This window comes from Papaver somniferum, chromosome 11 (genome assembly GCF_003573695.1).
Source record: "Papaver somniferum cultivar HN1 chromosome 11, ASM357369v1, whole genome shotgun sequence".
In the NCBI taxonomy this organism is placed as follows: domain Eukaryota; kingdom Viridiplantae; phylum Streptophyta; class Magnoliopsida; order Ranunculales; family Papaveraceae; genus Papaver; species Papaver somniferum.
Window position 1 is genome coordinate 139,124,424 of NC_039368.1, and position 72,089 is coordinate 139,196,512.

General features: G+C 38.7%; 3 protein-coding genes across 3 annotated transcripts; all 3 read right to left on the reverse strand.

The window, feature by feature from the left end:
* Positions 1 to 26,999: 26,999 nt before the first annotated feature.
* LOC113325335 (putative F-box/LRR-repeat protein At3g59160) lies at positions 27,000 to 27,494 on the reverse strand. The gene has a single exon (XM_026573532.1). It carries the CDS (start codon positions 27,492 to 27,494, stop codon positions 27,000 to 27,002), a length of 495 nt encoding a protein of 164 aa, XP_026429317.1.
* A 1,340-nt stretch (positions 27,495 to 28,834) lies between these two features.
* Positions 28,835 to 31,366, reverse strand: LOC113322104 (AAA-ATPase At3g50940-like). Its single transcript, XM_026570123.1, has 2 exons — positions 29,690 to 31,366; positions 28,835 to 29,583 (listed from the first exon to the last, which is right to left on the reverse strand). Exons 1-2 carry the CDS (start codon positions 30,800 to 30,802, stop codon positions 29,071 to 29,073), a joined length of 1,626 nt encoding a protein of 541 aa, XP_026425908.1. The 5' UTR covers positions 30,803 to 31,366; the 3' UTR covers positions 28,835 to 29,070.
* Positions 31,367 to 68,264: 36,898 nt separating this feature from the next.
* Positions 68,265 to 70,274, reverse strand: LOC113325336. Its single transcript, XM_026573533.1, has one exon. It carries the CDS (start codon positions 70,272 to 70,274, stop codon positions 68,265 to 68,267), a length of 2,010 nt encoding a protein of 669 aa, XP_026429318.1.
* Between the last annotated feature and the right edge of the window lie 1,815 nt (positions 70,275 to 72,089).

Sequence of the window (72,089 nt, forward strand, 5' to 3'; positions counted from 1 at the left end):
AAGACAATAATGATGTACCATCACCATTATAGTTATCCATGTTCCTTGATACTGTGGTAAATTAAGATCCATTATAAGGCAACACCATGATTGTTAGTTTTCACATATACAACAACACAGAAAACAAAAAGGTATACTAGGGAGAGAAACAACAAGACACATAAACAAAAGGGTATACTAGGGATGAGGCTAACCCGAGGTTTATGAATCTGTTCACATCATCTATATCCTGCTTCGTTATTTGCTGATCCAATGTGTCTTCTTCAAAATAATTCATGATAACAGGCTCTTCGCTTGTCGGAACCTTTTTTGCGTTCTTTTTCGCCACTTTCCCTGTAGGAGTATACGGGGGCAACAGGGAAGGTGCAGGGTTTATTTTCCTCCTAGCCCTTCCCTGACCTTTTGTAACATCATCAGAAAGAACGATAATGGGTGCAGAAGGGCCAGTGCAGGGTTTATTTTTCTGACGCTTTCTTTTTTTCCCCGTTGAGCTGTTACAAATGTTTTTTACCTACATATCCGACACAGTCAAAAAGTCATACCACGATAGTTTTGTGAAAAAAGTACAAATATATACGTGCTAATGTAGCAACAAAACTAGATGCAACAAATACTTACAACAGCTCGACTCACATCAACTTCCTTATTTGGAGGATTGTACGGATATGGTGGATTTAATTCAATACTGTTGGATCCATTGCCAGGAGTCACATCTGGCTTCTGCATTGCCGCACCATCATAATCTCCTTCTTCGTTATGTCCTCCAGGTGGAGTCCCCTGTTCAAACAACATAAATATCAGTTCAATAAAACTTCAATACCAGAATAGATGTGACATTCTATCTATCTTAATACAATGAATTTCCAATTAACTCACCGTTTTTGTCTTTGACAATGCACAGTACGTCTTGGTTCCACCAATCTTATCCTTTATTGATTTGATCTCGGAGTTAAACACTCCACATGATTCAACATTGTTTTATGGCTATTACTTACCTGGACACTTAACTCCTCCAACTGACCCTTCACTGCACTTTTAAATACCTCCATTTCACCAATCACCGTCATTTTCAAATCCTCCGTATGACCAATCATTGCATTTTTCACAAAAGACTCGAAAGAAGCAATGACTGAAGTTGATGTCCTAGAACAAAGAACATCAAGTTGGGAGCGAGGATGTGCCACACGTGCTTCTTCCTCATCCTTCTCAAACAGATCTTTTTCCTCCACCACATTTTCATTCCCTAACAGATCTTCTTCGTCCTCTTCATCATCCATGCTGCTCTCCTCTAGAACCTGTTCATCCACAAAAACATTTTAGTCTCTAACATATTTTTTTCCTCACCCTTCTCAAACAGATCTTCGTTCTCCACCACATTTTCATTCTTTAACGAAACTTCTTCTTCGTCATCTACCAAGGGACCTTCACATAACCCCAACATTACCAAATGCTCTGCATCTTCTTTATGCCACATAATGTCATCACACACTTCACCCTGTAATTTTATAAAGTCACTCGACCAAATTAACAATGTAGCAAACAAAAAAAATAAAGTAACTAAGGTAGTTATTACTTCATACCTTTGACTCCTCCAAAATCGTAAGTAGAGGCTCATGGTGTATTACTAAATCGCATGTAACACTATGCATATGGGGGCGCCAATTTGCAAAAATAGTCTTGCTTCCAAACTTATCAAGCACTTTCGGCAACACTTCCAGACCCCAAACCTTGGTGAAAAAAGGAAAGCCTTTAAAACAACAATCACAAAAAATTATACAACTAGAAAATATCAACCCAACTAATTCTTACCACCAAGACATGGGCCATTCCTTGACTCTTGTAAGTCACCTCACTTCCAACAGGCTTGTTAGCGTTAATCTGATAATCTAAGGCAGATTGCTATTATCAATAGTTCTGCTGAACGCTATTTCAGCCCAAGGATAAGAGTTGAAGTCGACGAGGTTATCCACCAGGTACCAGTGATCATGCTCAACTACTTTGTCATCTCCCTTTCCCAGGACATACCTGTGGACAACATATAGTAACGACAATTTCACCTTGTCATCAGATTCCAGTGGGACTTTGACAATTTCACATTCAGCATTAGAGTTGCTTGATTGGTGACATTCACGCGATATTTTTTCCTCCTCCCCTTTTTGCTACATTTCTTCGATTTTTTTTCGTCGTCGTCCTCCTCCTCCTCCACTTTTCCAAAAAGTAATAATTTCAAATTTTCGTTTCCAGTTACTGGTTTTCCTTCATCGGGGAAATGCTTCATCTTAAGGCAGGGCTTCGTGGCGGGACGAGAAAAATTATGGTCCGACTTCCTAAAACTAAGCCCCGAAATCAATGCGAACTCTTTCTTTCCGAAGGAGAGTTCCTTTCCACAAACCATTACGCGCATTTCTTCACGGTGACCCTTATCACCTTCATCACCCGTGGAGATCTGACTAGCCAATAAAAAATGAAACAAGGCACTAGACCACGTTTGCATCGGCAGGTGCAGTAAGGGTCCAATTGTAGTTGACATAAATTTCTCTTGCTCGGCAGGAGACAGCAGGTTACGCACCCACTTCAAACCTTCGGGCTCGAGTATGTTGTTACCTTGCACGTATAAGCCCGGTACCTGGCAGGGTGAACAAACATCCTACAACATAGAAATAAATAGTTACACCAATTACAACATACAAGTTCTTAGAATTAAGTATTTAGAGCGGAAAGCAGGCAACATTGAAAAAAGCTAAATAGTCGTGCATTCCAATTAATCCAATAACCACCTGTATTCAAGTTGTAAAGTGACTCAACGAATGACCGGTCTAGTTTCCGTTTACAAGTGGCTTATACCAAAACACCTAGAAAGAACAATGCAGCAACATGGAAAAAATAGGATTCGCATAGAGGCATCTAACTTTCTTTTATATATAAATAACTAAACTATTTTATTGTCATTGTTCAAATTTAACTTATAGGCTATTAATGCATACATTTCAGCATTTGACAGGGAATGCTCAACGGTACCATCGGAGTTAAGAATAAGAAAAAAACAATAATGAATTCATGTATGAAATGAAAGACTCTAACAGTCTAACGGACATTAGAAGAGGGAAAAATACTAAGCCATGATATAGATCCTAAATGATGAAGCAGATTAAAAATGAATTCAGTACTTAATATACCCTCTCTTTCTTTTGTTATCACATGTCGTTTCTCCTAAAGTTTCAATGAATCTCCAGCAATTAAAAAAAATTGGCATGACACAGTACATTAGGCTAAATGTCACCTATTACCTTTCAACACCATCGTCAATACCACTCTTTTGTCCTCCACAGTGGCATTCGGTGATATAATTTTCCCAAATGATCAGCAAATTTCACTTTTTTAGAACACTTCTTCTTCTTCTGTCTGCACCCATAATTTAGAACCTACAAACATATTATAATCGAGATTATTTAGTTACTCAAAGTAAACTCCCCGACACAAAGTTATAGTGATTAAGTAAAACTAAGTTCCTATCTACCTAAAACTATGTCCAACACACACATACGAGCACCAGCATAAATAATCTGAAAGCTCTAATTACCAAAACAAACTAACAAAGAAAAGGCGACTAAATTAAAAGCGTTATCTGTGGATACCACATCCCTACGGTTGTCTAGCCGCTACCAATTGAACAATAAACTAGTTTTTACTGTGAGCATACTAAATGCTCATAAAATAGTGCTATATTTTGGAATTTAAAGCTCTTAAAATTCACGCAAGGACACTTCAGGTTTCTATTTTCACCGACTTAGGCATCATGCTCTACGCATAATATCTCGCATACACTCAACTTCAAAATAAAATAAAATAAAAAACAGTAGAGTAGGAGGTGAACTTAATTGATTTATTTGTTTCTTCCTGAATTTATTGATCACCTAACAATGAACAGAAAAATACGAAGGTAAGAATGGTAACCGTGAAGCTTAAGCAAACCACACATCAAAACAATTGAGCATTCATCCATGGTTGTACATAGAGCTTAATCGACCTCAATTTTGTATCAGGCATTATTATCAACGAAGAAAACATTTCAGGCATTGTTTTTAAGCTTAAAATTGCTGCAAGACTAAAATTATCAACGATATTTTATTGTTGCAAGACTAAAATTATCAACATCTATGCAACACCTTAACGTAACTTGCAAGTTTCAAGTTTTGTGTTCTGGATACTGTCACAGTTAAAATTCCCTACCACCCACTCATAAGAACACCAAAAATAAGGAGTTTCAGTAGACCTTCCCTACACCCAAACGTTTCAATCTTGCAAATACGTTATTTTACTGACACACACTGTTCTATTTACTTCACAGCTAATTTCCAACCACCCTGGGCTGCATGGGGGTAAACAAGTGGAAGGATAAAGCATTCACACTCAACAAACCAAATAAATGCAATCTTAAATGACAACAGTAGGAACCACTTATGCATCAAATTTCAAAATAGGTTCATGCCAGTGTTTTAAGTTGCAAAAGAATCATTATTGATGGCCATATATCAGAAGAAAATAAAACTTCTGACTACGTTTAATCCTACCACCAAGAGCCAATGTTGTAAGCATCATACACTACATCAATCACTATAGTTCCCTGATTCTTCAATCTAAACCTTGATATAAACCCTCAATTCCTCACTCTAAGCAACAACAGAAGATCCATTTCACATACATGAATTTTATGGATCATTTTTCTCATTAGATGCTGGTTTACTAGTTTATTCTCAGCCTTACAAGAACCAAAAACGCAAGTACCAAATCCAGATACAAAAAAGAGGAACTATTTCATTTCCATTTCTCTGCAATATAGTGACTTCCACTCATATCTGCAGCCAAATGTTATAAAGTCAGTATGATTATTCATAAGTATAGAAACACCCATTCTATGACTTAGCCCAAATAATAAACAACAAGTAAATATTTACAAAGTGCACAGTGTGAATTAGACAAACTCATAAATAGCACAAACATCCTACAATAAGCACAACTGAAGCATCATTTACACATCTTATCACAAAACCAGAAAATGATAATTTTAAGAATGTTGTAGCACCAGAATACCAAAATGACAATCTATGGTAATACCAGAAACTCACATAAAAACAAACGAACTAAGATTCAGTTTCACAAAACCCAAAAATCTAAAGACAAAATCTCATCTTCAATTAACCAAATAAAATTTCAGAAAACCACTTATCATTCTAAATCTTAAACACCTAACCAAACATTGCCGACTTTCATTTGATATCCAACAAAATTGAATCCTAATTTCAGATTGATGACAAATAATTTTAAACCCTAAATCATACCTTTTATTCTTTCTTCTGCTGGTTTTGAAGTTGGGGTTATATCTTTCTATCCTGCACTCTCTTGGCTCTCCATTTATCCAAATCTTCTTCCCTAATCTCTTCTTTCAAATACATACTTTTAATCCGTATTTATTAGTTCTTCATAGATGGCGAATTGGGTATGTAAAAATATAGGGTTTTTCTGTTATAGGGTATTGGTGTTTTGCTGTGAATCGTTCATTGTTTGTCCTGCATATCAATGAAAGATTCAATCTTGCAGCGGATTGAATCTGAGATGAAACTGAGAGAAAAGTAAGATAAAGTGAGGGAAGGGTTGGAGAGCTAGGGTTAAGGAAGAAATCAATGAAATTCAATCTTGAAGAGAATTTTATTTTCTGAGAGAGAACTGAAGTGGAAGAAACTGGGAAGAGTTGATAGGGAAGGAGATGAAAGTGACGGAAATAACAAGAGGATGAAATTAGAGAGATTTGCTCCGTGAAATTTTTGCTGAGGTGGTAGCTGACTCAGCCAAATTTTTTGCTGAGGTGGTAGATGACTCAATCAAGAGGGTCCAGACCTTTTCTAAATAAGGGTATAAATGTCTATAAAATCCGAAAAGGATGTTATTTGTATATTTCATTTAAGGGTGGCAGTTTTGGAAGCTTGTTTTCAGGGGGGCTATTTTTGCACATTAAAGTACTTCAGTTTATCTAGTTTTCCACCTCGACTGTTGTATTTTCACCAATTTTCCATGGCTTTTTAGGATCTGAAGATGCCCGAAATCCAACCGCAGCAGCTCTAGCTTTCTTCGTCTACAAATGCCAAACATAGAGATGTCACAAATAAAGTACAACGGACAAGAGGTTTGAGAATAAAAGAAAAAATGAGATGACCTGCATTAACCCTTTTGAGCATTATTTGTCAAAAGTGATATGTCAAAGGTTGGCAAAAAAGCACATTCTATTTCTCAATAGTCGATCAAAATCAAACTGGTTAGCCTCTCTAAAGACAATTTCCTAGTGTTAATAAACTTATACAGATTACTGGGATATCGATCATGGGTTCATGGCAATTACTAGAGATGAGAATGGTACTCCTGGTGCAGTCACTGAAAGTTCAGCCCCCTCGTCGATCACTAAACATGAACTTCAAGGCATTGAATCGGGTCTTAATTTAGCGAAAGACAAAGGTCTAACTAGACTATTTCTGCGTAGCGATTCTATGACATTGACAACCATAAATTATCTTTGATAGTGATTCTATGACATTGACAACCATAAATTAGCAAGTAAACTTGGACAAAAAAATGCCCAATTTAAACAAGTAAAGATGGACGGAGGGAGTACTGTAATACTGGACTGGAGTATATTTTTTTCTTTTTTGTTGCAGTTGGGGAGAAACATTAAATTTCTTTTACATTCTTTGATTTTATGAATTCTCATATGATTTATTACTATAATAGTTTTGCATCTCCATGATATAGTCATCCCATTTACATTTTTAAAATTTAAGAATTATATTTAAAATCAAACTAGAAAATTTTAAAGGGAAACTGTACTTGATCAAAAATTACATTACTTAAATAATAAACTCTCAAGCTATTGGAGCCAGAGAGTTTATGTTAGTTATCTCCCGCTCAAATAAACACCACGCCATTCCGTCATTATGAACTTCCATACATGGTAAATCATATTTATTTTGGTGGTAGTTACATATGCAACAACATTTGACTAAGTTAGTTCTCTCATTTCCATTTTCCACCGTGTATACGTTATCGAAAAACTAATATGTATAAAGCTTAGATTATGTTCATTTTCCTCCACCATCTCAAAGATCATTTATTTATGTCTGCAATAATATGTGAAATCTTCAATATATTACTTCCCCATCTTTACACCCTTAATTTCCACTCTTCCAGCAGAAAAACGATAAAAATTGGAGCATCTATATACAAACGGAAATATTCTAATCATGACATTCACATTATATCATAATAGGTTCTAACAAAACCGAACATGAAACCAATTGTTGTGAATAATCATGTCATTTACACTATTATCACAAGTAAACTCGCAAGTCAATTTCAGAATGAGCTGCCTCCAACAGGATATAACAAAAAATTTCTCCTTCTTTAGCCGCGGATTAAAAGTTAGCCACAAAATTCAGTTCAGCGCTCTTTGTTCTGTTTTCTCCTGATGCATATTACATTTTATTGCTCCGACAAGACATATGTAGTACTTTCTTCAAAGCAAAACTATGTTATAAGGATCTTTTGGCATTCTACCGTCCAAATAATAGAGACTCACTCTTAAAATGACTGGCTGACCATATTGAAGAAGACCAAACACTAAAGAAGTGGTCATAGGGTACGATTCCATATGAGGAATTGTACACGTACCATTACCAATTGCAACTTCTTTCCTACAATATGTGTATGACCAAACATGGGAAAGCCAGGTGTTATTTGCAAGATAGACTTAGAGAAAGCTTTCGATAGAATTAATTGGAGTTACTTGGAGTTCATAATGCAACAAATGGGTTTTAGCAGGAAATGGATCAAGTGGACCAAATTTTGTTGTTCTACCGCAAGTTTTTCTGTTCTTATTAATGGTGCTGCTTTTGGATACTTCAGAAGTTCAAGGGGGGTAAGACAAGGATGTCCTTTATCAACACTGCTTTTCAATATAGCTATGGAAGGTTTTTCAAGGAACATTGATAGGGCTGCCAATTCTCAGTTGTTTTCTGGTTTCTCTATGGTGGATAATGGTCAGGTGGTAAACCATTTGCATTATGCCGATGATACCATCTTCTTTGTTGACAGTAATAAGGAAGAACTTACCAATCTGTTCTCTATTCTTCAGTGTTTTGAATACATAACAGGTTTGAATGTTAATAAAGCTAAAACAAGATTGATAGCTATTGGTGATGTTCCCTCCATCAATGATTGGGCAAATGAGCTGGGATGCACAACTGACTCCTTTCCTTTCATGTATTTGGGATTTCCTTTAGGTGCAAAACCAAATTCTAAGGCTATTTGGGTGCCTGTCATTGAGAATTTTGATGCTAGACTCTCTGTCTGGAACCAGATTTCTCTATCTAAAGGAGGTAAGTTGGCTCTTTTAAAATGTATTTTAACCTCTCTGCCAATGCATTACTTCTCTCTCTTTAAGGCTCCAATTTCAGTAATCAAGATTTTGGAAAAGAAAATGAGGAATTTCCTTTGGGGTGGAAGCAGTTGTTCTCATTTGGTAAAATGGGAATTTGTTTATGCAGAAAAAGAAAAAGAAAAAGGAGGTCTGGATATTTTAAATTTAAGACATATGAACATGGCTCTCCTAGCAAAATGGTGTTGGAGATTTGGGTTGGAGAAAAACCACTTTTGGTACAAGCTTATTGTGGAGAAATATGGTTGTGTCTTTTCAAATTGGGTTCCTGGTTCAGTTAGTTTACCTCATGGAGTGTCTTGTTGGAGAACTATAACAGATGCTAGTAATCTGATAAACAATAATACCACTCTAAGTATACATTCAGGTGAGATGACTTCTTTTTGGCATGACAAGTGGGTTGGAGACACTTATTTGTCAAAAGATTTTCATCTTCTTTATAAACTGGATAGATGGCAGTTTGGGAATGTTGCTGATCATATAACACCTGATGGCGCTTGGAGATTTGATTTCAAAAGGGTTTTAAATAACTTAGAAGCATCTCAACTTGCTGGTCTTCTTATCATCATTGGTAGTAATCCACCTGCTACAGATAGCTTACCTGACGTTAGAAGATGGAAGCTTCATCCTACTGGATGTTTTACAGTAAAATCTCTATACGAGACTTTTATCTCTAATGAATAAATTGATGATTTTCCATACCAGTTTGTTTGGAAAGCTGGTATTCCACCCAAAGTAAGTTTTCTTCTCTGTTGTGCAGTGCATGGGAAACTCAATTCTCGGGATATGCTGCAACACAAAGGTATGGACATCTACAGCTCATGTACTCTTTGTGGTGATTGCACTTAATCACAAGAACATATTCTTATTCATTGTAAGGTAGCTCATTATATATGGTTGGCAGTAACCCCAAAGAAAAACTGGTCTTGGGTGTTTCCTAATACCGTGTTCTCTCTAGCTCATACATGGTCCAATAATAATCTCTCAACTATTGGAAAAATTGTTTGGGACCTTATACCTGCTGCAGTCATATGGGTTTTGTGGAGAGAAAGAAACTATCGGATTTTTGAGGATAATTACATCTTCAAGACTGACTTAGATCTGGTAGTAGATGTGAAGACTCTAATCTTATCATGGGCAGCTGCAAGTGGAAACAGAGTTCATTTGAATGCTTTTTTTTTCTGTTTCAAACTGGGAGACTATTGTTTCTTAATTTCTAGTTAGTTGCTTGTTTGTTCTAGTCTATCTTCGGTAGACTTCTGTACATTCCTCTTCGTCTAATAAAACTTCTTTTCTTATCAAAAAAAAAAAAAGTATGGCCAAACATGAGAAAAGGAAGTGACATTGACTTGACATGTTCATCTTCCTTCTTTTGTCTGGATTTAAAAATGTGTCTAGAAAAACGGTGTACTGTGACATGTCATCCGTGTGTCAAGAACTCATGTTTAGTGTGGAAAAATCCTTTTGCCACACAATTTTTTTTGCCACACCATATGGCAACAACCTGTGTGACAAATTTTTTTTGCCACACCTTCAATGTACTGCAGCAAGAGGCGGGTATTTTTCCAGACCAATCTGTGAGGCAACCGAACGAGGCAAAAAGGTATTTTCTATTTTTTATTTTTATTTTTTTATAATTTTATTTTATTTTTAAATTCTTTTGCCACACCAACTGGTGAGACAATAGCATGAGGAAGAATATATGTTTTTTTTTTTTTTATTTTCAGTTTTATTTTATTTAGAAACTCTTTTGCCATAATACTTACAGCTGCTAAAAGGCTAATAAATTTTGCAATAGCTTGCTAGTAGGAAAATTGAAAAAAATCACCTTATCCAACTACCATAATATAATTTTCACAAATCAAGCATTCCACATACACAAAAAAGTATTCAAAACAAAGAATTTGGGTTTCATTTAAAAAAAAAATGTGTTACAAGTATAGTGAATCCAGCTTTAACATGGAAAACAAACAAACAAACAAAATTAAATCAACATGATAACATAATAGTTAATATTAACCCGACACTGAAGTGAAGAAACTTTAAACTTCAAACTAGACTGTATCATGTGTTTGATCCAGCCAGCAGACCTGTGAGAGTCCAAACTTTTTCTCGGGTTTAGCTTAGCCCCTTAGTCAAATTTTTGCAATTGGAGTGACCCAGAAACTAATGCTTTAGTGTATGTAACATTTTGGAGTGCCTTGGTCATAATCTGTCAGTGCTAAAATAGCAAACTTGCTTTTGATCCCACCACTAGGTGCCCTAGTAATATTTTACATGTCTCTACACTTGTCCTTCAATTTTCACCACGTGTCTACATTTAGACCTAAAATTCTTAGTCCTTGTTTTGTCGGGTGAAAGAAATATATCTGGTGGTGGTCTTTCACGGAAGTATTCTTTTCTTCATATCCTACTGCCATCTTTATTTATTTTTCTTTGCCTACCAAAAATAATCTCTACCAAAATAAGAATTATGTTAGGCTTTCAAATCCAGAATCAAGCATAACCGACTCTCCTTAATCGGCTAAAGTTTTTATTGCACAAGTGAAGAACTGTTTTGAAAATTTTAGTTTTTGGAAAGAGTTTTTGTGCCAGAGTTAAAGGGTCTCCTCTTGCATGTGTAACTTAAAGCTTGTATAACAATAGATTTTGGCGTTTATACGTGGTATGAAGGTTTGAGACTAATCTACCAATGATTGAAAGACAAGATGTTTTCTATGGGATAAAACCCTTCTACTTCTTGCACTAGTGAAGAATTAAAAGAGATTGTTTAATTGTATTTTGTTTGAGTCTTATATACTTTTAGCAAACTTGTTGGAATACGAAGTAAAAGGTTATTTGTTTAAATTAGGATATCTAGTCCTGTTCATATGAATGAAGCATATTAGATTTGATAAAATACATTTAAGAAAATAAATGAAACGTGCAAGTATTTCTTTTAGTGAATAAATTGTTTACAAATGATTAATATCAACCAAGTTTTCTAGCATGGATATGCTAATGGTTTAATGTTAAGCGTTGAGTGTTTTAGATGTTTTGAGAATTGTGCAATGATAAGTAAACATGGGTTCTTCTTAGAAATTGAAATTGCAGGTGTAGAAAGTATAAGAGGAGTTTAACACACCAAGGTAGAGATACCTCTCAACACCAGCAAGAATGCATATTAAGTGTTTGAGAGAAGTCCCAAAAGAAGCAGAGGTAAACATCTCTCTTGTTTTCTTTACTCATTTCAATACTGATAGGGGTTTCAGTATAGCAACAATTTTTCTTACATGAATGGATGAATTGGGTATTTAGTAAAACATCTAGGATTTATGATTCTTTATCTTGGATTGTGAGGCTTATTTCTACGTGTACGGGTGATGTTCTTCGACCAATTTTTCCTTCACGAAAAATGTTCCCCAAAGTAGCCTCTATAACCTGTTAAAAGGGCATACACTTTGGATCTGTGCTTTGGTAATTATACCATGAAATGTAAGGGCTGTCGGAACTGAAATTTTCTGGAAAAAAGTTCTTGTCACTGTTTTGCCGGGTTGTTCTGGAGCACTTAGACTCTGAACTAACCCTTGGAGTCTTATAAGAAATTGTAGATATACTTTTCTAGTTTCTATCGAGATATTATTTGTTGAATTACGTTATGTAACTAAGTCTATAGGCTTTTTTTAATATAGTTACTGAAAGCTGGAAAACTGGGCAACTTGGTTGTCTTTAGACCTGTTCGGAAGCAATGTCGGCCCTCTTAGAAATGAAATTAGTTTAAGGTCTCTTCTAATGAAATGTAGTGCTCGTAACAAGGTTTTGGAACTGATAATATGTGTTTCATCACGAATCACAGATCGTGACTTATGTCTACTCTAGGAACTGACATTCGTCTTTTTAATTAATTTCGCAAGTGTACATTCATCGATGATTTGACCTTGTACTGAGCACATTACCTAATGATACGGAGATAAATAACATATTGATGTTTCCTCCATTGTCGCATACTTGTTACTGGATTTAATTTCAGATTTATTTTGCCATTATGGGCACTTTGTCGACTACTTGATCTTGCTATGTACTTGTATATTTTCGTGTTGATACATGTCTGAAATCATTTTAATGATTAAGCATAGCTGTTGGCAAAGTTATATGGTGCTGATATACCTTGGACGTGTATTCAGGATGGAGAGTTTATTTTGAAATATGCTATCACCAAAGATGTTGTTCGTTTTGCATAATTGTTGCTCTCCTTAGTGGAATGAAATGTTAATATTGTATGTTTCTTTGATATATATTTTTTTACGTTCATTTGTGTTGCATTTTACTCAACTTGTTGACGCATTTCTCGCTGTCACTCTGTGTACAAAACACCACTGATAGATTTAGAGATTAGTAAAGAGATTTTAGAGAAACTTTAGCCCACAAATTATGGTTGTACACATAAAGCATATCTGGGTCCACTAGTTAGTCATTGATTCCTGATGTATAGCTAATGGAAAAAGAGAAATAGAACTCATTTGGTTAAGGTGAGAAATTTTCTAGCCAATTAATTAACCAAATACATGTGATCTAATTTTGGTATTTCATTTTACTTTGTGTCCAAATTTATAGATCACCGTCTGAATTATCATTTGTTTCTTTGATACATTTGTAAATAATACTCATGTTTCTGTGGCATTTTATGCCCTACTTTAGATGCTAAAAACTAAATTTTGGTATAGCTCACGTCGTATGCAGTAGTGGTTGATAATTGTCGTATCATTGTATTGGAATTGATTTTATTTTCTTGCACTTGAGAAATGGATTTTCTATAGGGTATAATAATTTGATGTTTCAGCTTAATAGACTTATTTCTCTATGCTCGAATTTAATGGTGATGATAAGTGTAACACAAAAAATCTCAGTTAAGTAAGCTCCATTCATTTACATTATACGGTACTCCAAGATTGAGTATATATGTGGCACTAGAAAGGATTTTAATTTTTGATGTGTTTGTGTTTTGAGTACTTTAACTTTACTCATGACTATTTGTATTTTCTCAGTACCACAAGTTGGATGCCATTTCTGACTTCACGGCTTTGTTTTCTTGCCCTTTTTCAAGGTACCATGTTTTGGTAATTACATATTTTCTAAAAATTAATTTCAACTATGATAGAGAAATAATAGTGGTTAGAGAAATGTACATACAATTTAATTATTTGGCATTTGATAGCAATTTTATTGGTTCAAATATAATCATTTCCTTCTGCCTTGTGTTTTCATAACATTTCCTGTAGTATGCTCACTAAGCAATGTTAGAAGAGATGGAACTGGAATGATGGTTAATTTCTCTTAACAAGGTCTTATATGTTTATGTGCTTATTTACAAATTACTTAAACTTTATTGATGTTTTTCTGGAACTGAGTTTGGCAATCGACTCAGCAATGTTAGAAGAGATAAATGCTACTATTGAGGGTAGTAGTGTTCATTATTCATTATGTATACTGCGAGTGGAATAAATTTACTTGATATTTAAAAGAGATAAATGCTACTATTGAGGGTAGTTCATATTATCTAAATTAAAGGATGACGAACTACGGTCGTGCTTGATCCCGTCGAGCAGCGGAGAGGGTACGTAGGTAGCCGCTATGCGGTTCAGCACATCTCTATGAGATTGTTCATATTGTCTGGGATGGGTTGGTTGCTGCTCGGCAATTCATGCCATCCATTCGGAGATGATTGCAATCTTGGAAATATAGATATCGTTGGTAAGAGGTAGTTGCAGTTTTGGCTGTTCATACTACCTATTGAAGAGTGATAGATGGTTCTCGAAGGAAGTTCATACCATTGATATGGAAATGATTACTCACTCTTTTGAGTCATTTGGAAAAGATGTTCTGTTGAGCTTGACCAAGTACTGTGAATTGCCAGGCCAGAAATGGCACCCCACCTACGGGTGGCAACCCGGAAGACCGTTTGTTTGATAACGGTGGCTGGTATCAGACTACCCTGGCACTGAATTACCGATTGCTGGATAACGGCGCGTTATGTCAGGCCTTAATTGGCACCCCACCTACGGATGGCAACCCTAAAGACCGTTTGTTTGATAACGGTGGCTGGTATCGGACTACGCTGGCAAGAGATATTGTATCCTCACAGTAAAATGATGAAGATCATTTGTTGGTTTCGGTGACCCCTCAAAATCAATTATGAAACCCTTAACGGTAGCGATGGACATTTGCTCGGTAAAAGATCAAATCGGTCCCTAAAATTGGTAATAATGGTTCCTTGAGTGGCGTATCAAAGGTCTGAGCTTGCCAAGCGGGTCGTAACCAGACCCGTTGGGAGCATAAATTTTCTGATCTGTCACAAGACCATTCCTAAGTTGTTTTCCTGCAAAACAAACACCAACAAGCAATAAACATCAAGATATGGCAGAGAGTCAACATGCCTAATTACGAAAGCATGAACTGGAAGAGAAATATCATTCTAATATGCAGTTCAAGCATAAACATTGAATACCCAATCCCTTCTTTTTAAAGTTAAATCTCACTATTCAGTGTCTACTATCAATATGGTAATCCTATTTTGACCAAATAAATTGAATAACTTTGAAGTTGCAAAATAAAAAGTGAATGTAAAGAGTAAAGACCAACATATGTGAGAAAATGTTTTCAGCGGGGATCCTTCCAAGTTCAAACCCATAAGATAACGTCAATCTGAAATTGTAATCCTGCGAACTTGTATTACAGAAAAAAGTAGAATCGATTAAACTTTGGCCCGAAGAGATCCTTAGTTCCTGAGTCCCGAAGCAAGCACTTCTCATGTTTAAAGCTTTAAATGCAAGTAAGTGACCTAGATGCAGAACAGCATACCGGGATCTTCGGAAGACGGCCAAGTCGCAAATTGTTTATGGTTCCAAATTCTCCCTCATGTGATATTGGAAAAGCATCATTGAGAACGTTGGTTCGCTTCAAAGATTCTAAATGTGCTTGTGAAACTTCAATCTTTACCAATATCGAGTCTCTTTCTTCCTGTGGATCACAAAAACTTCAGAGTTCTTAGTTGTTGGCTGCACGGGAAGCAATAAATAAAAAATAGAGAACACAAGGTACAACATTCTCCAATCCAAGCTTTTAAAACAAAAAAAAAAAACCTACATGCTATTGTTCTGGTAAAAAGCAGGATGATTAACAGATAGCATAAAAGAACAAACAGTATCTTCTAGATTTAAACAGATCTATTCAAGTCAAGTTAAAAGGTTCTAGTTGAATGAAACTAGCAAGTGGTTCATTATTATGTTTATCTAATGGGAAGTGCTACTCCATGCCCTGTTTACCTCCCTAGCAATATTATTCGATCCCCTGCTCTAACAAGAGATACTTGAACAACATCATATTCATACAAAAAACAGGAAATGAAGTACTTGAAGGAGCTAGGGGACTAGAGACATACACAAAACAGGGAGAGTACACATAACTCGAATGTCTGCAATTCGTATATTCTAGTGAGAGAAATGAGTCTAGTTACGGCAAAGTAACAGAACACTAAAGAAAACCAATACTCTTAACTATTTGCAAGGAATCAACAGAACCACTACTTTTCATTTCTTTGAATGCAATAAAACAAATAACCATATTAAGATGTGTTTTCCAATTGACCATGGTTTCCAAATTATAAAGGGTTTCTAATCCAAAGAGACCAATATTTGGGAAATAAATTTGTGACTCCCATACAAGGAGGCCTAGGCTATTGGTTTAATCATGGAATTCTCAATCTCAATGGATTTCTCAATCGAGATTTGGGGAATTGATCCCACCTCTAGGGGTGATATGTGAAAGACCATAAATGGTGGAAGGAGAACATCATTATGGTGCTTATGGATGTTGGAAGATATGCCGTTATAAAGTATTCGTATGAACATGTTGGTAAGACATCTTGTTGAGGAGAAGATCATCTTTGTGGTGCTGGAGTAGATTATGATGTTGAGAAGAAGGTGTCCATGATAATTTATATCACAGAAGATCATCTAGTTGTAGTAGATAATGTGGTAGATATTATCTTGTATGGGTGAAGGCACTATTTTGGATCTTATAGGATGTTTATGAGAGTTCTTGGTGTTTAGTCACGTTATGTTGAGTCGATGGGCTGATTAGCCAATCAGGATGCGTAGTTCTCGGTGGATTCTATAATGAATAAAGTGGTGGTAGACGTTTTGTGGATATAAATATAAAGCAGAAAAAGTTTCAACTTTGAAGTAACGAATGTAAAATTTAAAGGGAAAGAGAGCAAGAACACTGAGTAGTGTACTGGTACTACTACCAATAATAATAAAAAAGCAAGTAAAATTTGGAAATTCAAAGGTTGCTAATAAGGGGTATTGATTTATCGGGGGTGTACCAATTCAATTGTGAAAGATTTTTGTTTTATATGGATATTTTAGTACACACCTAATCAAATATTTACCTCCTCTTAGTATCCAAGGATAATAATAATTTAATAATGAATAGTAGGTAAGAGGGGAATATTAGGAAGACTGACTCCTCAACTGAGAAGTCAATAAGAGGAGAGAAATCAACTCTCGAGTCTTTAGTAGCTGCTGCTTCCCGATGAATATGTTTGCTTTGCTGTCATCGAAAAAATTTAGATGTTGCAGAAAAAATGGTGCAAAATTAATCATGTCATGGTTCAAGCTGCAGTGTTATTGACGATGAAGCTAGCAGTCTAGAATTGTTTTAAAAAAGGATGATTTCTACTGGATAATTGATTGCTTTTACTAAGAGAAACATGCTTGGGATGGGACACTAGAAGGTGGAAACTCTTTTTGGACCACACATAAGATTTTCCCGCCATTTTTTGAATCGTGAAGAAAGGGTGTCCCCTAACCACTGTTGGGTGTCCCTTTAGCAATTGGGGTGGAAACATCCTTTTTTTGGGGGGAAATAGTAATTTTTTTGGGTTCCTCCGGGACATTTCTGGGACGTTTCCGGTGCATTTCTGGGGCGCTTCCGGCATACTTTCGGGGTACTTCCGGTTCACTGTTTACAGAGGTCAAAATGCCACATATTGAGTCACTTTCGCCGCAAAACCTTATTTTTCAAAAAACACCTACAAATAAATAAAATACCATCATAAGTACAAAAATGGGTACTAACAATATATACAATTGGGCTGTATTAGACACATAAATGCGTCTATCAAATACCCCCCAAACTTATTATTTGCTAGTCCCGAGCAAATCAAATAGAAAATAAAATCCTAACTCACTGTCGCAGGCATCGTCGATTGCATTTAGCGTATGCAACAAGCCTTTAAACCCCTAGGTGGCCCTAGTGGTCGAGTTATAGTCTCAGGAGGGCTTACAAGAGATATACCCACAAAACCTTAATACTCCAGACCCTAGCTATCTACAACGAACCTTGGAAGGCACTAAAGAATCTCCTTGGTTGGCATACTTATTGACTACAAGAGGAAGTACCCTGATGCGAAATTCCAATTGATGTACACGAGTTTGCACTCAAACATACTAAAATTCATATATAAGTGACAGATCTCTACTAGGATAGTTGCACTATGGACATCATATTCGGAGTCAAACTAATCACATTGAAAGATTAAGAGATGGATATAGAAAAACATAGATGGTGTTGATGTTGACCAAATGATCAATGTTTCACATATCTTTCTGAAGACCACTGCTAAAATGAACCTATCCTAATGGACTGAGATACCGGTCTGACTAATATCAACACTGCTGGCATATACAAGGGAACCAGCGGTCAATAACTTAAATCTAGATCAACAAACTGGCAAATACAAGGGAACCAGCAGTTGACTACACAGAACAATAACCATTTTTTTTTTAACTTAACGGCATGAATAGATCTTTTTGATCCAAGCTCATGCTTCTTGTCAGCAGATTACACGATAGTTCCCACAGGTCCTGCATTCCACGCTTGCTTAGGCGACGGCAACAGGGAGAACACACGCATATTGCTATCCAAGTATTAATACTTATTCCGATTGGTCTAACTGGTCCGGTCTTAACTTTTTTTTTTTTATATAGTAACTCAATCACTCTAATTCACCCTAGCAGTGGTAACAACTTGAATCGTGTGCCCCACCTAATCACTTAGAGAAACATAGTTTAAAAAAAAAAAAAGAAGTGAAAAGGACTCAACGAAATATGGTGAAACTATCATGTTATTTCTAACACCTGAGCTCTGTGCTTTTATGAATAGACTCTTTAGATGTTTCCATCTATTCATATTGGTTCCTCAACTCCTACAACCAAAATGCTTCCATCCACTTAGATTGGTTAGTGCCATCCTAAATACGCATAAATTTCTAGGCTCTGGAGTTTATTTATTGCAACTAAAAAGTTTCTCCCATACCCCCAAACTTAAATCTAACATTGTCCTCAATGTTCTAAAGATGAAACTAAAAGCATGAACAAGGAGAAACTGTTACCATTTGAAGCGGAAGAGTTAAGGAAAGATATTACCGTGTTGCATGAGCATGGGATACCTCCCAATAAGTGCTAAGTTTAAAGTCTTCAGCCAGACTTAGGAAAGGATTAGTCAACTCGAACCATAAAACAACAGTCAAAATAACTGTGTGTCTTCAAAACTAAATAGAGCTGACCAAAGGAAATTGCAATGAACCAAGAAAGTGAACAAGACTAGCATGCCCTTACTTAGTTTCCTGATTAAGAAATTTATATCTAATTGTGGTTCAGGTTCAGGTTCTATGAAATGGTCTAAGAAATTTATAGCTTTACGTGATGAAGATTCATCTTCCTCACTCGAATTTGTATCAGACATCTCTCAATAATCACAAAGATCACAAAGAAAAAAAAAATTTCCTCCTCTCCTTCTTCTTTCCTCCTTCTTTTTCTAAAAAAATAACTCACTAATCTTTAAAAAGAAAATTATGATCCTAAATTAACACTAAACTAACTAATCAGATTAATACTGATTAATCTGATTAACACTAGTTTAACACTAATCTCATAAGGGTATTTTGACATATATGAAAATAGGTTGGATAAGGGATAGCCTAAAAATACTATTTCCAACCCCTTTTTGTCTTATTATGTATGCCTCCAAATTTTCTTGTACGTCCCAAAATAGGGTTCTATATGAGGCCTGATATATACAAGGGTTGGACTGTTGGGTAGGTCTTGGCCCATGGCATGTTTTTCTTATATATAAACCATCCTAATGATGAGTTTCTATAGAACCCTAACCGAGAAAAATAATATATAAGAGTTGCGCGCGACACAAACCAAATCTCGAAACAGTATTTTTTGGATTGAAATCATCACAATACAAGAAAAACAAAACTAAGAGGTAATATCAACGTTTTGATGAGTATAGGTTTTCATGGAAAATCTTAACAATGATATCTTAGGAAACATACTTTTTCGCTTACCTTTTCGGGAAGCTTCTTTACTGGCTAAGTGTGTGCAAATCATGGAAAACTATCCTGGATGATAGACATCTTAACGAGGCAGGCTTTATTTTCGCATGCCGTGAGAACGAAGACAATAAAATCCAGCTTTACTTTGGAAAAGAATATGATCATATTGATGATGGTAATAAGATGAACTATTACTACTCTTATGACACATTCATGGAGATGGAGCATGGAAGGTTTTGTTTAAAATCTTATCACCATGAAATCCTTGTTGGATCATGTTAAAATCTGCGGGCATCCAACTCAAAAATAATTGGAAATGAGTGGAGCGGCCATTTCATATTATATTTTAAGTTAATTAAGCGGATTATAGCGATGTAGGACCATTGTCCTTTCACACGCCCCTCACGTGCAAGGCCAATCACTGGGCCTCACACGTGAACCTACATACGAGTTACCAGTCCATCGGTAACAGGTGCACACAGGTGAATGACTAAATCAGGGGGTAACACCTCGGCCAGTATCGGCACTGGCCTACACCCCGGGTGTATAAGTGACAAAATCGGTTAAACACTTCGACCAGTAACTCGGCCTACACCCGGCGTACGCTGGTCTGGGTCTGGGGCTTCGCTCTGATACCATGTTATAATACGGGCATCGAACTCAAAACTAATTGGAAATGAGTGGAGAGGCCCTAAAGATTATAAGTCGCAGGATCTTAGGTAACCCATACAATGTGGGACTAATAATCTCAACACGCCCCCTCACTTGTAGCCTCGTTGTGTATAACACGTGGACAACGTGTATCCTCGTTGGGTCTAACACGTGGACAACAATAAATCGGGTGACGCGGAGTAAAGGAGCGGTCAATGACTCGTCAGAAATAACCTGCTCTGATACCATGTTAGAATACGGGCATCCAACTCAAAATCAATTGGCAATGAGTGGAGAGTCCCTAAGGATTATAAACCGCAGGATCTTAGGTAACCCATACAATGTGGGGATAATAATCTCAACAGATCATGCAATGGACTGGTTTGTTTTCAGAAAGGGGATCCTAGTGTCCACACCCCTGAACCTTTCGCAGTTTTCAATCCCTTAACAGGGGAATTTATTGTATATATAATTTGAGTACAAATTGCTGGCCTCACATTGAAAGTTAGGCCAAAAGCTTGAATTATAGAGCTCCTGGCCCCCGACCAATAGGAATTGAGTATTTCCATTCTATTTTGGATACATATCGAATACCTAAAAGCTAATCTTGAAACCCTAATCTCTTCTCTACCGTCCTCTTTTCGCTTATAATTCTCTCTGGAAAAAATGGCTCACAATTCTCTCTGAAAAAAATGGCGACAAACGTCAAGGTTATATTTTTTTAACGAATATTACGGCTGCACATCAAAAACCTAGGGTGATGACTACCCCTTGATGATAACAAAACCCTATGCGATATTCATCTACAGCCTCCTTCTCTCCTTTTTTTCTTTTCTCATTCAATTGCACCTTGGTAATTTATCGCTTCGATATCCTTTTTTGATCGCTTTATCTTATTCGTTTCAGAGGTTGATGTTTTTCACATTGTGATCAGTGAACGAGAAAATATCCCATTATTTTTTCCGTCATGGGTTGACTGCATGCGTCTAAGTTTTCTACTAAACCCTATTTGGTTTGCGAAAATCCCATTCCTGTTATTTTCTCCCTCGATTTATAATGATGACTGCTGAGATTTTTTTTGTTTTGACTTGGAATCAGGATATACGGTTTTTTCTACCTAAACATCAAAAGCTTAATGAATATGGTATGATGAATTACCCACTGGCATGAAACAAATATGCCCTAGATTTTATTTATTTGATTCTGTAAGCATTGTAATTTTTGAACCATCTAATCTAATTTCTTATCAAGCTTGATCGCTCGACTAATCAAACAGTTTTGAAATCTCGGCGAAGGTGATTAAAATGGTGTTGTTCATATGAAGGTATAATCTTTAACACAACAAAAGAAGCAGTTGCTGGGATTATGCAGGTATAATATTCATGTGCTGTACAAACTGTTTTCCTTTATTGATGACTGAAACTCCTTATAGGAATGTAAATGTGTTTTAGGTTACTCTCTTCCTCTGGCTTTTCAAACATTTTTATATTCAACAATTTTGATATAAGATGGACACGCCATTAAGCCGGTTGAGGAGAGCTCAAAAGAAAAAGACATACTACTGAATAGTAAATGTATTCCAATCATTCTCTTTTATCTCTATCTTGGGGATTTCCATGTTTCTCTAAGCACTTCAGTTGCGCTAACTTACTCTATGTTCTGTTAAATACTTGCCCCGATAAGTGGCTTATGCATAATATTACAGTGTTATCTGTGGTTGGTGGCATCGAGCAGCTGACAAAATTTCATAATCAAGGTAAAGTCATATTTGAAGAAAGGGCTGCACTGCACTGCACTGTGCTTAACTAAACTAATTTACGAAGAAATTGAAATGGTCTTTTTCTAATTGCATTTTGTCTTGACTCTTTTGATTTTGTTTGAGATGTTGTCGTCCGGATTTTCTTGGTAATCTTCATGCTTTCTTCTTTGCTTCTCAAGAGTTTTCAATTGTTTATAAGATATATAACTGAGGGGTTTGTAATTTATCAATTTGTAATGAAGAAGTAAGAAGCATCTATGCTAATGTATGGGTTAGGTGATGTGTCTTTCCCGAGGTTTTGGAAACAAACTCCTTTTCAAGTAGCCAAAAGCCCCAATTTAGATGCAGTTGCTTTTGCTAAGTAAAAGGCTTATGGCTGTAGAAGCAGACTTAAGCTCTGGAAGTTTGTACATATCATCGTGGGGAATATGAGGCAATGCTGCCTGGAGATATACCATTCGAAGGTAATTTTCTTTTTTCCTTTTAAATTTAAATTACAGTGTCTTCCCTTTTGTTGTTGACGTCTTCTTTTAGTTAGTTTTCTTCTCCTCCATTGAATTATAGTGTCCTTCTCTTTTGTTGTCATCGTCTTCTTTTAGTAGAAAAATTACATTAGTATGAAACTAGAAGTGGAGAATGGGGATACGACATCCAATTTATTGCACTATCAAAAGCCCCACGCTTCATCTGGTGATAATATGTTAATGGTTAATTGATGAAAAACTGGCAACGAAAATGAAACTCTATAAAACAAAATTTTCTTTCAGTAATGTTCGTTAACACGAGATTTTGACTAAATGTCAGTGTTATTATGTGAAGCTGTTTTAAAATTTAAGAACGGGGGTGTCTCAATAGTGGTTAGAAGTTGAACTAATTAATGTCTTTGTGTTTTGGTTTTAGTGCTAATGCTGGTTTAAAATTTAATTGGCGACTAATGTTCGTTAACACGAAATTTTGACTAAATGTCAGTGTTATTATGTGAAGTTGTTTTAAAATTTAAGAAATGGGGGTCTCTCAATAGTGGTCAGAAGTTGAACTAATTAATGTTTTTGTTTTTTGGTTTTGGTGCTAATGCTGGTTTTGTTTCTTCATTACAGTCGCAATTTTGATCAATGGACTCTTGGATAAACTTATAAAATAGCAAAACTACCAAAGAAGATCTGTTGGGAGCGAATTCATCGGGTACATATGGCTACATCAATTGGACCGTCTTACTTATGTGTTCTCATGATATTCTCTTGAAAAACAACAAGATTATAGTGTTGTATTTTCTAAAACATGGGTACATTGTACTCTTCCAGTACATTGGTGTTAGCCTACAATCAGTAAGAACTACAAAACCATCTATTTCTATTCATCATGGTTGTCAAATACTTGCTTCTTGCTATACTGTAACTAATGAGCAAATATGGAAAAGTGCCGGAATGGTGTTTTGTGTGCTTACTCATAGCAATTGTTTCCCGTTACCCAATAAGTCACGAGCATAATTTTATAAAAAGCAAATGAACCTCATCGGAAACCTGGATTCTTTTTGGCAAGCTATTGGTGCATTATGTTTTTCAGCTGCAAATGAGAACATCAGTGGGTACAACTTCTCGCTATATTTTAGAATTGTCAAATTAATGTTGGACAGAAGAAAACCCATTTGAGTATGTGTGCATTCAGAGACACTGGTGTCATTAGTGCTTTACATTGTGAAATGAGAAGAGAGGTGTGGGATTTAATTGGCGATCGTATAGATGCATCGTTTGATTATTTTTTTTATTCTCTCATTGAGTATGTTTTGTGGTTAATATTTTTGGTAGTTTCCCATGTTACAAATCTGGTGAGACGTTATCGGTAAAACATCAATCTCCTGTTACCCAGGTGAGAAATTGAGGCATCATAAATGTTCACTTTTCAAGTATATTGAAGCAGATTTTTAGGAGTTTTCTGAAGGTTTTCTAGAAGGTACAATTGTTGAGCGTAAATTAACGGGGTCATGGAGAAATGTCAGGAGTTGGACTGTATGACCACCTCTCTCCTATTACCCTTCCCTGTGGTACTGTCATGCATGTTTCAATTTGTTACTGATTTCACAGGTAGGTATTCATTCCAACCAACTGTTGTTGCACTATAACTTCTGATTTTCTTTTTGATTCAGATGACCAGTTTGTAACCGATAAGCCGCTGATTTCGTTTGAGTCCTTTTTGTTAGTGTACGGTTGAGAAAGACTATGTCCTTTTTATTCGGTCCTCATTTGACTGTTAATTGAAAACTTAAAGCAGTTTTAGTTGTATCCCGTAGAGTTATGATATATTCGTACATACTGTGATCAGAGTAATAACATGTTTCTTTTGTAATTAAATTATACTTTACCTTTTTCTACACTTCTCTAATATCATGATCTGTAAGGAGAAAAATGTTGCAAGTATTTGTTTAGCATGCCATATATTTCTTATAATTAGGACTTAAAGAATAAGCATTATTTTCCGACCGCCAACCATATTACTCGTATGGACTAGAGAGACATTATCAATGTGTACCAAAAGAGCAAAGTATGAGTACATTTTATTAACATCTATAAGAGATCGAATTCATGAGTCAGACAACGAAGGTTTTGTACATATAACTAACTACTAAGATCAGCGGTTCTCTGAGATGTGTAACGTAGTAAACTATGTGTCAGTTATCAACTTCAAAATGCTTACCGAAGATTGGTCATCCCAAACAGGCAGGCTGATGTGCTAATATTCTACAATCTTTACAATTTCAGCTCAAGTAATATCCCATTTAACTGGGACCAAATTTTCGGCCCAATTGTTTTGGCTAAGGCTACAAATTCGATCTGCTAATACACAGCGGTTTCTAAGCAAGTAGATAATATATTTTCACACAATAGGAGAGACTCGTCTCTATATTTTCAACGCAAATAACTTAATCCCGTGCAACGCACGGGAAAGACTCTAATTTTTATAATTTCAGTAGGGCTTGGCACGAACTTCTGCTAGTTTAGAGTGGTTTCGGTTATTGCCACCAAACTAACGAGTACAAGGTTATTAGAATTTATGCCCTCGATGGCCAGCCGCATGGGTCATACGTCCAAGTATATACTATTGGCAGCAACAAGTGGAGAGACAAAGAAACATTTATTATGAATCTCAGGTTCGGTGTCAACGGTGTTTTCTTTAATGGAGTCCTTCATTGGTTGGATGATGACGATGTTATTGTCACCTTCGATTTGGAAGATGAGGAGTTAGGAAAGCTCCCTCTGCCACCTCCTGAGGTTCTTGAACGTCCACATTTATTCTGGTCTAATACACTCAAGGTGTTGGGAGGTAATCTGTGTTGGGTTCAGGATTACAGTTCCCGCATAGACATATGGGCATATAAGAGAAGCAATCGTACGCAAGAGCACGATCAGAAACGGGACTACTATAACAAAAATTAATGGAACTGGGTCAAGGATTTTAGTATAGGGTGTGATCTTTACTACGAACCATTTTCCATTACAAAAAGCAATCAAGTACTAATGTTGTGCAGAAAGAAATTCTTGTTCTATTGTTATGACCCTAAAACTCAAACCATAAGCAAACTTGGGGATCATAATGGCATGGACAAATGCTCAAGAATTCAAGCAATCCCTCATGCAAACAGCTATTTTTCATTGAAAGATTCCGGTGAAACATGGTATGGGCCGGGGTGCTCAAAGCTGATGCAGTTCCTCTGACAGAAAACTATTTATCGTTGAAGAAATAGTTTCTTGTAGTACTGTGCGAAAAACTATATATAATTATTTTGATTAATTCAGCAGACGCAGAAACTCCTAAAAAGGAACGCGAATTCCGCAAACACCATGTTAAAGAAAATTGAGACAGCATAAATTCTCACAAAAACTCATCTAAGAGACAGAAGTTAATAAGAAGGTATACATACCATCATTCAAATGTAGATATTAAACAAGAATGAGATAGTTGCAGCAGCTCTTGGGAGTTTTAGTAGCGTTTCACTGAATTTCTTCATCCGTCTCTTGCTAAGATCTGGGTTTGACTCACGGCATTGCTCAAGAGTGCAGCTTTCAACAACCACTTGCTCTAAGGCCACAGAATTCTTCAGCAAAAGTTCTAATAGCATGAGCTCATTAATAAGTCCTTGAACGCCGAGAATCTTAACATACTTGAGGCTACGTAACATGCTAGGCAATGACAACTTTGTTTTCCAATAAGATTCTACTGCTGAATCCACCTTTATCAAATTGAAAACCCAGAAACTTATTTTCATAATGAGGTAGCATGCATGATTCCTTACATGATTAGAAGAAGTAAATTTGCAGTTACTTCATCAAAATATGGGCACATTACTGGTTTTTGAAAGAGCTTTCCCTTGGCATCCGCAACGTAATGCTAAAGATAAAAGATGAATTCATCACAAGAGTCGAGTAGCTATGAATAATTTTCGAAGTAGCGAATATTTGTAAGGAGACCAGGAGGTGTCATTACCTGCGTCTTCACCTCAATAGATTCTATATTTGGAGTGATCTTCAGAAGATATGTTATTGCATTTAAAGAGTCTGGTGAAAGGCTCGTCCATAGCTTCATACATTTAAGATTTTGATATGGAGGAAGCTTGGTGTATAATTTTTCAAGAACACAGGAGGCGAACTTGGCACACCAAAAAAGAAAAGAGTCGTCAAATGATGTCTACAAAACTAATAAATATCGTAATAAATCTTCAATATACGAAATTATACCTCAAGAGACGAGTATGACAACTTAAGAACTTTGACATTGTGAACCGCTCTCAAGAAGTGGATCATACGTTTAGCAAACAACTCTTTAACCCCTACAGGAAGCTCTGGTGCATCCTCATTTTTTCGGACACTTGTGACTAATATATCAGCAATGACTATAGAAGATAAGTTCTGAAGAGAGTAGTCTGTTGACATGTAATCATTTGTCTTAAAGTATGAGAGATTTGGGGCACATAATGTGACCTTGCCACTGTCTGAGTGAAGACCATTCATACAAATCTCTGTGGGTCTAAAGATTTCAATGTGCTTGAGATTAGGACAAGAAATTCTAACATTCAAATGAAGAAATTTGCATAATATCAAGCCCAAAAATTCAAGAGAAGGACATTGTGCAAAGAACTCATTAGTTAAATCTTCATTATCAAATGAAAATGATTGAAGTTTAAGAGATTTAAGATGCGGTAGGTGAACGGAACCAGGTAGAACCATAGGTGTGCATCGTACACCATGCTTCATCAAAATCAATTCCCTCAGATTACTACACGTGAAGAGTCGAGGAGAAAACTGAAAATGGTCCAGACACAAGCCCATATGTAAATCTTGAACATTGTGGTTTAAAGCAGCGATAATCCACGTATTTAGACGGCTTTGTAGACGAAGATTACACTCTTTGGTAATATTGAATTCAATTTTATGAATGTCAGTAGAGTCATGAAGCAATAGTACCTGATCCACGAAATCTATGAACCGGTCATATCCTATGATGGGATCATTATACAGAAGTGATGAGAGGGTTAGAGTGGGTATAGAGTTCCATATATACCTCCATCTTCTAGACAAAACACAGATCTGGACTGCATATTTGGTGTGAGTAAAAGACAGGATGTGATGAATGAGATTATCAGGTAATTTACTAAGTCTATCTTCAGTATTCATCACATTAAGTGAATTTCTTGGTTCCATGGTCGATAGAATTCTTAGGCAAACTTGTAGGATTTTGAAATGACAAAGAAGATAAATATAATGGGACTGAGTTCTCAAATTGCAAATAATCTAACAGATTTTACAAGATGCTATCCGGGGCCTCCGGGCATTATGATTTTACAAGATTCTGTAAGCATTCATTCCCATATTGAAGAGAGATACTAAGACTTAATATTACAAGATTTCGTGAAAATTAATGGAAAACTTTGAAGTTTGAAGAAGGAAATGATTTCGTGAAAAGATTATGTGAGCATTATTCTCACAGTATAAATGATTTTACTGAGATTATTAACTACTTTCACTTGGGTAAAATCTGTGGTAAATTTCTGTCAATATTTTGCTAGATTTTATTGAAATTGGTGCCTCTAATAATTTTCAGTTACTAATGTCCCAACATCCAAGTGCAACATCATACCTTTTGTAGCTTAACTACATTTTACTGAATTGATTTGGACTTCCAATGGCAAAATACTAAACTGTCATAACAGGTAGAAAGAAAAACAATGATTTGCATCTTGTCCATCGAAGAAAGCTGGGGCTTTTCCAAAGCAGTTGATATTGCAGCGGCACATACAGGGCATACTACTACTCTAAGGTCAATTGGTGCAAAAACAGTAGCATTTCCCTGAGGATTGTGTTGTCCATGTACAAGCAAGATGCTACTGCATCAGCAATTTCCCAGGGAAGCATAAATTTGTAAGGGTATCTATGGATTCTATGGTGCATCCAACGATTCCCTTACAAATACTGTCAGAGAATACCTGCACTCAGACAGCATATACACTGCTCTGAACATGTTCTGCAGTATGAGTTTTAATGGCTATTCTTAAAATAAGAAGAGAACATATCAAAATATAATCTAGTTGTATTATCATGATTCATTTCCAGTGTCACCTGAAACTGTCAACAAAAGCAGAAGCGGAATAAAACTAAAAAAAGAAAAAAACTAGCAGAAGTGAAACCAGCTAGCTAGTGTAAGACTTGGCCCTAGGTGTGAAAAAATTTAATAAAAGGCCTCGGAGTGCTGTAAGAAGAGAACCTAAGCTAGCACTCCCTTGCAGGTGGGGTATCCTATTGGCCCTTACAGGAATACTCCTGGCGGTGGCTTGATCGAGCCACACTTGGAACACGTCCCACTCCGAGTTTTCTTTGGTTCTTCATCTTTTGTTTCTTTCTGATCTTTTTCTTCCTCGAGGGATTTCTCAAGTGCTTTCTGCACTTCTTCTTCCTTGAGTTGTTTTGCTTCAACTATCTTTCTCTTCAGGAATTGGACAAGGCCAGTGAGGGAAACATTAGCGTCATCGCTAACCATCAATTCTTCTGCTACTTCTGCAGGTGTAGTTTGTGACGCTTGTAGTAGTTCTTCAATCTCTCCAAACAGGTGGTGTTCCTCAATAGAAAGGTAGTTTGAGGCGAGGATTCTGAAGCCTGGGGCAGTAATATAAGACAGATGAATGTGCTTATCCATTCGACCAGGACGGAGCAAAGCAGGGTCAAGCTTGTCTTTATGGTTGGTTGTAAAAATAATGATCCTTTCATCTCCACAGCTCGACCATATTCCATCGATGAAGTTCAGTAGCCCTGAAAGGGTCAACTGTAACACACATTTGCAAATATAAGAAACTCATATAACTGATGCACATAAACCTAATATCAAATTAACATAAAAATAAAAGATGAAACCAAACAGTAACACTCACATCAGGATTTCGACTCTGCTTGGCACGGTATGGACGTCCATATTCATCAAATTGGTCTTCAGTTTTACTCCTATCACGCATTTCAGCACTGCAATCAATATCCTCGATAAGAAGAATTGATCGATTTTTGGTACCCAGCAGCACACTTCTCAATTGAGAATTAGAACGAATATTGGTAAGCTCTAAATCATAGACATCAAAATTAAGATAATTAGCCATGGCAGCAACCAAACTAGATTTTCCAGTACCAGGAGGACCATACAACAAGTAGCCTCGCTTCCACGCCTTGCCAACTTTTGTATAAAAATCTCTCCTCCTAACAAATCTATCCAAGTCGTCTATTATCTCTTTCTTAAGATCAGGATCCAGTGCCAGGGTTTGAAAAGTTGATGGATGTTGTAAGTTGACACCACCTCCTACACCAGGTCCACGGCCAGAATACGGATCAGAACCTCCACTGCTCCAGAGCTTTAATGTCGTGTTTGCATCATTCAACTCCTTTGCTTTCTTGAGTATGTAAGGGATATAAGACTCGACAATCTTCTCGTAATGCTTCTCATCGAAAATGAGCTCGAATCTAGTCGGAGACTCCTCATTACTCTCAGAGGGGTCTTGAAAGAATGCATCAGAATATCCTGGCCTATGCATCATCGGCTGCCTGATCCGGTTATTACTCGCACTACTATTATTACTAGTACCACCAACCATTCTCCAACTGAGTTTGACACCTTCAAATTCATCCTCAATATACTGGCTTCTCTTGTTGACGGAGATGTTAACCTTTTTATCTTTCGCCGACTTACTAAACTCAAGCCCTTTCATAGTAGGACTGATTTTGGTATTCAAATAAGTTTCTGCAGCCTCAAACACTTGATTATGAACACCCCCTGCACCACCTTGAAACTCCTTAATTGCTACTGTCATTGTGTTAGGCGCATTCTTCCTCCCATAAAAGATATTTCGAACGAATTTCACAATATAAATACGAACTTGATCAGGCACATATGTGTTAATCGCAGTTGTAATCATCATCATTAAACCAGTAAATGATGCATAGTACTGAAACATCATCGATGTCGAAGGAAAACTACTTCCTCCCATCCCCGGAAACATCTTTGAATCTGCTAATTTTCTATCTAATGTAATTCAGAGAAATCGAGACAGGGTACATATAAATGTAGCCAAAAACAACTTGTTTCTCTTACAATGTCACAAAAGAAGCAAAAGGGGTCTTTCCTAAGTCTTTAAAAGTTCAATTTAAAGCTTTAATGAATACGCGCTACTAAAGTGCTTTAGGAAACTACTAGGAAACACCCTTACAATTTCAATTGGTGGAAATGGTGTTGTACAAGGAAATTTCAGCCAATCTATCCACACCCCTTTGTAAATGATTGTGCAGAATCATAAGAAATTACATAGAAACCCACATTTCAGACAAAAACCTAAGTTATTCTCTAGTACACTAAGGTTGATAAAAGCAAGTACATGATGAAATTAGAAAGAAATTCAAGTGAGATTATGGAGGAAAGAAACATACTCTCATACCTTTAGTGCTGTAATGGTATGAACAGAGCAGAGCTGAACCCTGAAAAAGAAGAAAGAAGCAGAGAAGAGAAACTGGTGTGGTTCTACTTTACTCTTTTCCTCTTCTCTCTTCTCCGTACTTTCAATCAATCACTCACTTTTTGAGTCTTTGTCTTTATGATTCTGAGTGCTTATTGCTATGTTGCATCTAGTTGTACATTAGTTGATTGTATTATGGACGTGGCATGCATCTGATATCAAATAAGTCCTCCAGATGTGTGCTGAGTTTAGATGATTGCTAGTTTAAAGGTAAAGATTTTTCCATGTCATCAACAAGGAGGAAGAGTGGAAGAGTCTATAGCGGTATTGTATCATTTTGCTCTTGTTTGTGTTCCGGTTCTAAACTTGATGCTGAAACTTAAAAGCCCATATGGAGGGCCCATACATCTAACACTTCTTGAAAACGGTCTCGGTGTGTGATTAATGGCTGAGGAATGCCACCACTCAATGATTTTACCACTATTATACTAATTTATAGTGATATTGGGTTATATTTATTGTACGGTTATAAAGGAAATTGGTAAAAAAGAAAAAAAATCTTGAATTGTTATTTCGTCCAAGGTTTTTAAAGCGTGAAATGAATCACGACTTGTTTTTAATTTTAAGAATCGATGTGTATGTTGAATCGTGTGGAGCGCATATTCATAGTTATTTTTTGAATTGTATGTTTGTACATGAATAATATCGAGTTATAGTATCATCTAGATTTGTCAAGATTTGATCTTTATTACGATAAGATCTGTATAAGTTTAATGTGAGTCTATTATCCTTATAAGATTTATCGTGGAATTAGAAAAAAAAATCTGGATGTATGATGAATATCCTCATAAATTCGTTATAAGTTAATTATCATCAATAAATAAAAGCATCTTGGCTAAGTGGATTGACAGTTCTGTTATTCATGTATGACTTGTTCAATGTTCGAAGATCTGTCAAAGATGCAAGGAGAGGAGTTCGGATCTCTCTCTCCGTAACTTCCTTTTTGGTTAAATTCTGATATCCAAGGCATGGTTCGAGTCTCTGTAGCTTCTTTTTTGGTTAAATTCTAGCATCCAAGGGAAGGTACTAGAATTAACTGGCCAATGGTCAAAAATTGGTCAAGAATTGAATTTTCAGAAGAGTCTTTTCTGGTTAAATTCTAGAAATAGATTTAAAATGACATTATCAAACCAACTTTTGACTTCTCATCTTAAAAAAAGCAAAAAAGTTATTTCTATGTGACTATCTAACCTATTAAAAAAATTTGTGCTTTTGTCTTTTTTTTTTAATGCGTAACAACAAGATTGCATCCGTGGCAGAATACATCGAAGATTATTCCCATGTAAGCCATCCGAGATGATTGGATCCTATTTGCAGGCGACACGGAGGAACAACAATTTTGTTTTGTGTTGCTTTTGCTTTCTCTAGTTTGTGCTTGATTGAGCGTTAGTTTTCGACGTAATACTCCTTTCACTTTCGTTCGTCGAGGTACTCATTTCACTCCTACTCGCCAAGGTATTCCTCTCGCTCTTTCCTATTGTTTTGCCGTTGGGTAGGTCCTGATTGTCATTCTGATTCCTAGACGATGCGATGGCTTTCGTAACGATCATTCGGTCATCGATCTTCCCTTGCGACATTATCTGCTTCAATGCCTTGCATTTCATACGATCTGTGTCTCCTATCGTAACCACTCCGCACATGTTGTGCCCTCTAACCCTCATGTGAAAGTCGTGCATGCCGACGTGGAACGATACTTTCAGGGTATTAGGTACTACCCATTTGCAGCCACTTATCTACTAAGGTGATCTCTAGCAGTCTGTTTGACTATTTTCCTTCTTTAACTGTTGCAATATTTCGAGCAGACCCAGATCTCCGGGTGTTACTCTAGTCCTCTCTACTTGCAAAAAACGCGAGGGTAAATCAAAGTCTTTATTGTCAAGGGAGTTTGGACGTGATTTTAACATGTTCTTTTGATGTTGATCTAAATTTATTTCGTTCAGATTAGCACCTTCACTTAAAAGAGGGGTTGTAATACGTACCTCGGGATTTCTTTTACTTATCTCGTAGGTATAAGTTTTGCAGAATGACGTTCTGATATCGTCGTTGTTGATGATGTTTCAACTTCTTCCCGGAGTGGGTAATCAACATTGTTCTGAATTCTTCGTACTCTTGCATCTGCATAAATATTCCATCACTCTGACTTGCGTGCGTGATGTAGATCTGGATCTTGATTGGTTTTTGATGATTCCTTCTCTGCCCCACAGTGGGCGCCAAAAGAGGTTGTAGAAAAAATATTTCCACAACAATCCTAGAGATTTGTATTAATATACATAATCTTAACCGTTAGCTGATTAAGATTTATACCTTATGAATGAATGTTGATGATAAAAAATGAACCGTTGGAGGATTCAGTAGTATTTTTCGTGATGCCTTCCTGATGTATGTGAACTTTTTATCTACTTGATGAATCAGTTCTCTTAAAGCTTTGGTTCTTCAAGAATTATTGATGAATGAAGAGGGGGGGGGGGTGTACCTGCGAAGAAACTCTGATGCCTCAATGAGTAAGAGCGCTAAGCATGTTTTTATGGAGAGAGAAGGATTAAAAATGTGTACCTTTCCAGTTGGAATTCCACCTCTATTTATAGGTTATGGAGAAATCGTATCCAGTTCAGTTTACATCTAGATACATTTTGACTATGTATATAGACCAAATGCTTTCTAGGATCATCTTGGTCAAAACCAATTTCCTTTTTTTTTAGGATCTACAACCTCCAGATTACACTTGGTCATCTTCTGTTTCCTCTTTTATTTCTAGGGATTTATAACTTCCAGGGTTTGAATGTATACCTGGTTTTTAAATGATTCCTCCTTTTTCTAGGGATCAGAAACTTCCAGTGTTTGAATGCATGCCCGTTCTTTGGCCGATTCCTCCTTTTTCTAGGGATCAGAAACTTCCAGGTTATACCTGGTCTTCTTAATAATTGACTCCTCCTTTTTATGAGGATCAGTAACTTCCAGGTTATACCTAGTATTCTGGTGTAAAAGGATAATTGCCGACATGGCTATAATTATCCTTCCAGGTTTCCCCAAGGTGGATGCCAAAAGATGTTGTAGCAAAAATGTCCCACAACAATCCTCGAGATTTGTATTGAAAGACATAATCTTAACCGTTAGGTGAATTAAGATTTATACCTTATGAATGAATTATGATGATAGAATATGAACCGTTGGATGATTCAGTAGTATTTTTCGTGATGCGTTCTCGATGTATGAGAATTTTTCATCTGCTTGATGAATCAGTTCTCCTAAAGCTTTGTCTCTTGAAAAATTATTGATGAATAAAGAAGGGGGTACCTGCAAATACACTCCGATCCCTCAATGAGTAAGAGCTCTAAGCAGGTTTTTATGGAGAGAAAAGGATTAGAAATGTGTACCTTTCCAGTTGGAATTCCACCTCTATTTATAGGTTATGGAGGAATTGTATCCAGTCCAGTTTACATCTAGGTACATTTTGACTATGTATATAGACCAAATGCTTTCTAGGTTCATCTTGGTCAAAACCAATTTCTTTTTTTTTTTAGGATCTACAACCTCCAGGTTATACTTGGTCATCTTCTGTTTCCTCTTTTTTTTCTAGGGATTTATAACTTCCAGGGTTTGAATGTATACCTGGTTTTAAAATGATTCCTCCTTTTTCTAAGGATCAGAAACTTCCAGTGTTTGAATGCATGCCCGTTCTTTGGCCGATTTCTCCTTTTTCTGGGGATCAGAAACTTCCAGGTTATACATGGTCTTCTTAATAATTGATTCCTCCTTTTTATGAGGATCAATAACTTCCAGGTTATACCTAGTATTCTGGTGTAAAAGGATAATTGCCGACATGGCTATAATTATCCTTCCAGGTTTCCCCAAGGTGGATGCCAAAAGATGTTGTAGCAAAAATGTTCCACAACAATCCTCGAGATTTGTATTGAAAGACATAATCTTAACCGTTAGGTGAATTAAGATTTATACCTTATGAATGAATTATGATGATAGAATATGAACCGTTGGATGATTCAGTAGTATTTTTCGTGATGCGTTCCTGATGTATGAGAATTTTTCATCTGCTTGATGAATCAGTTCTCCAAATATAAATTCTTCAACTAGCCCATTTCAGATGGTATTCTACCAATGATTTTATTCCCCAAGAGAGACTGTCAGATGTTGGAAATCTCCCAGTCTTCTGAGAGTTCACCGTACAATATATTATTCCCCGCATAACGCAGTAAATCTACTTAGATATGAAACATGTTTTGAGGCATACTCATTTTTTTTGAGGCATACTCATTCATTATACCATCTAGGGTGGGTTTATAAGGGGTGTCTAAAGGTAGTGCAATTACCTTTATATCCTTAAAAAACTTAAATTACTAGAGTGCCCTTATCCTCAAAAACCTAAAATCAAAAATCAAAATAAACTTTAAACTCAAACATCTTGGACTCCAATTCAATCAAGAAATTGATCAAGCAAAGCAAACACGAATCGAAGTGAGCGATGTTGGAGTGCGAAATCCAAATCTCAATTGCTCTTAGATGTATTTTAGAATGCATGTGTAACAACCCCATCTTGTTTTTGACTGATTTTATTTTGTTTGATCGATAAAATATGATTTCAAAGATGAAATTAGGTTTTCATAAGATCAGTTCGGCTGATCTTGGATTATCGATTTTGAGCCGAACCTAGTGTATGATTTAGAGAAACACTATGTTCGGCTAATGCGACTTTTCTAGATTTTGTTCGAATAAGCCGAACCAAAATTCGTCAGTTATAGAGTGAAGTTCGACTGATAACTTTTCAGCCGAACCTCAGTTTTTTGAAAATATACCTAGGTTCGGCTGATAACTTTTCAGCCGAACCTCCGTTTTTTGAAAATATACCTAGGTTCGGCTGATAACTTTTCAACCCAGTTTTTTGATAATATACCTAGATTCGGTTGATAACTTGTCAGCCGAACCTAGGTATATTTTCAAAAAATGGAGGTTCGGCTGAAAAGTTATCAACCGAACTGTTCATCTGGTCAGTAGATCTAGGTTTTAAAAATTCAATTTTTTGACATATTCAACTTATAAAAAGAAATTAAACATCGTATAGACACCTATGATTTGAATCACACATTTTGGTCACTTCTAATCACTAAAATCTCAAAATTCAAAACCCAAGTTTTTTTTTCACTTCTTCTTCTTCCTCTCAAAATCCCAACTCTCTCACATAAATTTGATTTAGCTACTAATTCACCACTAATAATCTAATTGTTAATCAATCCTTAAAATTCTTAGCTAATCAAATCAAATCTTAATCATTAATACCAATTATGTAAGGGTAGTTATGCCATTATCAAAAAAGATGGATAATGGGTGATGTTGTTTTTTATTTAGTGACCCTATTTTGGCATTATTTAGTATGCCTCAAAAAAATTCAGTATGCCTCAAAATAGGTTTCAAAGATATGGATAGACATGAAATGCCTCTATTATATTATCAAGTGAAAACTACAAGGAGACCCATTCTCCCAGATTTTTCCACTGTCAAACCCACGGACAGAAAAGTTCAGGCGCGCACCCATTTTCCCGTCAAAAATTTGTAGCAGACCCATAATTTATGAAATTCTGCTTCTCAGTTTTTAAAAGGCCAAACTACCCTTTTCTTCGAGCGACGAACAGAGAGAAGCGAGAAGAAAACAATGGTGAACTCCGATTATTCGTTTTTAACATTTGGATTTTTCTCTTTGTCAAATCTTTTCCCAAATCCTTTTCTGAATAATCTTCTCCATAAAACTAGGGTTTCTGTTTCATATTTGGAATTTCTTCTTATTGGTAATCCAACTTTCCTCATTTCCATAAAAACAGAATGATAAGATTAATAGTGTTTTGTTTGATAATCTTCGTCCCCCTCATATTCGGTATCTTACAGCAAAAGGTAAGATTTCACCATTCTCTGCTCTTGTAGTGTTTTGATAAATGTCCAGAGAGTTTGATTATGTGAATCATCAGTAGCATTTTTCTTGTATAAAACATGATTTCTCCATTCACGAGTGTATCCTACTGATCTAGTTCATTGTGTTGTCTTTGATTGCACATGCATAAGATGTTATGCATATTTTTTTTGTACTGCATAACTTGTTATGCACATTTTCTTTGTACTGCATAACTAGTTATGCATATTTTTTTTGCATCTGCAGTGATTTATGATAAGCATAACCTTTGATGCACATTGTTTTGTACTGCACAATGTCTTATGCATCTGCATAACTGGTTATGCACATTTATTTTACTTGTGCTACATAACAAGTTATGCATCTGCATAACTGGTTATGCACATTTTCTTTGTACTGCATAACTAGTTATGCACATTTTCTTTGCATCTGCAGTGATTTATGATAAGCATAACCTTTGATGCATCTGCATAACTAGTTATGCACATTATTCTGTACTGCATAATGTCTTATGCATCTGCATAACTGGTTATGCACTTTTTTTTTGTGCCACATAACAAGTTATGCATCTGCATAACTGGTTATGCACATTTTCTTTGTACTGCATAACTAGTTATGCACATTTTTTCTGTACTGCATAACTGGTTATGCACATTTATTTTTATGCCACATAACAAGTTATGCATCTGCATAACTGGTTATGCACATTTTTTTTTGTACTGCATAACTTGTTATGCACATTTTCTTTGTACTGCATAACTAGTTATGCATATTTTTTTTGTACTGCATCTGCATAAATAGTCATGCACATTGTTCTGTACTGCATAATGTCTTATGCACTTTTTTTTGTACTGCATAACTTGTTATGCATCTGCATAACTGGTTATGCACATTTTCTTTGTACTGCATAACTAGTTATGCACTTTTTTTTGTACTGCATAACTTGTTATCCACATTTATTTTTGTACTGCATAACTGGTTATGCACATTTATTTTTCGTTAACTGAAAGTGAAAGTATCAAAGTAAAATAAAATGTTGATTTTGTTTGTGTTTCGTTCATTTTTTTCGAAATGTTGTTTCTAGAATTTGTAAAATGTAAGTAGTTTCTAGGTTGGTTTTTTAGAGTATGAAATTGATTTTTCATCCATTATTGTTGAAATTGATTTTTTTTCTGTTTCTTCTACTTGATTTTTTCTTCTTCGTCTGTTTCATCCATTTTTGTTGAAATGTATTCTAGGGTTTAGTCAAAAATGATTTACTTATTTGAATCATCGATTTTAAATGATTTATTTCTTTAAATGATGGAGAAAAAATCTTTGCAGATCCGTTACAGAGATTAATGGAGGAATAAAGAAAGAAACCGGCGGAGAAGAAAAAAAATTATGCCCAAAAACGATAAAGGGTAATAGAGTCTTTCAGTACGGTTTAAATATTTTTAAATAATTATGGGTGCGACTGTATCAGAAATTAATTATAGGCCTGGCGGTAAGAATTTTTTTTTTTTTGGGCCTGCGCCTAAGTTCCCCTATTATCAACCAGTTCATAGTTTTGAAGCCCAACATCTGCTAGTCTTCTTGGTATAAGACCCGTGAAATGGTTATTACTTACCACAAACTGTTCAAGTATTTTGCTTTGACATATATTTTGAATTGGTAGTCATCTGTTCAACTATGTTAAATTGGTTATTCTCGTAGGAAATGAACTAGTTAATTCATTTTGATCAAGAGATAACTGTTAAACTGCTCAGATTACCCACTGATGCAGGGATTGAACCAGTGAGTTGGTTCTTGGACGAATTGAGTATGGAACTAGGGATTGAACCAGTGATAGAGTTTGTGACCAAATCAAGGCTGCAACTTGCAAGAGAGAGTAGTAGCCTTCCTATATTTTGAGGAATTTGTGCCAGCGAGTCAGAGACAAGGGGTGGCTAGAGTCTGCTATAGCCCACCCCAATGAAATCTGATTTTAGCCCACTAAAAATGGGCACAAAGAAAATTTTAGCCCCACCCCAAAACTCATTAAAATGTAAGATTACTAATTTGGGGCGGAATGGTTCCTAGTAGGGGTGTGCAAAAAGTCCGGAACCGCGGATTTCATCCGTATCCGTCCGTAAAATTGCGGGTGAAACCCAATCCGCAAATTCTATGGGCCGTACACGGATGGGATTCTCAAATCCGCATATTTAGCGGTTTGGTTGCGGTTGGACTTTGATATCCGCGGATTCACCCGCACCGAAGGGTAATAAGGTGAGTCAACGATGACGAAGATGAATTGGAATGAATTTGTCGATAAACTTCAAGAGGATGGATAGAATTGGCTTGTTTTTTCAAAGTTATAGTATAGAGGGAGAGATTACAAAAGATGCAGCCAGTGACAAGTATAATAACCAGAAGAGCACCGCTAGGTTTTCTCTTAGTTTTTTTCTTATTCGCTAAACTATTGCATCAAAGGGTACTTGAAGACCCGATACAGAGCAGCTTCGACACATTTTAGTTAATTTAACCAATATTTCATTTAAGAACTGACCTCCCATTTGCTTGAAATGTTATCTACCTGGTTTAACGTTACCTTGAATGTCAATTTGATATCAGTGAATAAATGACGATTATAAGACCAGAACTAAACTAAAACAAGAAAAATAGATGAAATACACCATGCAACTCAAGAACCTTCTTTTCCATGTTCGCAACATGAGTTTCTTGAGACTAACAAAAACACAGATGGAATGGCAACTCCAATTTGAGTGATTTTGTTTTATTTTATTACAATATTATTTTCTTTTGGCTAAATCTACAGTTAATCTGTATTCGGTCCGCATCACCCGTTGATCCGCGGGTGATTGGACCGGACACAGTTGAATTTTCCAAATCCGTAATTTTGACGGTTTGGACGCGGGTGACTCCTAATCCGCATCCATCCGTCCGTTGCACACCACTAGTTCCTAGTCTGTTTTCTCTCAAGTGAAGACTAAGGAAGTTTGAGGAAGATGAGAAGTTGAAATGGATGCTTAAAAATATAAAGCCCATCTGGAGGGCCCAAGGATCTGGAATATCCTTAAAACGGTTTCGTTAAAATAGTGTAACAACAGTTCATGGTACGTATCAGCGTTACATTTGTTGAAGAAAGTTAGAAAAAAAAACGTTTTCTCTACTGTTATGACGACCATCAAAAACCATTGAGATATCGGAATCATCTGATTATAGAATCGAGAGCTACTCTTCTTGCAGAAAGACTTATCTGCTGCCGCCCAAAGCAGTTGTTTTGTTCATCACAAGCAAGCAAGCTGCTATTGCGTCAGTAATTTCCCAAGAAATCCGAACTTTCAAGTTGTGAGGATGTCTCTGGGTTGTATGGTGCATTAACACTCCAAGAGTATACAAATTGATTTCTCTGGCCTCATAGTCATAGAGTATATTTACTGGCAATGGCATATATACTGCAGTAAACATGTTATGCAGTATGAGATTTGCATCTAAGAAATACTAATTTGCGCATCAGTTTGGTCTTCCATTTTACTCCGATCTCTCGCATTTTAGCACTGCAATAGTCCAATAAGTACAAATAATTTAGCCAAAACCAACTTGTTTCTCTTATAATAGCGCCCAAAAGGCAATAGAGGTCAAGTGTGAAGTCTTCAATTTCAAGCTTAAACAAGTCTGAAAAGTTTCCGGAGGCCGCTACTAGGTGTTTTATGAAACTGCAAGGAAATAACCTTGGCACTCGGAAACGGTGTTGTACATGGAGTGCATCTCCACACCATGTTAATAAGAAAGATGATTCAGCACTTTACTTTTAATCCTTCAACTTAATTTTACTGACACAAAATAATAACTAACAGAATTTCATAGTATAGTAGTGTACATCCAAAAAGTGTGGGATCAAGTAATTCTAGTTTTGATTCAAATCGGTCACCTGCTTCTAAGTTTTTCGTCCTAGCAAATTTAGAATTCTAGCCTTCTTGAAATATGTTTCACCGGTATTGAAATATGGCCATGGTTCGAGAACCTAAAATGAACAACTGGTACCATGAAAAAGAGTGGAGGTAGGATTTTTATTTTTATTTCAAAACTCAAGTGTTCATCTGACAGAACCAAAACTGAAATGCAAAACTATTGATCTTCAAAACTAGTATCAAATTGATTTTTCCGTGAAAAAAATTCATCAAGATAGATAAATTTACAAAAAGATCGTGACAGACCCATGGATCTAACCTGTACAAGAAAAAAGCTCGTGTGATCCAGTATGAGCCAAAATAATAAACCTTTCTGTGTTTAGACAGCTATATGACACGTTATTGATAGGAATATCTGAGCTATGACGAAAGTGAATAACATGTTTGAACTAACTGCAAATGCAAAACCTGTCCCGGCGTTCTTGTCTTGAGAGGAAATGTTTCTCTTGGAATCAACCAACCTAATGGTCCCCGTGACCATGCGAAGCTCATAACAAACAGACCAGCGAGAGGAAATGTTTCTCTTGTAAGCTCGTAACATTACAAATTCCAGAGGAAGACTTTTCTGGAGTCATTACAAATGTTTAGTCAAGCATTTCTTTCTTAATTATTGCTGTCTTCCCTCTTTTTCTCGTGAAATCGCTGAACTGTCTCCATCTTCTCTCTATTCAGTGGCAGCATTATACGGATAAGTGCAAAAGGGAATTAAGCTGGTGCAAAGTTATTGAAAGGAGGTCCCTTCTTCCCCGCTTGATATCTCTCTCTATCCATTGTGCATCGCTACTGTAGTTGTAAGAAATCTTACAACTACACTACACTCCACTTAATCTAATCTAATCTCTAAGTGATCATAATGAACTATTGCTTTATTGATTTGTAGGATCGAGCAAGAAAGAGGAGAGCACACGCGGAAGCTTAAAACGATTACATTGATAATCAGTTTGGTGTACATTAACTCATGGCTAAAGAGCCTACTTATAATCTCACAAACTTGACAATCACTCAAAGTATTTTCCTAATAAAATAAAACTCTAAACAAAGCACACTTTCCTAACATAACACAATCTCTAAATAGAACTCTTCTAGAGCTCCCTAGAACTCAAAATAGCATATCTTGGTTTAACTTCCAACATCCTCCCTTAAACCAAGATATCTTTTAACAAGAATTTCGTAACCCTCTTCTACTCCTTAGCTTCTTCCATTGATCGACATTTGAACGTCCTTGTCTTTTCTCATTTTCCATTCCTCTTCTTCCGTTGATAAACGTTAACACGTTCTTGTCTTTTCTCATTCTTCTTCAAAGAAACCACCAACAAACCCTTACTCCTTTATACTCGATAATAGCTCATCCCAACTTCATGATCACACCAGAATTCCGTCAATCAAACTCAAATAAAAAACAAAGCACAAACAACAAACTAACTAAAAACGAAGCAATCTTCTAATTTTGCTTAACATCAGTCTTCAAACACATTCCATAATGTCGTCTTACCATAGCAACCAGCACAAACTTCTTTCTTCTTCATCGCAGCGGAACATCATTCTTAACAAATCCTTAACAAGCTAGAAACACCTCATTGTGCTCTATTCAACTTGCTAACCAAACGCAAAACCAATTTCTTAACTCATCACCGAGCATTGTAGCTCACCTTCTCAATACTTATTTACCTACTTCACTCGCAGGATTTCCACTCAACTCTTCAAATTCCACACTGGAATTTCTTCACTTCTCTAAGACAAATCCCCACTTGAATTGCTTCACACAACTCTAGCCAAATCCCCACTGGGATTGCTTCACTCAACTTGTATACTTTACTCGCCTACAATCTTGTTTCACGCTCACAATTTTGTGACGTCTCAAACTCAACAACTCATAGGTATTAACCTCCTTTTGTTGTCTTCTCACACATCACCCCCTGGTGATTACTTCTCTTACATCACAACCTTATTGTTGTATTTCTTCTTCTCTTGTCTTATTTACTTCTTTGTTCCAGTCACGCTTGTTAGAGTCCAAACTTTCACACTTCTTTCACAAGATTCTCTCACAATCTTTCTCTTGTTACGCTTCTGCCACAAGCAATAACTAACACAAAGTCTGCCACACTTTGTAAGACTTCCAAGTTTCTGCCACAAACTCTTCAATCACCATGTTTGAGCTTAACATGATACCATCTTCCCTTAAGCTCAAACATAACCACCCAACATACCTTGTCATTCTAAGTTTCTGAATTCGATCACGTTAATCAAACTGTACCAATCCTTCTTAACTGCAATACCAACTTTGATCTTCTGTTGCGTATATTTCGAATACATAACTTAACCCTTTGAAACAACGACTCACCCGAAGCTTTCTCACCTACCAAAAATCAGCTAATGCTCTGCCACAGCAACCCTTGCTTACTTCACCAACAAACATCAAATCTGCTTTCTGCAACGCCTCTGCCAGAAAAATGTCGCACTTCTTCACTGTTATAACACTTTTATCACTGTGACCAACTGTGACACTTTTTTTTGTAACACCCATACTGTTACTAACTTTCATTAACATTTCCTCAATTTTTTTTTAATAATATGTGACCATCTGGCTGCGGGTTTAGGGAAGCAATACGGTACGTCCCTGGTTTCTCGATCCCCATCACTTCTATCGCTGACATCAACTACACCTTCTTCATTAGCAGCAACAATGGCTTACCAAGACTTACAACAATTCAACTTGAGACCTAAATTCACTTTCTCTCTCTCTCTATTTCTAAACCAAGATTTACCTCCAAGAAAAAATGACTCTCTCCTTTATATAGGATTTTATATAGTGGATGACAGCTAATAATCCCTTTATTTTCGGGATCATAATGCGACACATTCGCTCATATACAATCGCTCATCTTCGCATAACTTACAACTTCGCATAATTCATCACACATTACTCCTGACTTTGATGACATCGTCTGACATGTCATCTCAATTTGTTGTGTGCGACACTCCTCGCGTAGGTTATATTCCTCATTTCACGCAGTTATTAACGTGTGCGATATTTAACTCATACATTTTCCTCTTCTCATATTGCTTATTCTTCAGAGTGAGCGATATGAGAAATTCTCCATTTACAAATCGCACATGCCCATCTTTTTCCATTTTAATTTGTCGACAATTATCCGGATTTCAAGATATCCTTATGTACGCGTGTCCTTTTAACCACTCATCTTTCGACACGTCCTTTTTAACCGTATGTTTTTATCCGTTCGTTTCTTCGCATTAATGAGAATGAATCTCAAAAATCGGGTCGCTCTTTCCTTTATATTCTCTTCTACCTTATTCCTTTTATTCCTTTCATCCTTCTTCATCTTCTCTGCAAATTTATACTCTTCATTCCCATTCTTTAATGGCTCCTGCTGGTAAAAAGATGGAGATCGAATTTAATAGAGTGAAAACTGACTTCAATCAGAGGGGTTATGAACTCTCCCTTCCTCCTTCATGTAATTTCGCATCCAAACTTAATCTTGATCTCATCAATTCTGAGCAGTGGAATAACCGAAAGATCATCGTTTCGTCAGGTCAACTTCAATTTCTGCCAATTCCTTTATATAACCCTGTGATTCCTCTTTTCTTTAGAATTCTTGCTGATGAGAGATTCACACGAGGAATATTTCAGTTGAGTGGTGATGTTATCAGGATACCCTTAGAGTATGCTCGTCGCGCAGCTGGTCTTGGAAATTCTTATCCTGATGAAGTGCGAAAAGAGGATCATCGTGACAAAATTATTGATCCTGCTGAATATATTCTTGATAATTTCTTTAGGAATTATTACATCGCTATCATGAAAAGTAAGATGACTAAATGGGTTGTTCGCATAAGGAGAGTAGATGGCATCGCTGAAGATGAAAGAATTATGCGAGATGTTGATTAGAATTCAAACTCTAATCGTGATGCTCGCAGATCCAATGATTCTAGTTGGCTTAATTTTCCTGTCATCTTAGAAGGGTCCTTTGTATCTGGTAGAGCTGTGGATGGTTCTGATAATCCTCTGCCCGAAGATTTCCCTCTCTACCAACCTTGGGAATTCAAATTACTCGAAAATGAGAAAAAGAAAGTAGTGGTATGTGATCCTCTTAATCCAATTTGTAAATTTTTTGTAACCTTCTTATATCTGATTTCTTCTCTTTCGCAGGATGCCGAAAAGGTCAGTACCTCACTCAAGGTATCATCTCCTCATCAAAAGAGGATGTCTCTAGGAAGCGTGCGAGATATGATTCCTCTTCAGGCTCATAATCTTCGGAAGGAAATACTTTGGCTTCTGAAGAATAGGTATTGATTGATTCTTACCGTAAGAAGTTGTCTGATCTTTTTTCTGGGGATGCTTTTTCTACTCTCGAAGCTGAAGAAACGGAACGTGCCTTCAGGATGGTCTCAAAGAATCGTACTGTTCCTGACTTGGGGGATCGATCTCTTCGCGGAGCTGCCTCTGCGATAAACCCATATTTTCAATTTGCAATGAGTGGCTTGGTAATACTTATGCAATCATTTGCCTTTGATCCTTTCTTTACTATTTCTTCTTTTGCTTATGATGTTTTTATCTCAACAGAGTGCCCGCCTATCTTATGCAACTTCTTTAGACAATGAGAGAAAACTTCGCAACTTGCAAGACGAGAATACTACACTGAAACATGAGAAGTCTATTCTTTCAGATGCAAATGTGAATCTTACAACCGAGAATACCAAACTTAAAAATGAAAATTTAACTAATTCTCAATTGGTTATTCAAGCTCGAGAAAGAAATAAGGAACTCATTGGTATGCAACTTATACTTCCTCACTCCTTTTCTTTTATGTGATCGTCCGCACTTCTTACTTAGTTATCTTCGCAGACCTGTATAACCTTTCAGATGAAGCGACTAAACTTCCCGATGCTGAAATTCTTTTAGAGCACCTCAATTCTTCTTTAAATAATTATCCGACTCGTGGATTTGAAAACCTTAGCTTGGAAGAACTAAGATTAAAATATACTACCCTTAGAGAACGTCATTAAAATGCATTATCCGCTGCTAATAACTTCAAACGACGTTTTTACGAGGAGAGAGAAGCAATTCAAATATTGGAGGCGAAGAAGAATAAACTTATTATTGAGAAAGATTAAATCACTCTTAAGGGTGCGAAAGCACTAGAACAATTTCAAAAATCCCTTATTGAGGTTAAGATAGAACGTGACTCAGCTTTCCATGAGAGATACATTCTTATTGAGGAAAGAAATTTAATTCGATCTCAACTCCTTATAGAAAGCGAAGCCAAATTTAAGTGGGATGCTAGAGTTCTGAACGATGCTAGAAATAATTTAGGTGTAAATGTTAGCCTTCAAACTGAGCATTCTACAATGGTCGCAGACATAATTTCCAAATATGATATGAAGGTCATTTGTTGTTCTTTGATCTTCATTCATATTTTCTAAGAATAATTGTCTGTTATCTTAACTCTTTTGTTAATGCTTCGCAGAGGAAGAGAAGGAATATCAAAAGAGAATTTCAGAGCTAGAAACTCGCTTGGCTGCCAAGGAAGAAGAATCATCTGCTCGTAACTCAAAGTATCAGCAACTGAAGCAGAAGTTAGTTTAACTTAGTCCAGAACAACAGTAACGATGCTAATCGTTCTTGTGAGGCTGCTGTTAAAAGAGTTTATCTAGAGAATGGTATTCCTTTGTCGAAATACAAATTTCCAGCGATTCCTGAAAATGTACCGATTCCTGATATCCAAGTTACTGACGGAGAAGAAGATTCTGAAGAAGAAATTAGTGTTCGCATCCTTATCTCTCCCTTTGGTTTGTTAGGTGTTCCGTTAAAACCATAAATTTTGTAAGTTAAGGGAATAAGTTCCTCATATTTACCTCCCATAGTCTTGTATGTGTGATAAAAAAGAACATCAACTCAACTGCCAGGATATATCAGTATATATTCTATTTATAGCCCATGTGTTCGCTTCATCCTCTTCGTATTCATCAACTTTTTCTTTTGGATTGATTCCTAACTTTACCACTAATGGGATCTCGTACGGTTCTTCTCCTCCTGGTACTTCTTTTGCGCTGAATGAAATGGGTTGCTTCTGCCAATCCTTCAATGGCGATATCTTCGCAAGGTTGAGTATATCTCTTCCATCACTATCTCTTGCATAAACTCGACTTAGGACATTATCGTGAAAATCTTCTATGCTTTTGAATGAGTGTATTATCAAATTACAATAAAAATTATTTTCCTTCGATTCCACCTCTATCAAATATGTACTCCTTCATGTATCCATACCTTGCATGCCCTTCTGGTGGTGGTGGTGGTGGTGGTAGATTCTGTGGTTGTTGTATTAGGAAATGGTTGAGTTTTCACTGATCAATCATTCTTGGTATGATTTTTTTCACATTTCTATAGTTGTTTGTTGTGTGACCATGGAAATGGTGATAGGCACAGAATTCTCTACTTCTCCTTCCTGGTGGCGGCTCATTTTCCACATTTGGTGGCTCAGGAATGTATTCCATTAAGATTATAGCTTCCCAAATTTTGTTTATCTCGGTGTTTAGATGCGGCATCTTTATCTGCCAATGGCAAACCATGTCAGCCACGTCTCCGCGCCAAGGCATGCCAACCATGCCAGCCGCACCATCGTACCAATAGCACCATGCCAGCCACGTCTCCGCGCCAAGGCATGCCAACCATGCCAGCCGCACCACCGTGCCAATGGTAAACCATGCCATCCACGTTTTCGCGCCAAGGAATGCCAACCATTCCAGCCGCACCATCGTGCCAATGGAAAACCATGCCAGCCACGTCTCCGCGCCAAGGCATGCCAGCCATGCTAGTCGCACCACCGTGCCAATGGAAAACCATGCCAGCCACGTCTCCGCGCCAAGGCATGCCATCCATGCCATCCGCACCACCGTGCCAATGGAAAACCATGCCAGCCACATCTCCATGCCAAAACCATGCCGGCCCTACCACATGCCGCTGGCTGCCAAAACGAAGGGTTGCAACAATCAACGGCCACCCTTCCTATGAGATGCGGATCTTAGACGTCCAAGTTCGCCACCTAACGCATGGCAACTTGCGGCCCAAAGCCAAAGATCACGGTTTACGCAAACCATAATTTTGGTCGCGCCTAACACATGCCAAAGCCATGCACGACGCTGGCTGCCAAACGAAGGGTACAACAATCAACGACCACCCTTCCATCTGAGATGCTGATCTCAGCCGTCCAAGTTCGCCACCAAACGCATGGCAACTTGCGGCCCAAGGCCAAATATCATGGTTTGCACAAAACCCTAATTTTGGCCGCGCCTACACTATGCCAAAGCCATGCCGGCCTTAAACCCGCTGGATGCCAAACAAAGGGTTGCGACAATCAACGGCCACCCTTTCATCTGAGATGCAGATCTCAGTCGTCCAAGTTCTCCACCAAGTGCATGGCAACTTTCAGCCCAAGGCCAAACATCACGGTTTTCACCAAACCCTAATTTTGGCCGCGCCTACACTATGCCAAAGCCAGGCCGGCCCCAAACCATGCTGCTGGCTGCCAAACGAAGGGGTGAAACAATCAATGGCCACCGTTCCATCTTAGATGCAGATCTCAGTCGTCCAAGTTCGCCACCAAACGCATGGCAACTTGAGGCCTAAGGCCAAACATCACGGTTTGCACCAAACCCTAATTTTGGCCGCGCCAACACTATCCCAAATCCAGGCCGGCCCCAAACCATGTCGCTGGCTGCCAAACGAAGGGTTGCAACAATCAATGGCCACCCTGCCATCTGAGATGCAGATCTTAGCCGTCCAAGTTCGCCACCAAACGCATGGCAACTTGCGGCCCAAGGCCAAACATCATGGTTTGCACCAAACCCTAATTTTGGTCGTGCCTCCACTATGCCAAAGCCATGCCGGCCCCAAACATTCCGCTGGCTTCCAAACGAAGGGTTGCAACAATCAATGGCCACCCTTCCATCTAAGATGCAGATCTCAACCGTCCAAGTGTGCCACCAAGTACATAGCAACTTGCGGCCCAAGGCCAAACATCACGGTTTGCACCAAACCCTAATTTTGGCCGCGCCTACACTATCCCAAATCCAGGCCGGCCCCAAACCATGTCGCTGGCTGCCAAACGAAGGGTTGCAACAATCAATGGCCACCCTGCCATCTGAGATGCAGATCTCAGCCGTCCAAGTTCGCCACCAAACGCATGGCAACTTGCGGCCCAAGGCCAAACATCATGGTTTGCACCAAACTCTAATTTTGGTCGCGCCTCCACTATGCCAAAGCCATGCCGGCCTAAACCATGCCGTCGGCTGCCAAAACGAAGGGTTGCAACAATCAACAGCCATCCTTCCATCTGAGATACAAATCTTAGCCGTCGAAGGTCACCAGCTAACGCGTGGCAACCTTTGGCCCAACGACAAGCCCTAATTTTGGCCGCGCCTAAACTATGCCAAAATCCTAGCTTGGCCACGCCTAAACTATGTCAAAGCCACGCCGGCCATACTATCATGCCGCTGGCTACCAAACGAAAGGTTGCAATAATCAACGGCTACCCTTCCTCTCAAGATGCAAAATCTCGACCGTCGAGGGTCACCACCAAGCCGACAAGTCTCCCAAGCTCAACTTGCCAAACAACAACAACATGCTAAACATTTTCCACGAAAACACTCGATACATCAACACATGTCACAAACTGGGGGATGCTCATTGGGGTATTGGTTTGGGGTTTACAGCGTGCGGCATACACTACGCCCGTTACAAGACAATGTCATAAGAATGAGGCGGTTAGTAAATACAAGGAGTAATGGTGAAACACTTTCCTTCATTATGGAACATCAATTCCAGGTGTTACCGGTTACCACCTTCTCCCATTATCTGTTTCTATTTCTTACGAGACCAGAGTACGTTTTACTTGGACAAGTTTTGGTCAGGAACATACAACACTCAATAATCACTTGTTAGCTTTCCCATATGTTAGCTTTCACTTTCTGATACAAGTCAAGCAACTACTCTTCTAGAATCAACTGTTCTGGTCTCAACACTCTCTTCACTTCCCTCCCCAAAACAAACCCTTCTCCTTCACTTTGTGACGGAAGCAAGTCTGGAACGACCATTTTTTGGTTTAGGTCGGATTTGGACAGATTGATCTCTCGAATCTAAAGTACTCCCGGCAGCAGATTGTTTAGGGTTTAAGCTCGTTTCTCACCCACAACACACGAAATTACCGAAACCAGCAGAAACTGTTTTCACCCTCAAACAATTGGCGACCACAGTGGGAGATTAATCTCTCGGTTGCAATATCTATTTCCAATTTCCAGTATCACCTTTCAATTCCAACTTCAACATGGTGGAACTCAGATCCGGATCAGCTGCAAACTCCGAGAATACCAACGCAGAATCTGTCCCTGGTATTAACACTACTTCCAGCGGCATCATTACACCACCTACTGATCCCAGCAGCACCGAAATCACTCATTCGGGTGTTACGCCACCAATCACCAGGGCCAGAGCAGCTGTCGCCTCTAATGTTTCTGCGCAACCTGTTAATCCTGGCAGCACCGAAAGCGCTCCTTCGAGCGTTACACCGCCAGTCACCCGGGCCAGAGCTGCCGATGCCGCCCCTAATGCTTCGTCAAGCATGCCGCCTCCAACCGCCACTAGGGCTCCAGTTACCCCACCAACGGGACGAGAAATCGGAGGAGCCAGGGGGGTCGACCCTATATCACCATCGTTGATTTGATGGAACACCAGAGGTTCTTGCTAGAGCCCATACGGACATGGTCTCGACTCAGAAAGAAGTACTCGTCTTTCTCAAAGCCCTGACAGAATGGCTAACGCAGGAGCCACGCCATCCAGAGCCAATGGAAAATGCCTCCAATACCCCTGGCGCCGGCACCTCAGTAGAGCGCATCTCCGCGGACGAAGAGATTCGTGCCAGAACCCCACTGGAGAGAAATCGACCGTCCAATTTTGTCACACGAGAAGATGTGGATCAACTTCTTCAGAATAGAGTCAAAGGTGATGAAATAGACTTGCATCATCATCAACCCCCTTACCCACCTGAAAGACAAAGAATTCTTCTTCCAACCATGTACGAAGGCACCGGAAATGCACGTGAGCATATTTATTGATTCATGGAGTCCCTAGGAGAACACGAATACAATCACGTTCTTCGTCTGAGGGAGTTTTCGAAATCGCTTACCGGAAGAGCATACACGTGGTACAACATCATCGCGCCAAATAGCATCCCCTACTGGGGTGGCATGGTTACCGATTTTTACAAGAAGTACTTCTTCGTGTCTGAGCAAGTTACCTTCTCGGACCTAGGAAGGATGTACCAGCAAACCGACAAACATCCAAATGATTTTGTCAAGAGATTTAGGGTTGAAGCACTAGATTGTCATGACCCAAAGTGACCAAGCAGCAGTTGGTGAATTCCTGCATCAATGGCATGGCTCCTATTTACCGTGCCTTGCTAGAGAACCTGCGTTTCCAGACATTCTCTGAAATCCATGAAGCTGCCACGCGATCAGCCACGACAGCACCAGCATTATTAAAAAGAGCTAGACCATCCAGAGCCGAAGACATGCGCGAAACTCGCGGGAGTAGACGCCTCTCCAACAAGCAGTACAACGCCGGTCCCACCTCTGTGAGCGTAGTGTACGAGGAAGGAAAAAGGAAGGCCCCAGCTGCGGACCAACAGCCTAAACGCGAGGCGCCAGCGCGACGAGCAGCCCCATCACGGAGGACCGCCACTAAAGCTCCCATGTTTTATCAAGCTGAAGGAAATGTTTTGGATTTTTCATTTCCCATCGAGGAGGTGATCGAACTCTTAGAGGCATGGATTCAAGATGATGTTATCAGACTACCATCTCCCAGGCGCCCACCGACCGAGGTCGAGATGGCAAACCCCAAATACTGCCACTACTACAGATTTGTTCATCACCCAACCAGTGATTCCAATAGACTAAAACATATCTTCAAGGAAAAGGTAGAAGCAGTGGAACTTCAGCTGGGGAACGAGGGAGTGCATAGAGATCCACTTCCGGTGAGGAATTGCGGGGTCTCTAGGGACTCCGTGCACGAGACTGTACAATCCATGATGCAGTATGTATGCGAAATTCTCTACCTTTCCAAGGTGCAACGTCAAGACATCTTCACGACTCTCAATCTTGTCGTGTCAGGCAAATGGCTTTTTCCTACCCCGGAAGCCGCGCAAAGAGCCCAAGTTCTCTCAGGAAGCGGTACTGAAAAGCACAACTAGGGACTACTAACCACGGCCTATTTAAGAGGCATTGAATTCGGCAACACACTAATCGACACGGCCTCTGACTTCAACATCGTTACCTTCAAGACTCTGAAAGCTGCGGGAATTTTGAAGCAAGAAGCTATCCACTCCCCGTCCATAATCAAGAACCCGGAAGGGAAAGCCTTGAACGCGTACGGCTACGTTAACCTCGAGATCAAGATGGGAGACGCTATAACGCATAGCAAGTTCCATATTGTCAAAGAAATAAGTTACGACATGATCTTGGGGCGCTCGTGGGTATCCGACAACAAAGAAAAACTGGGAACATCCCCTCTGCCGATGTCGAAACCAGACAAAATCTCCAACAAGCCGTCCAAACTGCTGCCGTGTCAACGACTTACCAATGGAAATCGATCGCCCGGAGAAAGCCCGTTGGCGCTGACCCATAGATTCCAAACGCAAGTAAGTCTGGTCGAACGATCTTCTTCACAATCAGTCATTTCTTCTTTTATCCCGTCATGGGGACTCAGTACGATTACCAGCACGGACGCTGTCAAGAGGTGTGAGTGGGGCGCTAGGCCATTCAAACGCTTCGCCAAGAATTTGGAAGCTGCAGACGAAACTGACGAGACCAAGATTCAAGCGGTTGCACAACATCCGAACTCGTCTCAAATCGGAGATATGGTGGTCAAAGCGACCTAGTTTCAAGTCGGAAAGGTGACGGTGGAGATAGCTGTTCAAACCGATTTATCCAAAGAAAAAGAAGAGGAGCCGTATCTGGTGGCAGACGTCCTTCTGGGTGGTTATTGCAAGCTCATCAACACCGACAAGCTGGAGGGCGTGATAGTTCACTCGCGATGGCTCAATCCTTTCAATACCTAAGGCGCGACATTACTTTATCTTCCAGCACTCTTCTTTCAGTATTTTCTTCAGCCTTTTCTCTTTCCACTCAATATTTTGTATTCCCCCCAAGATGAATGCACCGCTTGCATTCTTCATTAGGGTTTCGTTTTTTATTTAAAGCATACCTTTCCTTCCAAATAAGTCTTCCGAATCTCAAAAAAAAAAATAGTAAATAAATCCCGAATCATCAAGAAACCATTAACCATCAGATCACAACCAGAAAAGCCGAAGCAGTGCCAGAAACACATTATTCAATTATTCACAACTGAAGGGAATAATGTAAGGGCAAGGAAAGTCGAACAACCTATTCTAATGGAAGATTTGGGTCTTTCAAATAAGAAGTTTTATTTAAAGATGAGAAACCGCAAGCGGGATACTAATTGGCGAAACTCTAAACTTCTCCACGAATACAAAGAAGGTAAAAATGGGTCTGCAAAGCATCAAGACGACCACAAAACAAATAGAAACCATTAAAAGGAGAAGCTAGTCATCGAAAGATGATGCGCGAGTTGCCAATGCCTCGGTCAGAGCTCTTTCAAGTACTTTCCCCAACAATCTCTTGGGCAGCAAAGTATCGATCCGAAAGCCGCATCGGCAGTAGCAACCTCAATATCCCACCTTGAAACCGTTTCAGCAGCAACATCACCCGTCTCCTTCCCGACATCCTCTTCAACAACCGACCCAGCATATGCCACCATGGCTCCCCCGATGTCACCGACAACGGTTTCGGCGTCAACTATGAAAGTTGTTTCAGTTTCATCAATCACAGCGTCATCTTCCTCGAAGGTCTTCTCAGCAATCTTTCGAGGGGGGTTTCCCGATTCATCCGCATCAGAATTGAAGATTATGATGCCGTTTTGGACAGGGAAGTTACGTTGTCTTTCCCCTAAAAGTTTCACAAACTCAGTTTTCCGTCATTTCAACCGAAAAACGAACCGTCCGCCCTAGTACTGGGTCGCGAAGAAGTTTTGTTGCACTGAAGCCTCTCCATGCACTGGGATGCTTCGTCACCTTCCCATTCCTCCTCCATGTTCACTGAAGCCAAGAAGGTCTGAACACACACCCGCACTTCACCTAGATAGATAGAAGGTATGTCCTGAATTATTCCGCCAGCTTCACGGAACATAGATTCAATTCTATCTAATGCCTCCTCATGAGAAGAAAATTGGTTTTCGCCGATTCGAAAGTTTCTCTCCGAAGGATTAGAGGTACGGCTACCACTGGAAGATCCCATTATGCGCTACAAAACCAGAGAGGGGGGTAAGTTTTCACCCTGTCTACACCAACAATCTACTTAAGAAATAAGACAAGATGGAAACCAGAAGAGAAACACGAGATGATACCTGTGAAGGAGATGGGCACGATTTCAGGACGACCTGTGCGAATGAAGGATTCAAGATCATCTCTTATACCCGGCAGAGCGATGAGGTCCCGGAAAGGAAAGCTTTCTACTAGCCATGAATTAAGGCGCGACATCAGGTTTTGATGAGAAAACGTGGAAGTACGCGTTCGAGACACATTTGCCCGCGTTATTGCTTCATTGCCGCCAGGACCAAGATTTGGAAGTAAAACCGGCAACGTAGCATGAGGATACGGAGTAACGTCCCCTTTTATGAGCTTAACACTTTCGGAATTTGAAAAAGGAAAAAATTCCCTATCTGAGCCACGCATGGAAGGAAGCAACCAGGCTGCGCTAGTAAATGTTTCACAGCGCCAAACAGTTTGCGCCATGCAAAGCCAACAGCCAGCACCAATCCAACGTCCATGCCCAGCCGATATCCACGCCCAACCAATGTCCACTCACAGCCAGCGTCCGAGCCCAAGCAAGTACCTACGCTAAGCTTACGCTAACGGCTCCATTGCAAGCCGACCAACACTAACGGCTTTATTCCAAGCCAATATGATGCCTGCAGCTCCCATTCCAAGCCGCACAATGCCCGCGGATCCATTCCAAGCCGCACCAACGCCAACAACTCACTAAGCCAGCACCTCCGCGTTCCCTAGACCAACCAAGATAACGTGTGACTAAGCCAAGCCGACAGTCTGCATCTCAACTAGCAACCGCCTCTATCATTTCACGGTCTAGCCAGCAACACCACGAGTGGAATTTATGCAAGGCTTCAGGCAAAAGAATAACGAACTCTCTTTACCTCTCGGAAAAGGTTAGCCGGGTCTTCTTGACCATCTTTTTACGACTTGTCATTTCGATTTTGTCCTCGCCTGTCACGATCTTATGCTTACCTCGCAACAATGCTCTTGTTCCGAGCTAAGCAGGGGACTTAATGTTGATGGTGGTTTTTAGCTTAGGGTTAAAATCGTAAAACCGTACATCTGACATGTTCCACGGCAGAACCCTTAGTATTGACCGACATCACGTTCGTATATACAAAACCCTAATTCTCACACCACCGTGTTATGGCAAACCATGCCAGCCGCACCACCGTGCCAATGGAAAACAATGCCAGCCACGTCTCCGCGCCAAGGCATGCCAACCATGCCAGCCGCACCACCGTGCCAATGGTAAACCATGCCAGCCACGTCTCCGCGCCAAGGCATGCCAGCCGCACCACCGTGCCAATGGCAAACCATGCCATCCACGTCTCCGCGCCAAGGCATGCCAGCCACGTCTCCGCGCCAAGGCATGCCAGCCATGCCATCCGCACCACCGTGCCAATGGAAAACCATGCCAACCACCTCTCTGCGCCAAGGCATGCCATCCACGCCACCGTGCCAATGGCAAACCATGCCAGCCACGTCTCCATGCCAAAGCCATGCCGGCCCTTCCATCTAAAATGCAGGGTTGCCAAAATGAAGGGTTGCAACAATCAACGACCACCCTTCCATCTGAAATGCAGATCTCAGCCGTCCAAGTTCGCCACCTATCGCATGGCAACTTGCGGCCCAAAGCCAAACATCACGGTTTATGCAAACCCTAATTTTGGCCGCGCCTAACACATGCCAAAGCCATGCACGACGTTGGCTGCCAAATGAAGGGTGCAACAATCAACGACACCCTTCCATCTGAGATGCAGATCTCAGCCGTCCAAGTTCGCCACCAAACACATGGAAACTTGTGGACCAAGGCCAAACATCATGGTTTGCACCAAACCCTAATTTTGGCCGCGCCTACACTATGCCAAAGCCATGCCGGCCTTAAACCATGTCGCTGGCTGCCAAACGAAGGGTTGCGACAATCAACGGCCACTCTTCCATTTGATATGCAGATCTCAGCCGTCCAAGTTCGCCACCAAACGCATGGAAACTTACGGCCCAAGGCCAAACATCACGGTTTGTACCAAACCCTAATTTTGGTCGCGCCTCCACTATGTCAAAGCCATGCCGGCCCTAAACCATGCCGTCGGCTGCCAAAACGAAGGGTTGCAACAATCAACAGCCATCCTTCCATCTGAGATACAAATCTTAACCGTCGAAGGTCACCAGCTAACGCGTGGCAACCTTTGGCCCAACGACAAGCCCTAATTTTGGTCGCGCCTAAACTATGCCAAAATCCTAGCTTGGCCACGCCTAAACTATGTCAAAGCCACGCCGACCATACTTTCATGCCGCTGGCTAACAAATGAAAGGTTGCAATAATCAACGGCTACCCTGCCTCTCAAGATGCAAAATCTCGACCGTCGAGGGTCACCACCGAGCCGGCAAGTCTCACAAGCTCAACTTGCCAAACAACAACAACATGCTACACGTTTTCCACGAAAACACTCGATACATCAACACATGTCACAACCTGGGGGATGCTCATTGGGGTATTGGTTTGGCGGCTTACAACGTGCGGCATACACTACGCCGGTTACAAGACAGTGTCATAGGAATGAGGCGGTTAGTAAATACAAGGAGTAATGGTGAAACGCTTTCCTTCATTATGGAACACCAATTCCAGGCGTTACCGGTTACCACCTGCTCCTATTTACTCATTTGTTTCTATTTCTTACGAGACCAGAGTACGTTTTACTTGGACTTGTATAAATAGGTCTTACCTATTTCCACCAAAGAACAAGTTTTGGTCAGGAACAGACAACACTCAGAAATCACTTGTTAGCTTTCCCATCTGTTAGCTTTAACTTTATGATACAAGTCAAGCAACTACTCTTCCAGAATCAATTATTCTGGTCTCAACACTCTCTTCGCTTCCCTCCCCAAAAACAACCCTTCTCCTTCACTTTTTGACCGAAGCAAGTCTGGAAATGCCATTTCTTGGTTTAGGCCGGATTTGTACAGATTGATCTCTCGAATCTAAAGTACTCCCTTGCAGTACATTGTTTAGGGTTTAAGCTCGTTTCTCACCCAAAATACACGAAATTACTGAAACCAGCAGAAACTGTTTTCACCCTCAAACACCTTCATATTTTAGTTTTATGCTTAACTATCTTGGAAACAGTTTATCTTTCTGGGCGCTCCCAAGCTTGGGGGGAAAAATATCTTAATTTCTTTGGGTAATATTTTGATTAAATTTTATGTTAATATTATAATTTTTTATTTCGTTAAGTATATACTTACCGAGGAAATACTCAGAAGAATAATGAAATTTAAAGTATATACTTTCCTCTTATTCTTTTGTGTATTTCCGAGGTAGGGTGTAGAATTAATCAATAGCTCCTCAGTTGTGCCTTTATAAGCTTTGATCCTTTTGAGATCCTTCTTTCCCTTGGGGTTCACGAGTCATCTCGCCGCGTCTTATTCTGAATTTCGTCTGCGCATCTCACGTTGTCTCCATCTTCGACTTTCTTATTTCACTTGCTCTTGTATTTGCCTTTTTTTTTTTGACGAGATATCTTACTTTGGTAAAACACTGGTCCTGCGAGGATAAAGCTAAAGAAGAACATAAAATGTAAAAGTATATACTTGCCTCTTGTTCTTGTTGAGCATTAGCCGATCAGACGAGGTGGTATAGATCAAACTAATATTTTACCTTGGTAGCTTTTCCTTTGTTATTTCATTGCGGCTTCACAAGCTTTGAATCTCGCTAGATCTTTTATTTACCTTCCTTTTCCTTTTGGAATCCATAAAGTTTCTTGTCATATTTAATTCTTATTCACTTTCTGATTGTTACATGTTACTTTATACAAGGTCTTACTGCGCCTCCTAATTAAGGTCTTATTGTGCCTCATCCTTTTTGAAGGATCTTAATTCGACGAAGTATCAGGCGCTCATTATCCTTGCGAATAATAATCCATCTACCTCGTCTTAACATTTATTTTTATTCTATCTTGCGACAATGCGACAGGTCTAACCATTCCCATGAATGTTAGTCCCATGACATTGCCGTATTTTTTGGTCACACAACTCCCTAATATGGAGGATGCCATCCCTTTATATTCCCCCTGATTGCCCCTTCAAGGAGGTTAACCCTAACATGCATGTTGGTCTCCTCCCATACAATTATTACGATATTCAGTTGTTTTCGTGACTTCTTATCACCTTCGCCGATATGGCTTGGGGTTACGAAGTCACACCCTAAGTGAGGTTTCTTTGGGATCGAGTGCATCGTAGCCAAGACTTGCCATATGGACATGGTCGGTAACGCTCCAGACATCCCAGGAACCCGCAGCTCAACCGAATACGTCGGCGCCTTGGTCATATTTCTGCACCCCTTACCGAAAGCCATCATAAAAGGGACCCTCGGCGGATATGTCTTATCATTTCCCTAACTTTATCTCTGAGAGTTGTTCACGACATGCGTTAGGTCTTGCCTCTTGCACTTTCATGCGAACTAGGGTGCATGTCGTGGATTCCTAGACTTCCTAAGCGAAGGTTTTAAGTTTCCCTAGAAACTGTTTACTTCGTGAATCTTACTTGCCTCCTAATGTGAGGTCTTAACTTTCTTTGGTTATCTTGTAAGTATGAAAATTCATATTCATGATACGATTCATCAAAATTTCATTGTTATTCTTTTGAAAATTTGATACATTATCAATTGATTGATTAAAATAAGTACATTCATCTTGTTCCTACGACCCTTATTTGACTATCAGTGTTCTTCTTCCATACGAATGTGCTCAGATTGATACCTTTTCAACTCCCTCATCTTCACTTCGTTCCTGATCTTGAACAGAATCATCTTTGTTTCAATTGTGTCTTGTGTAGTTATATAAGATCTCATAGCAATTGAACAACTCTTAACTAGTTAATTTGAGTCAATTGAACTAGTTGTGGTGAAGAAGAACATGATTAGTATGAGATGCTCATATGGTTGACCTTTTGGGTTATCATGTTGAACCAACATACATGTACTCGTTTGGGCATGGTTTTCTCAAACCCAGTAAACGTGTACCAAAGTGTGTGTGACAAGCTATGTCTTTCGATCTAACGGTTGAGAGATATTGGCTTGAATCATAATCAGGTTTTCATCTAACGGTGATTAGAGTTTGCTTTGTACCTAAGGCAAAACCCTGATTTGAAGGTTATATATAGGAGACATCTAGCATTGAGCAAACCTAATCCCCACACGTCTGTGTGCTACTAATGCTCTCGCTAGAGTCGATCTCCATTAACTCTTGAGTTTCTTCTCTAAACTCGATTTAACGACTTAAAGATTTCATTGGGATTGTGAAGCCAGGCCGATACTACTATTATCGTAGTTGTGTGATCTGATCTTGCATCTTGTATCGTACGAGTACAATCGATTGATTGGCTTGAGATCGTGAGATTTCTCCGATAGGAAACATAAAGAAGTCACAAACATCTTCGTCTCACTGTTTGTGATTCCTCGACAATCCGCTTGCGTAGTCAAGAAGGATTGTAGAGAGGTGATCTATTAATCTAAGATGTTCTTCGGGAATATAAGTCTGGATTATCAATTGGTTCCTGTTACCTTAATTTTATATCTAAAGACGGAAAAAAACCTAGGGTTTATCTGTGGGAGACATATTTATCCTTTCGATAGACTTTTCTGTGTGAGACAGATTCGTTTATTATCAAGTTTGTGATTTTGGGTTGCAACAACTATTTGTTGTGGGTGAGATCAGCAAAGGGAATCAAGTGCGCAGTATCCTGCTGGGATCAGAGGCGTAGGAGTACAACTGTACCTTGTATCGGTGGGAGATTGGTAGGGGTTCAACCATAGATCAGTCCGAACTTAGCTTGGAGTAGGCTAGTGTCTGTAGCGGCTTAATACAGTGTGTATTCAATCTGGACTAGGTCCCGGGGTTTTTCTGCATTTGCGGTTTCCTCCTTAACAAAACTTCTGGTGTCTGTGTTATTTATTTTTCGCATTATATTTTATATAATAGAAATAATACAGGTTCTGCGTTAAGATCATCAATTGGAAATCCAACCTTTGGTTGTTGATTGATATTGATTGATCCTTGGATATTGGTGTTTGGTACCGTCCAAGTTGTTCCTTGTATTTGATAAAGACTCGTTATTGTTTTTAGCTTGAGTAAAAATCAAATCAAGAGAGAGATATTAACTCCTTGAGATAATTTTATCTAGATTGAGGCTGACTGTCTAGTTGATTCTCTAGTAAAGTATTTCGGAGTTAGTCCATACAGATTGTTAAGCGAAATATTGGGTGGTGTTGTTGGACCCCCTCTTTTTCAATTGGTATCAGAGTAGGCAAACACGTTAAAGACCTCATCAGTTTGTGTTTGTAGCGATCTGACTCCATGGACAGAGGTGTTATCTCTATTAACGTACCACCAGTCTTCGTTGGATCAAATTACTTATGGTGGAAAATTTCTATGCGAGCTTTTCTTCAATCGCATGATTTTCAATCGTGGGTATATGTAGTCAATGGCTATGATGCGCCAGTTGTTGCATCCGGAAACAGAACTGTTCCCAAGAATATTGGTGAATATAATGCTGCCGAGATTCTTGCTGCAAAGCAGAATTCTGAAGGGCTGAATGCTATCATACATGCCATTGCCCCAAGTCTTCAACACCATGTGTCTAATTGCACTAGGTCTAAAGATGCTTGGTATATCTTAGAAACCATATTTGAAGGAAACTCTAGTGAAAAGGAAGCTAGGATTCAAAACCTTAATTCCGATTGGGAGAACCTTCGTATGGCAGATGAAGAAACATTTGATGAGTTTAATCACAAAGTGTCTGAAATTGTTAATGTATCTTTTGCATTGGGTAAGACTATTCCTGAAAAGGACATTGTGATGAAAATTCTCAGATCACTGCCATCCAGATACGAGTCTAAGAAGCATGCCATCGTTGAGGGGAATAACCTTAATAATCTCTCCAGAAACACCTTGGTTGGGAAGTTAAAGATCTTTGATCATGAGCATACATCCAAAGTCGGTAAGGATGTTTCCTTTAAAGCACAGAAGAGCACTAAATTACTTGTCAAAGGTAAAAGTGTTCATGTCTCGGAGGATGATCAGTCTGAGAATGATTTTTCAGATGAAGACCTTGACAAGTCGGTCTCCTTGATCACATGACAGTTTAGGGATCTTGTGTTAAAAAGAAGTAAACGGTTTTCAAGAGACAAACCTAGGTCATTAGACAAACCTCACGGTCGCGTACCTACTAAAAACAGGGATGCTGACGAGGCTGATGACGAGGACATGCCTCAGTGTTTTAAGTGTAAGGGGTTTGGCCATTTTTCAAACGAATGCCCTAATTGCAGAAAATACACTGAGAACAAAGGTCTAGCTGTAACACTTGATGAAATGTCTGAAACCTATGATTCCGACGAAGATAGGAAATCAAGTGTAGGGCTTCTTGGTGAAAACATCGATTTTGATACTTCTAGCAATACATATATCAACCTCAATGGGTTCAGGGAAGAAGGAAACCCAATCAAGCTGGAAGATTCGATTGATTTATCCTATGGAAACTATGATCGTGATATTTCAGGATCTACTATGTGTTTAGCCGCCGTCGCACCACAGATACCTGAATATTATCCAAGATTGATGTGCTCGTTTTGTTCGATGAAGGGTCACGAACTATCAAGATGCTACAAGTACAAGCATCAAATGAGGCACGCCAACAAACTTCAACGAAGAGCAGATCGATTAGCAAGAAAATTGGAACTTGCTCAGAAGACCGCCAAGGTATGTAGGATCTTATCTTCTTCAAAGAAGTTTGTTTCCAGGGATAGAATTAGACCATTTGAAAAGAAAGTATGGTCAAATCGTTTAGATAGATAGAAGCCTGAAGATTCCTCTCTTGAGGAAAGTGGTGGACAAATTGTTGTTCACTACATCACAAATTAATTGTGTTGTTGTGCAAATTTTGTCTCACGTGCCTGATCAAAAGAGACAAGATCGCAAGCGTGCAGGCTTGTGGAAAAGTGTTTCTTTAGGGTTGTTGTTTTTTTCTATAAAAAAAAAGGGTTATTATCGATAATTCTACACTTTATAGGGTTTAGAGTTGAACGACCACGAACCTGTTTTTAGGTTTCGAACCCTACATTCCTTTTTCCTTCTTCATATCCTTTTTATCTCTAGACCTGATGAGATTGTGAATTCCATCCATAAAAATCAGTTGGTTATAACTGTTCTCAAAGCATGTGTATGGAGACAAGTGATGTCAACATGATTGTTCAGCCATCAATCAAGTAAAAAGAATAATCTCCTGTAACTCCGTCCCGAAAAAGAAAAAGTAGGACTACAAGAAAGCCAAAGGCAGTGTCTTCTAACTCTCAGAAGTTTTCCGATGTTCTTGATGAGTTGAAGGAAGTAAGAAAGGAGATTTGTGAAATAAAGGCTTTTGTGTCAAAGTCCTTAGATATTCAGAGAGCCCTGGTACGACATAGTCAGCCAAGACAGTTCATTGATATAAACTCCTATCTTCGTGAACCGTATGTTCCAACGGTTGTTGACAACAAGGAGTTTGGGAATGATTCTGAATTTCTCAAAGGCATTGTCGCCTAGGATGTCTTTTTTTGGATTAGTTGGAAGAATAACTAGTGCTTTGAATAGCGATGATTGTGACTACACATAGCTATTATTTGTTTTCATCTTCTTATGTTATTTTTTAGGTTTATTGGTTTTGAATTCTAAAAATATTTGGAGGATGATGATTATTGCAGTATTTTCTTGGTTTGTTATATTGCAATATTTTTATGGGATATGTATTATTTGCGTCCGTGAACTTGAAGGTCCCATATTGCGGTCAAAAGTAAAGTCGTTCATGAATTGATATTCGTATTGATGAAAGGACGAATGGACTTTTGACATATACAAAGTTATGTCTATGCAATCATGTTTTTGATGGAAAATAAGATTAAATCTTTTGTATGACAAGGATAAAGTCTATTATGTTGTTATGCATATAATGATGCAAAGATAGAATAGATCCTTGTATGTTATCCACGGTATTGATCTTCATTGATCCATTTTATTATGTTTTACCGTGAAGGCTCCATTGTGTGTCTTATGTTGAGCACCTTACAACTAAGTCGATTAACCTTGGCTTTGTTGATTGTTCCGTAAGATGCTATATGTTGAGCATTATGAATTAAATTAATCATCCTTTGTTATTTAGTTTTGTACTCCATAAGTTTTCCTTCTTATGTTGAGTACATGTGCGGTTAAGATGGTCATGTTCCATGATAATCTTAGTCGGGGTTCCGTAATCTCTTGTGTTGAGCCCAAAATAATTAAATTGATTACCTCGGTTATTAGTTTGGTTATTTGTTTGTATTCCGATTAGATTAATTATAGGTTCTCTTGTAATTAATCTGATTGAGTTTTCATATATTCCACAAGTTCTTGTGTTGAGTATATGAACGGCTACACTATCATATTTTATTGGTTAATGTAGTCACGTATTCCGTAAGGTTTTCCTTATGTTGAGTACTTGAACGGTTAAGTTAGTCACCTCCTTATGATTAACTTAGTCGTAGCTTGTTGCTCCGTGAGTTTGCTTATGTTTAGCACTTTCAATTAAATTGATCACTTTTGTGTTTTTGATTTAATTGTGTATTCCAATTAGAATATTCATGAGTTTACTTGTGAGTATTTTGATTGAGTTTTGGATATAAAAAATCATTCACATGGTTCTTGGTGTCCAAATAAAAATCCTTCTTTTCTTTTGAAATTAAGGTCGCTCTTGTTGTTCCTTTGGAATGACATCAAATGGGGGAGAGTTCTTCTGAACTTGTGCTTTATGGTAATATCTTGCGGGGAGTGCGGCCGTGGAATTTTATAGGGATTATCTTGCATCTTAAAACTCCTTGATGAATATTGTTAGCTTCGGCTATAAGATTGCATCTAAATTAAGATGATATGTTGTCTTTCTTTTGGTCATGAAATGCCTCTTGTGGAAATTTCATTATGAACCCGTTCTTGTACCTTTGCCAATTTTATTGACAAAAATGGGGAGAAATATTTTAGGTCACACTACAAATACATATGGTTTTCGGATCATTGTGTAAGGGGGAGTGGTTTCCATGATCGAGATGGAGTATTGAATAAGAGGGAGTGATACATATCACCATAGTATTATTGTTAAAGTCGTGATGCAGTTGGACTTTGGTGTTTATAATAATACTATGACACTGTATAATAAAGGTCGAGAATCTCGATTCCTCTCATTGTTATAGCTATGGATCTTCAACAACGGTGATACTAAACTTACAACCTTTGGGATCATTGGAGTACTTGGAAGGACTAAGATTTCAAGGAATGTTGAAGATTGGACTATGGAATAGGAGCCACTAAAGTTTATCTTTTTCGTATTTCATATGTATTAATAATTTTGTCACTAAAATTGACAAAGGGGGAGATTGTTAGAGCATAGCTCGGTCAACCTCGCATGCGTTGTTATATGAAGCATGTTTTTCAATGTTAGTGATCAAAACTCTAAAGTCTTGATTTCTAGCCTATTAGCTAAGTCTCGGACTAGGATAGGAAAAATGTAGTTGAGATCAAGGACTTCATGGTGATTCAACGACAACGACGAAGATCTACACCAAGGAACCGTGGAACTTCATCAACAAAATGGTATGTGAAGAATTGAACTTATCTATCACTCGAAAGTCTATCTAATCTTCTCCTACTTTTTATGAGACAAAAGTCATATGCTATATAGACTAGATCATATACACTTGATATTTCGAGCTGAGTATTCATTGATTATCTTTTACTCGAAATCATGTATTGGTAAAGCGTTTCGCTTTGATCAGGTTTATCTTCACCTAGTGACGAAAGTCATGAAAATTTCAATCACTTTGGAAATTGCTCTGATGAGAAAGGTCTGTTGTTCTTCACGACTGAATATCGCCCTCTGAGAATGTTTCAATAATTAAAATGAGAGTTTAGATTACATAACCATGTATTCCTTGAACCGAAGTTTTCAAACTTTGTTGATCAAAAGAAATCAGTAGGATTGTAGAATTGGCTTGCCAAGACCGCGAACCCAGTCCGCAGACTCAGTCCGCGAACTGACGGAATTTCTCGACCGAGAATTTATGCTTGGATTTCCAAAAATTGTTTGTGTGCTAAGTTCGCGAACTCAGTCCGCGAACCCAGTCCGCAAACTGGCGGAAGTTCTCGACCCGAGAATTTCTGCTGAGTTTGAAAAACTCAACCGATCAGCTTAAGTCCGCGAACTTGTTTGTGAGCTGAAGAGGTTATGATCTAAAGATGTGCTCTGAACATGAAACTTTAATTATTAAGGAATGCTTTATGCAAACGTGGCTATAATGTTCATGAGCCGATTCTAGTCGAATCGAATCATCTTTGTTTCAATTGTGTCTTGTGTAGTTACATAAGATCTCATAGCAATTGAACAACTCTTAACTAGTTCATTTGGGTCAATTGAACTAGTTATGGTGAAGAAGAACATGATTAATATGAGATGCTCATATGGTTGAACTTTTGGGTTATCATGTTGAACTAACATACGAGTACTCGTTTGGGCATGGTTTTCTCAAATCCAGTAAACGTGTACCCAAGTGTGTGTGACAAGCTATTTATTTCGATCTAACGGTTGAGAGATATTGGCTTGAATCTAAACCAGGTTTTCATCTAACTGTGAATAGAGTTTGCTTTGTACCTAAGGCAAAACCCTGATTTGAAGGCTATATATTGGATACATCTAGCATTGAGCAAACCTAATCCCCACACGTCTGTGTGCTACTAGTGCTCTCGCTAGAGTCGATCTCCATTAACTCTTGAGTTTCTTCTCTAAACTCGAGTTAACGACTTAAAGACTTCATTGGGATTGTGAACCCAGACCGATACTACTTTTATCGTAGTTGTGTGATCTGATCTTGCATCTTCTATCGTACGAGTACAATCGATTGATTGGCTTGATATCGTGAGAGTTCTCCTATAGGCAAGATAAAGAAGTCACAAACATATTCGTCTCACTGTTTGTGATTCCTCGACAATCCGCTTGTGTAGTCAGGAAGAATTGTAGAGAGGTGATTGATTAATCTAGGTTGTTCTTCGGGAATATAAGTCTAGATTATCAATTGGTTCCTGTTACCTTGATTTTATATCTAAAAACGGAACAAAACCTAGGGTTTATCTGTGGGAGACAGATTTATCCTTTCGATAGACTTTTCTGTGTGAGACAGATTCGTTTATTATCAAGTCTGTGATTTTGGTTGCAACAACTCTTTGTTGTGGGTGAGATCAGCAAAGGGAATCAAGTGTGCAGTATTCTGCTGGGATCAGAGGCGTCGGAGACAACTGTACCTTGTATCAGTGGGAGATTGGTAGGGGTTCAACTACAGATCAGTCCGAAGTTAGCTTGGAGTAGGCTAGTGTCTGCAGTGGCTTAATACAGTGTGTATTCAATCTGGATTAGGTCCCGGAATTTTTCTGCATTTGCGTTTTCCTCGTTAACAAAACTTCTGGTGTCTGTGTTATTTCTTTTCCGCATTATATTTTATATAATAGAAATAATACAGGTTGTGCGTTCGTGATCATCAACTTTTCTAATCCAACTTTTGGTTGTTGATTGTAGTTGATTGATCCTTGGACATTAGTCTTTAGTACCGTCCAAGTTATCTCTCTTTGGTAAAGACTCGCTATTGATTTTAGCTTGAGTAGAAATCAAATCGAGAGATTGAGATAACAACTCCTTGAGATACTTTTTATCTAGATTGAGTCTGCCTGTCTAGTTGATTCTCTAGTAAAGTATTTCAGAGTTAGTCCATACAGATTGCTAAGCGAAATATTGGGTGGTGTTGTTAGACCCCCGCTTTTTTAAGTGCATAGATGAACGAGCGCACTAAATCTTCCTCTGAGATCCTTCCTTTTAGTTATCTACAAATCGCGTCCCATCTCGCTACTAAACTTCGTAAAATTTCATTTTCCCTTTGCTTTAACGAGAACAGTGCCGCTATTTATGGCTTGCATGGTTCATTTTTCGAGCATTTGTTCATCATTTCTGGCTGCAATCCGGTTGCCTTCTTTTTCATTGGGATACTGTTACTTTTCCCACCGGCCATCGTCGATTGCTGCATTAGATACTCTCTTTCTCTGAATTCCCTCATGTTATTCTCTATGGCTCTTTTTAGGTCTTGCCGTTCATTTTGTTCCCCTCGCCCCTTGTTTCCTTACCGATATTTGTGACGTCCTTCCGCTGTTAATGCCCTTTCCGTAGCATATTTTTCTCTTTGTGTATTGCTCTCCGCTTGTTTTCTTTTCAGGTGATTGTTCTTGATTACAAGCTTCTCATTTTGTTTTTCCAACCTTATCGCTCCCTCACCAAGTCTTCCTTACTTCGTATTTCTTGATAGAGTTCCTTCTTTAATCGTTCCATCTATTCTTCTTCGCAAACATTTCCTCCCTTATCTAGAGAATCATGTAATTCAACGCTTTCATCAGTCTCTTGTATCGACATTTTCTTGCGCTTAGAAGTATTTGTCTTTGCTCCTCCTCGCGGGGTTCCTTTTTCCTTGATGGCAGGGGTTTATTTCTCATTTTTCGTTACCTCGCCTTCTTCAGTCGTTTTTCCTTTCTTCGCCTTTCCGCTTTGCTTTATTTCAGCTTGGCTTCCCTTTTCTGGAGTCATCTTGCGTTTCTTCTCTCCATCCATCGTTGTTTTTTCCACTCTTCTACGTCTCTCTGTGTTGCAACCAGTTCCTCACTTACCCCAATCGTAAATACCATCAGCCGTTCTGCTCTTCTTTCTTCGCATGCCTTCTTTTTTTGTTTTATTTTCTTCCTTATTTTCTCCTCACAGTTATGGACATCCTTTTTAATACAATATTGCGCGTCCTTAAGATCTCCCCTTATCTCTCCAATTCCACTTGGCATAGGAAACCGTATGGCCTGATGATATGTAGATGCAATCCCTTTTATCCCGGGTATCCATGGTCTTCCTATAAGAGCACTGTAAGGTGAGTCTATGTCTATCACGCAGAGTGTGACTTTTGTTTCCAGCTCGCCAGCAAAAATCTTTACAATTAATTCTCCCTTTGTCTTAGATGCAACTCCGTTAAACCCATATATGTTGTACGTCGATGGCACGAGATCTGATTCCTTGTATCCTATGGTTATAAATGTATGATAAAAGAGTATGTCGACCGAGCTCCCCGTGTCCACCAGGATTCTATCAATTGCCCAGATTTTCCCCTTCTCGGCTTGATCTTCATACCACCTTGAGTATTTCCCAAAATTCAGGGTTATAACCAAAGGGTTTGCGTGCGAATTTCCTCCTTCGGGTGCATCCTTCGCTGAGAACGTTATTTCTCTTTTCTGCCATTCCTCCAACGGTTCCTTCGTATTGACGCTGAATATCTCGTTTCCTTCGAAGTCCCTCTTATGTACTATCTTGAGTATATTGTCATGGAAATTTTGGATGCTCTTCGCTGCATGTATTATCGTATTACAATTCGGCCTTTGCGCTCCCCGATCTATTTCAGTTCGGTATATCTGTTGATTATCACGAGGTGGTGGTGGTGGCACATAATTTTCTAGGAAATTTGCGAGTTTTCCCTGCTGTATCAGGCGAAGTATAATTCGTCGAATGTTCCGACAATAATCTGTGTGATGCCCATGAAAGCGATGATATCCGCAAAACTCATGACTCTTAGACCTCGGAGGTGGCTCTCTTCCCAAATTGGGTGGTGGTGGGATCTCCTCTGTTAATATTATTGCCTCCCATACCTTTTCCACAGTTCTGTTAAGTCTAGGGAACTTTATGTCTTCAAAAGCCGGTGCATTTGGTCTCCGCTCTCCAAACCTGGTCCCTTGATTGTTCCTTTGTTGATATCCCGTGTTGTAGGTTCGTGGCTCATAATTCCTTCTTCTTGACTCTTCATATATTTGTTGATCGATACATTCTTGATCTTCACTTGATACAACTACTAGCTTAGCTGGGACTTGAGTTGACGGCTCTCCTTTTTCATATTTTGGATCATTCTCCACGACATGTAGTTCCCTTGGTAATAACCTTGAATTCCCTTCCTTCGCTGGGATCAATGCTGCTTCGCTAACTTGCCTCTGATTTTCTTCCAATGCTATGTACTCCTCTTGGTACTCTCTTAATTCATTCATCGTCAAGGAATTTCGAATAATGAATATTTGAGTGTACAGCAGGTCAGTTGGGATCAACACGTTTACGAAAGCTAAGATGAAATTTTTCTCGTCAACTCTCCATGCAAGATCGCTGCATACCGTCCTCCACCTCGTCACCAATCCTCGCAGGCTTTCCGTAGGTCTCCTTATTAAATTGAATAGAGTCTCAATCCCCGGCCTCAACATGTTGTTAGTTATGTAAGTGGTCAAGAATATTCTCTTCAAGTCTTTGAACGACGAAATTGATCTTTCTGGTAACCCGTCAAACCAAGCCAATGCTTCCCCGGCCAAGCTCACGAGGAAATATCGACAAAGTACCACATCATTTTGTCCCCATTGCATCAACGAAAGAGTGTATTGGTTCAAGTGCTGCATAGCACTTTCAGATCCGCTGAATATGCTCGGGAGCGTCGGCAGCATACATTTATCTGGGATGTCTGCGTACATTATCTCATAGGTAAATGGAGATTTGTCGGCCTCTTTTATTGCTTCCGCCATCTGCACTCTGCTTCCTCTTCACGAATTGTTTATCAGCGTCCTCATATGTCGCAGCTCATCCAAGACTTCCTGGTTCAGGTTCCCTCCGTTTTCTTCCCGACGGCCACCTCTCGTCACGATGAGCCTTCCTTCGCCATGTCTCCTTTCATCCTCATTCCTCCGGTTGAATTCACGCTGTCTTTCATTTTCTTACCTCCTCTCATTTTCATCATGCCTCCGCTCTTCTTCATACATTCTTCTTTGATCTTCCCAACTTGAGACTTCCGATGCCCTTCTTAGTTCTCTTTCTTCACTGCTTTCTCTTCGTTGTCTCCTTCTTCGCTCACCTCCGTCGTCCTCGCGGGTGTATCTCCTTCATCCTAACTCTTCTTCTCTTGATGATATCATGTCCACCTCTGAATCCGTGACGTCAGCTGTAGCTTCCTCGTTCAGTTGGCGATTTTGCAGCACCAACCTGACGTTTTTTCTCGTCAATCGGGCATGCTGCTCCGCTAGATCCATGTCTCGTTCCCTTTCAAGGCGGAGCATTTTCCTCAGCTGATCCAACGTCATGTCTTCTTCACCGATGTTCTCCTCCATTTACTCACGAGTCATTTCTTCTCCTGCGATGGTGTCCATGTCGGAAGTGTGTACAGAACCCTCTCTAAAGTTAGCTTCGTTGGCCTCCTCAGTCTGATGCTGGTTCACGCCTTGTCTTTCTCCTGTAGCCGATGTTCATCCTCTTTCCATTCTTTATCCTTTTTTGGCCTCCAATCGTTTGCTTCTCCTTGTTGCTATCATGTGTGACGCTCGATCTGGTGTTCTAGTCATCAACTTATCCTAGTTTCAATATCGATTATCCTCTAAACCCTAATCTTAAAAGGGATGTATTGCTAAGATCTCCTACTCCTACAACTTCAGCTTCTCTCCACTCCTTAGATGAGGATGAATCCCCAATCTAAGTTCCCTGTTTCTGGACGCCAAAATGTAACTACTGGAAATCCAGTAGTACACCCAAAAGGAAAACAACCAAGATCTAATACATGTTTAAGTAATATAAATTATAAAATCTTTATTGATGAATTCTAAGGAAACAAAATACAAGTTCTTGAACACAAGGAAACCCTAATCTCACTCTCTACGCTAAACTCCTTTCTCTCTCCAAAATCCCATCCCTTATTCGTTGCCCAAGGACCTCTATTTATAGGCCAATCAACCTTAATGGTGTACAACTCAATTTACTTCGCCAGGTTCTTTCGGGAATGCTTTATACTTCCCCCAAGCCATTTTCCATAAAGTTTTTCCCCTTCTTTCGCTATCTTCACATGGGTTTGTCGGGACACCTGTCTCTTTTCTTGTTCTTCAATATATTTACTTCGCGATTTATCTTTTCAACCAAATTACCGTACTTGATATCTTGTTGGGTACTCTAGCTTGGTCTTTCGTAACTTAGATTCTTCGTGTAAGTCTCCCTGCTCCTGTACGCATCCTTCTGTACTTCGCGGGATTGATCGGTGACGAGGTAATTCTGACATTCGAATTGAAAAGTCCCTGACTGAGATCTTTAAGTGAGATTTTCTAGTCATACCTCTATCTTTCATGTCCGACACGTGGCGAATCTATTTCGTATACAAATCTTTTGACAAACAACATACTACATTAACACACAATGGAGAACAAACACCATTTACAATAACCATTGACATGATAGTCTTCGATAAACCACAGAATTCCCTAACCTAGACAACGTATTTCATATCCCAGGTGCCAAACATATCCTTAAGGCAGAGGCTATGGCCTATGAGAATACAAACTCATTCGTACTCATTTTATTAT

What these genes read in the sequence shown, in the direction of transcription:
- LOC113325335 (XM_026573532.1), bottom strand. Translation starts at nt 27,494, where the DNA reads ATGGTTCTACCTGGTTCCGTTCACCTACCGCATCTTAAATCTCTTAAA.
- LOC113322104 (XM_026570123.1), bottom strand. Translation starts at nt 30,802, where the DNA reads ATGTTTCCGGGGATGGGAGGAAGTAGTTTTCCTTCGACATCGATGATG. An exon ending in AGCAGAGTCGAAATCCTGAT is followed by an intron (nt 29,584 to 29,689) that starts GTGAGTGTTACT and finishes TGTGTGTTACAG; the next exon opens with TTGACCCTTTCAGGGCTACT.
- LOC113325336 (XM_026573533.1), bottom strand. Translation starts at nt 70,274, where the DNA reads ATGGCGGAAGCAATAAAAGAGGCCGACAAATCTCCATTTACCTATGAG.